General features: G+C 33.3%; 4 protein-coding genes, 1 non-coding gene and 1 pseudogene across 5 annotated transcripts; 3 read left to right on the plus strand and 3 right to left on the minus strand.

The window, feature by feature from the left end:
- Window positions 1-698: 698 nt before the first annotated feature.
- On the minus strand, window positions 699-4,379 carry LOC107627692 (receptor-like protein 6). The gene has a single exon (XM_016330516.3). It carries the CDS (start codon window positions 4,306-4,308, stop codon window positions 964-966), a length of 3,345 nt encoding a protein of 1,114 aa, XP_016186002.2. The 5' UTR covers window positions 4,309-4,379; the 3' UTR covers window positions 699-963.
- Window positions 4,380-13,602: 9,223 nt separating this feature from the next.
- LOC110264893 (uncharacterized) lies at window positions 13,603-23,774 on the plus strand. Its single transcript, XM_088504415.1, has 4 exons — window positions 13,603-13,800; window positions 23,446-23,506; window positions 23,598-23,661; window positions 23,756-23,774. The coding sequence occupies exons 1-4, from the start codon at window positions 13,603-13,605 to the stop codon at window positions 23,772-23,774; spliced, it is 342 nt and encodes a 113-aa protein (XP_088360541.1).
- Window positions 23,775-43,836: 20,062 nt separating this feature from the next.
- Window positions 43,837-47,495, plus strand: LOC107627693 (receptor-like protein 6). Its single transcript, XM_088504030.1, has one exon. It carries the CDS (start codon window positions 43,899-43,901, stop codon window positions 47,244-47,246), a length of 3,348 nt encoding a protein of 1,115 aa, XP_088360156.1. The 5' UTR covers window positions 43,837-43,898; the 3' UTR covers window positions 47,247-47,495.
- Window positions 47,496-51,694: 4,199 nt separating this feature from the next.
- Window positions 51,695-53,791, minus strand: LOC148575212 (uncharacterized). Its single transcript, XM_088506115.1, has 4 exons — window positions 53,576-53,791; window positions 52,311-52,382; window positions 52,096-52,197; window positions 51,695-52,003 (listed from the first exon to the last, which is right to left on the minus strand). Exons 1-4 carry the CDS (start codon window positions 53,789-53,791, stop codon window positions 51,695-51,697), a joined length of 699 nt encoding a protein of 232 aa, XP_088362241.1.
- Window positions 53,792-69,480: 15,689 nt separating this feature from the next.
- Window positions 69,481-70,521, plus strand: LOC148575213 (uncharacterized; annotated as a pseudogene).
- On the minus strand, window positions 69,910-70,016 carry LOC148575214 (small nucleolar RNA R71). Its single transcript, XR_015906406.1, has one exon. It is a non-coding gene; the product is annotated as a small nucleolar RNA R71 (small nucleolar RNA).
- Window positions 70,522-72,089: the final 1,568 nt, after the last annotated feature.

Genomic DNA, 72,089 nt, shown 5'->3' on the forward strand with positions numbered 1-72,089 from the left:
CGTCGCCCACTTCGTGTTTTATCTCGTTTACAATGTAAGCGAGATATGTGTAATATTATTTCGTTTGCATTGTAAACGAAATAAGACATACGATGTATTTTGATAAAAATACTACAAAATATTTATTTTGATAAATAAAATATTTATTTTGATAAATAAAATATTTATTTTATTTATTTAAAAAATCCAATAATAAAGTAATTCTTGAGCCTTTTTGTGTAATTATAATTTTTTATTGATATTCATCATTGTTATTCAATGTTATTTTGTTCTTGAAAAAAATTGAAAATTAATTTTTTTTATCAATAACCAACTAACTCTTTTTTTTATAATAACAACCCAAATACTTAACCCTCACAAAGTTATAATTGTTTATCCACTTTTTGCGGGATGTTATTGATAAAAAAAATGGCGTTAGACAAAATTTTTTTGGTAAAAAGTAATGTTGAGAATACAATAATTTAAAATTATCTTATTTAACTTAACTTATAATTTTATATATATAATATTTAAAATGATATATTTATTACATTTAATGTTACGTATTTATTTTAAAAATAATTAATAAATATAAAATAAGATAACTTTTTTGATTGATTTTAATTCTCTTTTATTGTTTCCTTGATATTTTCGTTTTGTAAAAATCATGCAATTCATTGATTTAATTTACAGGACACTTATAATAACACATGCAGACATTCATGTAATATATAACACACGCAAATTAAACATTCGTGTAATCAATCTCTCTTCACCTCTGAGGCCAACTCTAAAAGAAAAGCTTCAAATAAAACTATCATGGTCATAACTCATACGACCTACCAACGGCTAGCTTCAACCTAACTAACACAGTTCTTATTTTTATACTGATCACACACAAATTAAAGGAAGATAAAAAGAAAAGAAAAGAAAAGAAAACAACAATAACATACATACATCATACAAATTAAAGTGCAACAACAATCAATAAGGCTTCCATCTTAAAGATCTATATCTCTTCCCACCACGACGTTCATATACAAAATCAAGTTGAGGCACAATCTTGTATAGAGCTTCGTCTACTTTCTTGGAGTACCACAACCTCCATTTCTTCCACAAAATCAGTGGCATCATGAATATTCCAAATCCAAAAGTAAATCCCAACTCTACACTTAACAAACTCCAATTAACTGAACTACTACTATGAGAGTTAGTAGTTTTAGATGATGTTGGTAACAACCCTTGCTCTTCTCCACCACAACCTTGTGTCAATGGAGGTCCACATAACGCTTCATTTCCCACAAATGAATTTGCTCCAAACGATTGAATTTGAGTGCCTGTTGGAATTCTCCCCACAAGATGATTATAGGAGAGATTCATGATGGCAAGAAAAGATAAGCTTGCAAGTTCAGTTGGAATCTCTCCCCTCAGAGAATTCATTGACAAGTCTAAGGATTCAAGATTTCTCAAGTTTCCCAAAGTTGAAGGAATATGGCCTGAGAATGCATTGTGTGACAAGTTAAGAGCATGCAATGCTTTGAAACTCATGATCTCTTCTGGTATTGGCCCTTCAAATTGGTTGGATGAGAAATCCAATGAAGTGAATGCAATGAGAATCTTTTCCAACTTCATTTGTTGACCTTTGATTACAATGGTAACTGAATCCGCATACCTACGAAGACTTGAAACCTCTCCGTAGACATGAGAGAGCAAGTGATCCACCACATAAAGTGGCTCAATAGAAACAACTTTAGCTAACTTCAGTTTACTCTTCTTTGAGTAAATTGTAGTTATAGTCTCAAGAGTCACAGAACTTGTATTGTTATCATAAATATCAAAAGACAAATGGTCAAACCTTGACATATCATCATCTTTGTTAGACATCAATGCTTTCCAATTCTGAAAGAGTGTTGTTGGTAACATGCCACTGAATTTGTTGGCAGCTACATCAACAATTTGAAGCTTTTCCCAGTTGCCAATCACATTGGAGCATCCAATATGTCCATAAAATTTGTTTGACCTCAAGACCATGACTCTCAGTGTAGAAATGTTCTTCAAGAAGCATGGGAACTCATCAATCAATTGATTGTTTCCAACATTTAAGACTTGGAGGTTTTGGCAATTAGCCAAAGATTTTGGGATGGTTCCCTCTAAAAGATTTCCATTGAGATCAAGAAGCCTTAGATCACAAGAAGTTGAGAATGTATCTGAAATTTGGCCACTGAGTTTGTTTCCAGCAAGACTTAGAAGTTTCAGGGAGCTACTCTTCCTTGTTGTCAAGCACTCAGGAATGTTGCCAATGAAGCCATTATGTGAAAGATCAAGCACTCTAAGAGTTGAAATATTGCAAATGGACTCATCGATTTTTTCATGAAAATTGTTGCCTGATAAAAATATATAAATGGAGAAAGGAATAGAGTCACCAATTTTTGCTGGTATAGAACTGAATCTATTATTGGAGTAGTCCAAGTAAACCATGTTCTTGGTGAAAATGTGTGCTGGCCCTTGCAATTGATTGTCATGAAGATCTAGCAGGAACATGGCTGAACTCAGATTTTGGAAAGGCCCTTCCATATCCGTTAGAGAATTCTGAGAAAGATTCAAGGCGGCCAAAAACTCAAATCTCCAAATCCAGTTGGGTATGGTTCCTTCAATTTGGTTGCTGGATAAGTCTAAATAAAGCAAAGTGCTTTGATTTCTCAAAAATGAAGGAAATGTACCCAACTTGCATGAAGCCAACCAGAAATTATTCAACTTGGGAAATGGAATGTCATTGTCATCCACAACTGACAAGTTGTTGTGTGAGAGATCAAGTGTTGCCAAATTTTGTAGCCTTTGACGAATCATACTCAATTTTATGGTGCCATTGAACTTGTTTGTGGAAAGTTGAAGTAAATTGAGCCTTTTCAGTTGAAAGATAGACATAGGAATATGCCCTTGAAAATTGTTATCACTTAAATCAAGCATCTCTATTGAGGAAGAGGAACCATTTGGGAACTCATCAAGTTGGCCATCAAATCTATTGTTAGCAAGAAAGAGAAGTTGTAGGGATGGAAGTGAAAACAAAGATGAAGGGAATCTTCCATGTAGAGAGTTAACTTCTAAATTAATGCTCACAAGATTTGTAAGGCCTTCAAAATGGGTGGATGGAAGTGTACCATTCAGATAATTATGATTAAGATACAAAGTTTTCAAGGCCTTTGATCTATTGAAAGATGGAAGTGGACCAGTAAGATTATTGAATGACAAATCAAGATAAACAAGTTGGGCAAGATTTGAGATTGAATTGGGAAGTGTCCCATTGAATTGGCAATTGGACAAATCTAGTGTAGAAAAATGTTTCAAATTGCCAATAGAATCTGGTATAGGACCTGAGAAATTTGTGTGGCTAAGATTCAAGTGACTGAGAGATGCTTGATTTGGGAAGTTTGTTAAGGAACCATGAAGACCTTGATTATCAGACACATCAAGAACTTGAAGTGATGGTAGTTGCAAGATATTTTTTGGAAAAACTCCACTCAATCCGCAACTTCTGAGCTGCAATGTGTTTAAGCCAGACAAATTCCCAAAGTAATCAGGAACTGGGCTTGACAAATTGTTATGGTCTAGTTGAAGTACTGAGAGAGATTGAAGCTTTGTTAATGAAGGATCAAGAGGGCCAGAGAGATTGGAAGAGGACATACTCAAAACTTGTAAACTTTGTAGGGAAGAAACAGCATGGCACCACTCCTCTCCTTTGGCTGAAATTGCAACACCATCTAGATACAGTTCTTTCATTCTTGTAAAGTTTTGCACAAACTCTACAATGTTTGGCTTCTCAAGTTTTAGACCATGTTGTGATGATGAGGTGAATGTGGTAGACAAATCTAGAGTTTCCAAGTTGGACAAGTGAGAGATTTTAGTTGGAATTTGTCCCATGAAACCAGCATTTGACAAATTCAAATACCTGAGATTCTTCAGGTTTTTGAACTCGGAATTAATTCCAAAGTGGAACTCATTATAAGCCAAATTCAAATTCTGCAAATATTGCAGTTTGAAGAGACTAGTTAAGTTTCCTCCAGTGATGAATTCATGGCTTATGTCAAGAGCAATAACATTTCCCTTGGTGCTGCAAGCTACACCTTTCCATTGGCAACAATCATCAGTGTGGTTCCAATGAATTAGTTTCTTGGACTTAGCTGGGTTAAATATGAGGCCGTTCTTCAAATGGAGTAGCAAAGATTGTTGATGGCCAAGACATTGGGAAGTAACAATGTTAATGGTGAAAGTGAAGTTTAATAGGGACAAGGGTAGTAGCAAATAAAACCACAAGATAAGGGTGGTTTTCATTATGAGAGGCAACTTATAAATTATAATCTATGACTATGATAAATGAGATGTATGGAAGAGTAGTGAATATGTTTTTTTTATTTTTGCATATGAGAATATGTTATCCGTTCCTTTTATAGATTCCAAATAATATGTTACACAACTCAACTGCGTGCAATATGTGGTATTGTAGTAAGTCATCATCAACAAAAAATGCACAAAGTCCTCCAAGATTGTGATTGCATGAAGTAGTCTCTCCACTCATCCCTTATCTTCACACTTCAGTGATCAAACAAACAAACTGTGGCTTCGTTCCATCGCCCAATCTTTACGTTTTATTTTGTTGCACCAAAATGATTATGATTTTCTCCTTTTATTTTCTTCCCCTGATTGCCAATAATTTTCATTGATGATAACAACATATAAGAGTAGGGTATACGGTAGAGTGACAAGTAATAACGGGTATCATTTATAATGTTCCAGTAAATTAAAAACCTGATAACCCGTTTTAAGTAAAAATAATTCATTAAAGATTATTAGATGATATAAATCTGAAAATTCATATTAAAATGAGTATTACATAGCAATTTGTTGATATAGTATGTTGAAATGTAAGGATATAATAAATGACTAAATTAGACACTTTATATATTATAAAGTACATATTTGGAATAGTTACTTTTAGTAAATGCTTTATTAAGTATTTGTTTGAATATCATTAAATTGTTAAAAGAAAAATTTAATAAATTTTTTTATGTTTTAGCGTGTTTAAGAAAATTGTAGAAATAAAAATAAAAATACTAAAAGAACTAAAAAATATTTTTTTAGAAACTATAATTTATATTTTTTTAAAAATAAAACTTTTTTACTTTGAAAAATATTTTTTAATATAATAAATAAATAAAAAAATACTTTTATATTATTGTACTCAAATATAATTATTACTTCTTTAAAAAATCTTTTAAAAAAAATCACTTGAAAAAAATCTTTTCATCAAAATTCATCAAAAAAACACTAAATACTAGTTAAATTCTATTACAAAATATGAAAAAAATAATCATTATTTTAGTGAAAAATGTATTTTACATAACTAATATATGCTTTAGAAATAAATTATCATTATGTTGCAAAATGAAGTCAATTCTGCTAGACAGACAACAGAAATGTAAACAATATGAATAATGGGTTGCATCTTAAACCCAATAACATAAAAAAAATTTAACCTAATTACTCATCTTTACCCTCAATTACACCTTTTACCTTTTACATTTTTTATTATCCTATTTTCACTGCAGCCACTCCACTCTCCCCTCTCTTGTCACACCGTCAATATTGCCGGCAACGCCAGACCTTAGCACCGGAATAAAAAATTCATATACAATAAAAAGAAATATCCACATCAAACTTAAAAGAAACATCCATAAAAATTTATACTGAAAAATATCTATATATGATAAAAAGAAACCTGCAATTAAGAGTAGCAAAAGAAACATATGCAATCCTATATTAAGAAACATTCATGTATAATAAAAAGAACATCCAACTAAGAACAAAAGAAAGATCCACCAAAACAAAAGTAACATCCAAAAAAGTGAAAGTTATTCATAGAGAAATAACTGTACTACTTATTTCAAAAGAAACATCTAAATCACAACAACAACAAGAAGAGGACGAAAGAGGGAAGGTCTATGCGGTGTCCGACTTGAATGCCCAACGAAATGGAGGGAGTAGTGGTTCCTCTGCCGCCGCCGCAATAAATGCAGCACCGGTGGTCTGTGAGGCTGCGCAACGCGAATGATAGAGGCCGGGTGGATGTCACTACGCGTCGCGGAATAAAGGAGGTGCCTTTGTGGTCGGAGCCGCGACGCGATGGAGGATGGAGCATCAGCGATGCTGCACACAGCGGCGGTGGTCGAGCGGAACGTTGGGTGACAACAGTAACTCCACGGGAGAAGGGCGTGAGACAGTAGCAGCGGCGCCCTCTGGAATCGCGAAACAGCAATTGCAGCCGCTACGGGGATTGCGAGGCATGGGGATTGCAAGGCAACGGTAGTGGTGTCACGCAATGGATGGTTGACGTGAGGCAGAGTGATGGCGCACTTCGGAGCAAGGTGGAGTGGCGGCGGTCTAAACGGCGGATGGTTGACGCGATGAGAGGGAACAGGACATGTGAAGGTCAACGAGAGGGAACTAAACATTGTGTGAGAGTGTGTTTAGAAGAGGTTATGTTGTTTTCCTAATGATTCAAATTCAAAAATTTGATTATTCCTAATTAATTAAAAATCTTATTTTTGAAATTAATTTAACGTTCTTTTTAACTTGTTATTTACGTTATTTATTAGTATAAGCGTTGTCCTCCTATATTTTCTCAAATGAAGTAGTATCTCCACTCATCTCTTAGCTTCAAACATGATGAGTGATGAAACAAGCAAACCTTGTGACTTCCATCGGCCAAGCTTTATGTTTTATTTTGTTGCACCAAATTGATTAAGTCTATCAAAAATAGAGGTGGTAAAACGGGTCGAATCTGTTGGGCCGATCTGCCAAACTCGTTAAAAAAGGCGAGTCGTGCTAAGATTTGAAACCCACCAAATAAAAAAAAATCGCCAAACCTGCACCACCAAATTTGTGGGTTTTTGGCTGGGCGGGACGGGTCAATCCGCCGTGGCAAAGGCTTTTATTTTATTTTATTTTATTATTAAATAAAAAAGTAATTACTACTACAAAATTAATAATTATATAATTTTTAAATACTTTTTTTCATTTTTTATTTTTATTCTTCTTTTAGTTATTAATTTTATTTATTTTATTTTATAATTTCGTATATATGTTCAAATTATGTGACTTATTTTTTAAAATAAAGATGGTTCTATTGCAAATATTATTTTGAACAATTTTATTGAAGTTAAAAATTAAAAAAAATAGTAAAAAAATTATATTATAATTTGATTATTTTTTATTTGTATTTAATTTTTTAATTAATTTTAATGAATATTATTTAAAAAAAAGAGTCAAGCGGACTAATCCGTCGGTCCATCAATCTGCTATAAAGCGAGACGAACTAACATTTTGAACTCATTTTAATTAGTGGGGTGGATTGCCCGTTTGTGACGTGAGCTAGGCAGAGCGGGGCGGGACAGCCCGTTTTGCCACCCCAGTCAAAGAGTCTAATTCAACTCATTTAAATTTTATATGTCTAAACTTACGAGTTATACGAATTGGCCTATTTTTTTTTTTTTGTTTGCATATTTTAATTTTCAATCACAAATTATTTATTATTAGTCCAACAGATTAAATGAATTGACCGTTTATTTTTTTTAATTTAGATAAAAGTTAAATTTTAGGGGGAAAAAAGAATTTGGACAAAAAAAATCACTTTTGCACAAAACAACCTTTAGAGAATAAAATTTTTGATGCATCGGATTGAATTTTTAGACCAAATAAAAAAATATATTAAAAATAGTATATTTTTGAAAAATACAAAAAAAATTAATGGCCATTTATCTTGTTAGTTAATTAATTTATTTTATATTTTTTTGAGTTAATTAGACTCAATTTGTTTAGTCCAAATTTTAAATAGAATTGATTTTAAAAACAAAATTTCATCTATTTAAGTAAGTAAACGAGAGATAATGATCGAGCAGATTTACTTATTTAATTATTTACTCAGACGACTGTCTTATAAAACGATGATGATCTTGTTTATCGATAGTAACAACAAACATACTGAGTGACACATATTATATATATACACAAATAATTTTTAGGATAAAGTTTGTTTTTTTTTTTTTCTAACATTTGTGATTTTTTTATTTTTTAATATTTAATTGTATTAATATTTTTTGTTTGTATAAAAATTATTCCCGAATATTAATTTCATCTAAAATGTTGGGGACAAAATTAAAAACGTTTAGAAATAATTTTAAAATAAATAAAAAACGTTGAGGATAAACTTGAATAAATCAAAAATATTAGAGACAAAATTAAATAAAATTAAATGTTAAGAATATTTTTAAAAATGTTACCAATTTTAAAAACAAAAAATATATTTTATCCTAATTTTTAAATGTATTGTTCGCTAGAATAAATTAGATACCCTAATAGTTCTGAAAAAATTAACCATTATTATTACTTATATATTAAGTTTTTATACGCAATTAAGCACTAACATATAAAAACATTTTTTAGTCACCAAAAATATATATATATATATATATAAAAACATTTTTTCAAAATAACATTATTGATAAAATGGGTAGCCTACTGCAAAGCATTTGCTTTAAACAGAGTTAGGGTTAGACCCATTCAAATAGTGTAACATCGACGTATGACCTAGAGGATTCACTAATAACTGTGTCTACGACTTCATGATAACCTGAGACAATTTCATTTTTACAGTTGTGTGATTTTGCATGAAGTGATTTTATTTTATTTTATTTTTTGATTTCTTCTTTTATACGACTAAAATTCTAAAAAAAAAACTGAAAAATAGGTGTAGATATGAAATTTTACTTGATTTTTTTTATACACCTTCTAAATCGTTATCCATATATTTTTACAAATATTTAGATTAAGCGTACAAATTCAAAAATAGTTTGTCACTTAATTATAAAAAATAATATTTTAAATTATTTTTGTTATGTTTTAAATTTTTTTTTTAAAAAGTTTATGGCATTCACATCTTTTAGAATTTCTTTTATTAGAAAAATGAATTTTCAGATACTATTAAATTAACTTATGTATTAAAAACAAGATATAAAAAATTTTATTATTTATATAAATTATATTATATTAATTGATTAATAAGATCAAACCAGCTTGTGAAGAGCATATACAGTAGGAGTGAGCATGGGTCGGTTTGGTTCGGGTTCATAGTAAAATTAGAATCGAACCGATCAAAATATAATTGGTTTGGTTTGGTTTGGATTGTGTTTTTCTGTACATATATCCGAACCAAACCAAACCGATTAAGAACGAATTGGTTCGATTCGGATAATTGGGTACCCGATGACTTTGAAATTCATACAAAAAACCAAATTTTTATCTTAAAAATTCAACAAATACAATAAACATGTAACATCAATAGAAATAACCCAAACATGTTAGACATCAAATACATTAAAAACTAAACTCATTAAAATTCAAACATATTAATAGTGAATAATCTTTGTTTAATGAAAAACTCATATATATATTTTTTATTTTTTTTATTTAATTAATATATGATTGGGTTCGTGGGTTGGTTCGGGTTCCGCACCCCAAAACCGATATCCGAATCAGTCACTAATAAAGACTATCGATTTAGTTTGAATTGAACCCGATTACCCATTAGTTTCAGAACCAATTTAATTAGTTCGGTTCGGATTCGAATAATCGGATACCCGTACTCACCCCTAATTATACCGTATCGAATATAAACTAAAGTATACGTAATAAACGTAAATCCCGGGCAGTAAAGCAGCTTAAGTTGATTTCATTTCCAAATCAAGTAACGGGTGATTATTAGAGAGACTAATTCATGCAATTACAATCCTGGGGAGACTTTAGTCAGTGTAAATATAGACAACAGCATCAAAATCCAATATGACAAGCAATAGTGTACATATTAAGGTCACGGTGATAATTGGTTTTCATAATCTTACTCAGCATTGACTTACAAACCATATCACAAGCAGTTTTGTCCTCCGTCGTTATTACTTGTCACTCAGGCGCCGTATCGTATATGCCACTCTTATATGTTTGTTGTTACCATCGATAAACAAGGTCATCATCGTTTTATAAGGCGATCGTATGAGTAAATCTGTTGGATCATCATCTCGTTTATTTGCTTAAACAGGCGAAATTTTGTTTCTAAAATCAATCCTATTTTAAAATTTGAACTAAACAAATTGAGTCCAATTAACTCAAGAAAATAATAGAATAAATGAATTAACTAATAAGATAAATAGCCGTTAATTTTTTTGTTTTTTTTTTTGTATTTTAAAAATATATTATTTTTAATATATTTTTTATTTGATAAAAAATTCGATCCGATCAATCAAAAACTTTATTTTCTAAGGGTTTTTTTGGTCAAAAAGTGATTATTTTGTCTAAATTCTTTTTTTCCCTAAAATTTAACTTTTATCTAAATTTTAAAAAAATAAAAAAATAAACGGTCATTTAACCTGTTGGATTAATAAACGATTCATGATTGAAAATTAAAATCTGTAAACAAACAAAAAATAAATATGCGAACTCGTATAACTTGTAAGTTTAGAGTTTAGACATACAAAATCTAAAGAGTCAGACAAGACCTTTTGATAGACCTAATCGATTTGAGTGCAACAAAATAAAACTTAATGCTTGGCCTATGGAAATCACAAAGTTTGTTTGTTTCATTACTCATCAAGTCTAAAGCTAAGGGATGAGTGGAGAGATTACTTCATTTGAGAAAGTGCGTATAGGGGGATGGATAATGCTCATACTAATGAATAACTAACGTAAACAACAAGTTAAAAAAAATGTTAAATTAATTTCAAAAATCATATTTTTAATTAATTAATCAAATTTTTGAATTTGAATAATTGGGATTAGTTAACATAACCTCTTCTAAATACACTCTCACAACATGTTCAATTTCCTTTCGTCGCACCTTCACACGTTCCGTTCCCTCTCGTCGCGTCAACCATCTGCCGTTGTTCAGACCGCTGCCGCTCCACCTCGCTCCGCCAGTGCGCCATCGCTCTGCCTCGTGTCAACCATCCATTGCGTGACACCGCTGCCTTGCAATCCCCATGCCGCTGCCACGGTTGCCTTGCGATCCTCGTAGCGGCAACCGCTACTAATGTTTCGCGATCCCGGGGGACGCTGCCGCTGCTATTTCACGATCCTAGGGGGTGTTGTTGCTGCTGTCTTGCGCTCCTCTCCTGTGGAGTTACAGTTGTCACCCCACGTTCCGGCCGACCACCGCCGCCCTGTGCAGCGTCGCAGATTGCTAACTAGGGATGGCAACGGGTACCCACGGGGGTGGGGACATGCCCCCCGCCCCCTGCCCCTGCCTCCATATCCAGTCCCCGTCCCCGCCCCGTCCCCACCACGGGTAACGGGGACTCTATATCCGCCGGGAATCGGGGACTCCACGGATATCCGCGGATTTTTACAAAATTAAAAAAAATTGGAAAAAATTGGGGAAAAGAAATGAAAAAACCATATCAATCATCATGTTCCTTGTCTCCAAAGCATTAACAACATGTTCCTTATCTCCAAAGACATTAACAATATTAACAACAACAAAGATATTAACAACATTAAAGAAATAAAAATAATTGGGTAATTTTATCAATGAACATGAGTAGATTATGTGGCAGAAATGTTCATTTGATGCAAAATAAAATAAAAAAAACAATTATTTCATGGATAGTAATTGCAGACAAGAGTAAAAACTTCATCTGCAACAATGTCAAACAAGCTGGAGCATCTTTTTCGTTTAGACACATTGTTTTGCCTGATGAAATACTTTTGAGCGTGACTGGCCACTTGAGTAGGGGCCCTTGATATAACATAGTTCCTTGCAATTCCACGCCAATCACCTTTGCCCAACTTTTGTAATCCAAGTAAAAATATTCTGTTCCTCCTCAGTAGGGGTGAGCACAGGTAGCGGGTACCCGATTACCCGTCCAAACCCGAACCGAACCAATTAAATTGGTTCTGGAACCAACGGGTAATCGGGTCCAACCCGATCCAAACCGATTGTATTTGTAAGTGATTGGTTTGGGTATCGGTTTTGGTGGTGCGGAACCCGAACCAACCCGCGAACCCGAACATATATTAATTAAATAAAAAAAAATAAAAATATATATATAGCTTTTAGACTTTTAGTGAGTTTTGAAACCTGTAACCCTAACACTATGTCATTAGCGGCGCCCTCCCCTCTTACACTCTCAATGACTCAGTCTCTCACCTCAAACAAACCCAAAAATCCCACAAGCTGCAGAGGCAGGCGCATCGTCTTCCTGGTAGCAGGACGCAGCAACCACCAACCAACTTCGTCTGCGGTTCCCTCTCTAGCAGCCAACTACTTCTTCGGTTAGCCGTTCCCTCTCTAGCAGCCAACTTCCTCCAGGCTCCAGCGTCGTCTTCTCGGGTTAGTCAGTCAGGTTAGTCTAATTTTTGGGGAATGTTATATGTTAGTGTTAATTGTTTTATTGAGTGTTCAATTTTTGAATTTATACATTCTTAGTTCTTTGTGTGCGTGCATTTTCAAGCAATGTTAGGGTTTCGTACTTTGCTTTTGGTAATTCATTTGCTTTGGTTTTAGTTTGTGATTGTCACTGTTAAAAGTGCTTCTGAATTTGAGTGGTTGGTAATTTTTTGAATTCTGTCATTTGTTCAGAGAAACGAGATTGGGTTGGTTGGAGGCAAATATAGTGAATCTACACCAGTCTATCAGCTACTTCACGGATTCGTAAGTGTTCAGATCTGAATCACAATACATTATTCCTAATATATATATATATATTAACTTATTCTTCTCCCTAAGTTCCTTGCTTCTAAATTTGATTGGTGAATTTTGAGTTGAAATACCTTTTTTCTGATTTTTTAGAACAGTAGATACTATATTTCTTTACCTTGTGTATTCAGTATCATAATGTTTTTGATTTTTTCATTTTTTTGGTTCACAGCACTTACTTTAAGTGCCACAAACATACAATGTAGAACTTTCAATTTATTATATTGATTATGTTTATATTGATTATATTGATTATGTTTATATTGTGAAACCAATGAACTAAATTTGTAAGTGGTGTCACTGTCACATTCGATTCCCACATATAATATAACACAAATTAAATCACTTATCACGTTTATAATAGTTGCACACTTGCACTAATGGTTCCTTGCTTCTAAATTTGGTTGGTGAATTTTGAATTGAAATACCTTTTTTTCTGATTTTTTAGAACAGTAGATACTATATTTCTTTACCTTGTGTATTCAGTATCATAATGTTTCTGATTTTTTCATTTTTTTGGTTCACAGCACTTACTTTAAGTGCCACAAACATACAATGTAGAACTTTCAATTTATTATATTGATTATGTTTATATTGATTATATTGATTATGTTTATATTGTGAAACCAATGAACTAAATTTGTAAGTGGTGTCACTGTCACATTCAATTCCCACATATAATATAACACAAATTAAATCACTTATCACGTTCATAATAGTTGTACACTTGCACTAATATACAGTATACTGGATTTTGACTTTTTTTTCCTTTTATTCAAATCAAGTACTAATTAATGAATTAATTTATGTATTTTGCAGATTTAAAAATGGGAAAAACTGACCCAAAAAGTGATACGGTTGTTGGAAGTACTTCTTCTCCAAGTGCAGCCATTCCCGCTGCTATTGACGATGGTCTTTCTGGTGGAACATCACAAAGTCCAGCTCCCCCACCGTTGCCTGCCTCAAATCCTTCATCGGAAACACAGACCGAAGCTGCTGGAACTACTGGCGAGCCTCCAAAAGAGGTAAAACGTAAACCCAGTAGGGCACCTAGTAGTGTTTGGGCTCACTTTTCTAAAACTTCTCCTAATGAAGCCTGCTGTAACTATTGTAAAAAAAAAATATGCATGCAATAGTTCTAGTCATGGTACAACAAACTTGCATAAACATTTAAGGATTTGTACTAAAAATCCTCAAAAGCAAGTTGAAAAGGGGCAGAAAACTATTGCACTTGGGAGCCAATTTGAGGATGACCCTAATGCAGTTACTATGAAGCTTGTTGATTTTAATCAAGAGGAAACTCGTCTTGCTCTTGCAAATATGATAATTGTTGATGAACTTCCTTTTAAATTTGTTGAGGCTCAAGGCTTTAGACACTTTATGAGTAAAGCACAACCTAGGTTTAAGGTTCCCTCCCGTTGGACAATTGCTAGAGACTGTATGGCTTTGTTTAGATATGAGAAAGAGAAGTTGAGAAATTTGTTATCTGAAAATCGCCAAATGATTTCCCTAACTACTGATACTTGGACCTCAATTCAGAATTTGAATTATATGTGTGTGACTGCGCATTATATTGATGAGTCTTGGACATTGCACAAAAAAATTTTGAATTTTGGTCTTATTACTGATCATAAGGGTGAGACTATAGGGAGAGCCTTAGAACAGTGCTTGCAAGAGTGGGGTATTAGAAGAATATGTTGTGTAACTGTTGACAATGCTAGTGCTAATGGTGTTGCAATTTCATATTTACTTAGAGGCATGGGAGATTGGAATGGGTCAACATTGTTAAATGGGGAGTTCATGCATATGAGATGTTGTGCTCACATTTTAAATCTAATTGTCGGTGATGGTATGAAAGAGATTGATAGCTCAATAACTAAAATCAGAATTGCATGCAAGTTTGTTAGGTCATCTCCTGCTAGGATGCAAGCTTTTAAAAGGTGTGTTCAAGAGGCTAATATAACTTGTAAGGCTAGTGTAGTGTTAGATGTGCCTACTAGGTGGAACTTGATGAGATATTTTGGTGAGAAACGAATCTCTCACAAAACATCACAAAACTAACCGGCAAGTGCACCGGGTCGCATCAAGTAATAAAAACTCACGGGGGTGAGGTCGATCCCACAGGGATTGATGGATCAAGCAATTTTAGTGGGTGATTAGTTTAGTCAAGCTAACATTGAGTGATTGGGTGAAATTTTGAGAGCCGAATGTAAAATGCAGAGAATTTAAAGTTGCAGAAAATAAATGTGCAGAAACTTAAAGTGCAAGAAAAGTAAATTGCAGAAACTTAAATTGCAAGAAAGATAAAATTCATTAAATGTAAAGGGGAGTGGGTGCAGGGAAACTAAAGAGAGCAATAGATCAAGCAACTGGAAATGTAAATTGCAGGAAGAATAAAGGAAATTGGATGCTAGGAATTAAAACAGAATTTAAATTGTGAAGTGCAGTGAAGTAAGGAACGCTCATATTCTCAGCTTAATTGCAAAATAAAATTGAAGATCTCAGGGAATCAAAGAGACTAGAAAACGAGTCTAGATCTCAAGCCCTTCCTTGATTCAACAGCAGACATATTGAAGAAGAAATGAAGATGGAAGCAGTAAATGAAAACTTTGATTCAAATCCCAATTTCTGAAATTATGCAGACAAGCAAAACAAAGAGAAATCTCAAAGGGAGAATGAAACAGAATTTCTTCAATTCTCCACTCAAGATTCAAAACAAAATTGAAAACTAAGAGAGAGAGCTCTCTAATCCTAATGCTCCCTAGTGGAGCCAGCCTCCTCTACAAATATGAAACAGATGCCTATTTATAGGCATTTCTACAAATTGAAAATGAAATTAAAAACAAATTACAATTAAATGAAAATCCTATTTTATCTATTTCTTGTGCCTTTGAGTGATGATCATTTGGGCCCTTGCTCTTGATGGAATTGGGTTGAAAGAGGCCTTGGTTGATTGCTCTTGGAGTTTGAGGAAGAACCGAAGTGAACCAATTGAACCGGTTTTGAAGTTAGCCATAGTTGGTCCCAACGTTAGGGCCAAAGTTAGGAGTCTAACTTTGACCCCAACTTTTCATAGCAGCAAGCATAATTTGCTGGTATGAACGTTGGTGCCAACGTTAGGGGTCTAACTTTGACCCTAACGTTGGCCTCCCTTATGTACATTTATGGGGCCAACTTTGTCCTCTTGTCATGTTGCCAATTTTATGCCCAATATAGACTATCATATATGGTTGGAAAGCTCTGAATGTCAGCTTTCTAACCCACTTGGAATCACTTCAATTGGACATCTACAACTCAAGTTATGATCATTTGAAGAGGGTATGGTCGCTGGCTTTGGTGTGCAGCGTTTGAGGTAACGTTAGCCCTCAAACGTTGGCGAAAACGCCAGTTCTGGAGGCTCAAATGTATTGTCCACCCCATACTATTATACATTGTTGGAAAGCTCTTGATTCCTACTTTCCAATGCTTCTTGAATCACCTCATTTGGAGCTATGTAGCTCAAGTTATTCTTGTTGGAAGTATACCCCTTGTATGCCTTGTGGTGTGTGGCGCCAACGTTAGCCTCCAAGTTAGGGGGCTAACGTTGGCGCAAACGTTGGATGGCTAGGGAGGAATTCATGTGCCAACGTTAGCCTCCAAGTTAGGGGGCTAACGTTGGCTCAAACGTGGGGAGCCCAGGGAGTAATCTTCATGCCCAACGTTAGCCTCCAAGTTAGGGGGCTAACGTTGGGGCTAACTTCATGCCTCCAGGTTCAATTTCACTTATTCCTCTCTTCACTCCTAGCCATTCCTCTTTGCTTCAACCTTTCTCCAAGCTTTCTTCACCTATCATTAATCAACCAAACACATCAAAGCTATGCTCAAAATCATGAGATATTCATTCTTTCATAATATGTGACAATTTTAGCATAAAACCTCATGAAATAGCATGAATTCATACATGGTTGATTAAATCAAAGGAAACATGAAAATCTACCCAATTGGCTTGCTTATGGCTCAAGAAAGTGCATAATTCAATTAAAAACAAAAGAAAAAGGCTAGTTAAAATAGGCTAAGATGACTTGTCATCACAACACCAAACTTAAAGCTTGCTTGTCCCCAAGCAAGAAAAGAATCATGCAATAAAGATTGACAATCCAAGGCAAGAAGAGTAGCAACTCAATGTTCATGGTAAGCTAGTTTTCTAAGCATGCTACAATCACAAAAGAAATGTAAATGATTGATGCTTCCATCTAGCTCAATTTATGAAATCTTTTTCTTATATTTCTTCCTTGAAACAAGCTTTTGATTTTCTTATTAGCTTATCCTTTTTGGGTGCTTTGCCCCATGAGTTGATAACAAAGCTACGACTTCTAAATGCTTTGTTTTCAAGTATTACCACTTGATACATAAGCACCACAAGCATTTGATTAGAGGACTTCATTAAGCTCATTTTTCTTTTCTTTTCTTGACTCTCTAATCATTGATGCTCAGAGCCTTGAGCTTTGAGGGAGTGCTTTTGCACTTTGAGCCTAACCTTGACTTCTAAGTGTTTTGTTTTCAAGCATTTGGCTTGATACATAAACACCACAAGTACTTAACAAATGAATTGCCATTGGTACTCAGAGCCTTCAGCTTTCTCATTCTTTCCCTTTTTCTTTTCTTGCTTTATTTTGCATTTGCTTCTTCAAGGTTTTCATGATTTTAAAAGATTTCACAAAATGTACTAGATGAAAACTTCAATTAAATAAAATCCAATGCAATTGAGCAACAATTAATCATACTAGCTTTCCAATACTTGTATGCACATGCTAAACTCTTCTTTAGTTCCTTGTTTGTTTATGATCATGATGCTTTACTGCTTTTGGATTCACAAAACTCAAGTTGGTATTCATAATGACACAGCACCATGTTGCAAATTAAAAATCAACTATGCCTTTTCATACACACATGCATACAGAGAAGGTAAAGACAATCATGCAGTTTATAGTGCTTGAAACAAATGAGAGGAAAAAGAACTTTACAACCTTGTAGTTCATCTTCTCTATTGTTGTCATTTTCCTCCCATTCTCTTCCTTCCCATACCAAACTCAGAATGCTTGCTCATCCTCAAGCAACTATTAGAACCGTGGCTATGGGGCTAAGATGGATCATGAATGTCTTACACAAGGAATGTTAGTAGTACATGTGTTTCAAGCAAGCAAAATTAAAGATAATAATCAAGGCACAAGAGACAGAGACATTGTGATTGCATACTTAAGAAGGTGAGCATAATACTCTGCATAGAAGATAAGTGGCACACCAAACTTAGTGTGACACTTTCGCTTGGAATCAATGCAAGTATCCAGTAAAGATTTGAAGCAAATTGTGTTGCATAGCAACACCAAACTTAGAATGCAATCCTATGTCAATTTATTTGAACTAAAACTAAACAAAAGAAACTGTTATATGTTAAGGACAATCACCAAATGAAGAATCTGTTATGAATAAGGATGTCTTGGTGATGTATTAACAAAAACAGTTAATGGAGGAAAGCATTAAAAACAAGTAAATAAATGAAACAAAGGGAAAACAAAAATTATCCAACTAAGAAGAAAAATAACACTGTAAAAGGCAATATGATTATGCAGACAAGTGATGTTGCTGGATTGATTTGCATAGAAAAATAGGTGGCACACCAAACTTAGAATCTTGGTGTGTCACTTTCATGTAAAATTGATGCAATCATCCATGAAGATGGAAAACAGTTTGTTGCAGGGCAACACCAAACTTAGAATGTGATCATATGCCAATTTATTGAAATTTAAACAAAGCAAGGAGAAGAAATGTACCTACTGTCTACCTGTTCTTTACTTTCTTCCTCTTCTTCCAATTTGTTAAGAGGAATGACTTCAAAGGAGGAGAAGTTTCAGCTAGTGCCCCCTGTCTTGGTCTCTCCTCAGCAAGCTTCCTTGTGAAATTGGCTTGATTGATCTTGCTTGCTGGATCAGGGGGAGGATTGTTTGCAGTTGACCTTCTCATGAATGTTGTCCTTGGTGTCTTGGTCACAATCCTCTTCTTGGTGCTTTTGTTAATTGCCTTCACTTCTTGGATGTCAAGACATGGTTGCTGTGTGATTATTGGAGTGATTTCTTCATTCAGGGCCTCTTGTATTTGTGGTTCCATGAACTCCTCCTTTATGTACTTCTCTTCCTCACTTGAGTTTGGAATGACTTCTTCACTCTCTTGCTCCTCCACTTCCTCTTTTACACCCAACATTTGTTTCAATCGCTCTATCATGGGGGAGGTTTGTCGATCTTCCCAACATTTCTTCATCTCCTCGTCATACCTTTCAATCATGGATTCAAATGTTGAGGCGTTTTGGTCCAGGGAGGTTTGTGAGAGTTGTGAGTCTTCATGTTCTCTTGTCATCTCAAGTGCAGTTTCAGGTTCAACCACCTCATTCTTCATTGAAAGTTCACTTGATGCAGTGGCCTCCTTATCTTGCTCTTCCACTTTCTCCTTCATATCCATCAGTTGGCCTTCATTTTTCTTGCTCAGTGGTTCTAAGTGTTTCCTTATTTTCTCTAAATCTTCATTCATATTTTTTAAGAGACTTTCTTCCCTTTTCCAGGCTTGTTGTTGTTCCTTCATGAATTGTTCTTGTCTTTTCAACAATTCTCTGGATTTTTGAAGTGGATCTTCATTTTGCTCTTCCACCTCCTCCTTTTTTGCAATTTCACTTAACACAGGGACCTTGCATTCTTGTTTTTCCATTTTCTCCTTCCTTGCATTCAACAATTGGCCTGCCATTACTTCCATGTTTTTGAATGAATTCTCTTGCTCGTTCCAAGATCTTTGCACCTCCCTCTCATATTTTTCAAACATAATCTCTAGCTTTGAGAGGCCTAGGTTCGTGGAAGTTTGTGTTGAGGAATATTTAGGTGATGAAGAATTTTCAAATGTAGAAGTGGGCGGTGAGGTTGGACAATCTCTCATGTGAGTTGACTGCTCAGAATTTGCAGTTTCTTGGTAATACTCCCAGCCACCATTGAAATAATGACTTGAATCATTTTGTGGTGGAGGGAAATATCCCATATGTTTTTCTTTCTCATCTTGTGGTTCTGAAGCATGGCTCCATGAATTGGAGAGCCCAGAATTTGAAGTTTCTTGGTGATATTCCCATCTATCATTAGAGATTGGTGATGGTGGGTGATATCCCATAGAATTTGTTTGATCATGAGATGAGTTGAACTCCATTTGAGTTTTGTAAAACACACAACCAAGTAAAATTGAAATTACTCATATCAGAGATGAGAATTTCTTAGTGAGGCAAAAACTCAAACACCTTGGTTTCACTTTGAAACAGAAACCAAAAATAAAGAAAATGCTTAATCTAGACTTCTCACCCACTTAATCATTGTTGATCTAATCAATCCCCGGCAACGGCGCCAAAAACTTGATGAGATATTTTGGTGAGAAACGAATCTCTCACAAAACATCACAAAACTAACCGGCAAGTGCACCGGGTCGCATCAAGTAATAAAAACTCACGGGGGTGAGGTCGATCCCACAGGGATTGATGGATCAAGCAATTTTAGTGGGTGATTAGTTTAGTCAAGCTAACATTGAGTGATTGGGTGAAATTTTGAGAGCCGAATGTAAAATGCAGAGAATTTAAAGTTGCAGAAAATAAATGTGCAGAAACTTAAAGTGCAAGAAAAGTAAATTGCAGAAACTTAAATTGCAAGAAAGATAAAATTCATTAAATGTAAAGGGGAGTGGGTACAGGGAAACTAAAGAGAGCAATAGATCAAGCAACTGGAAATGTAAATTGCAGGAAGAATAAAGGAAATTGGATGCTAGGAATTAAAACAGAATTTAAATTGTGAAGTGCAGTGAAGTAAGGAACGCTCATATTCTCAGCTTAATTGCAAAATAAAATTGAAGATCTCAGGGAATCAAAGAGACTAGAAAACGAGTCTAGATCTCAAGCCCTTCCTTGATTCAACAGCAGACAGATTGAAGAAGAAATGAAGATGGAAGCAGTAAATGAAAACTTTGATTCAAATCCCAATTTCTGAAATTATGCAGACAAGCAAAACAAAGAGAAATCTCAAAGGGAGAATGAAACAGAATTTCTTCAATTCTCCACTCAAGATTCAAAACAAAATTGAAAACTAAGAGAGAGAGCTCTCTAATCCTAATGCTCCCTAGTGGAGCCAGCCTCCTCTACAAATATGAAACAGATGCCTATTTATAGGCATTTCTACAAATTGAAAATGAAATTAAAAATAAATTACAATTAAATGAAAATCCTATTTTATCTATTTCTTGTGCCTTTGAGTGATGATCATTTGGGCCCTTGCTCTTGATGGAATTGGGTTGAAAGAGGCCTTGGTTGATTGCTCTTGGAGTTTGAGGAAGAACCGAAGTGAACCAATTGAACCGGTTTTGAAGTTAGCCATAGTTGGTCCCAACGTTAGGGCCAAAGTTAGGGGTCTAACTTTGACCCCAACTTTTCATAGCAGCAAGCATAATTTGCTGGTATGAACGTTGGTGCCAACGTTAGGGGTCTAACTTTGACCCTAACGTTGGCCTCCCTTATGTATATTTATGGGGCCAACTTTGTCCTCTTGTCATGTTGCCAATTTTATGCCCAATATAGACTATCATATATGGTTGGAAAGCTCTGAATGTCAGCTTTCTAACCCACTTGGAATCACTTCAATTGGACATCTACAACTCAAGTTATGATCATTTGAAGAGGGTATGGTCGCTGGCTTTGGTGTGCAGCGTTTGAGGTAACGTTAGCCCTCAAACGTTGGCGAAAACGCCAGTTCTGGAGGCTCAAATGTATTGTCCACCCCATACTATTATAAATTGTTGGAAAGCCCTGGATGTCTACTTTCCAATGCCTTTGGGAGCACATCATTTGGAGCTCTACAGCTCGAGTTATACTCCTTTGAAGGTGCAGAGGTCAAGTGGCCTCACTGCAGGAGGTTACCACCATGTTCGTTTATGCACATTGCGGGGCAGTTTTCTCCCTCAATTTTAGTGTCCACCATGCAGTGCCATATATGCTTGGAAAGCTCTTGATTCCTACTTTCCAATGCTTCTTGAATCACCTCATTTGGAGCTATGTAGCTCAAGTTATTCTTGTTGGAAGTATACCCCTTGTATGCCTTGTGGTGTGTGGCGCCAACGTTAGCCTCCAAGTTAGGGGGCTAACGTTGGCGCAAACGTTGGCCCCTCTCCCTTATGTCTTCATGTGCCAACGTTAGCCTCCAAGTTAGGGGGCTAACGTTGGCGCAAACGTTGGATGGCTAGGGAGGAATTCATGTGCCAACGTTAGCCTCCAAGTTAGGGGGCTAACGTTGGCTCAAACGTGGGGAGCCCAGGGAGTAATCTTCATGCCCAACGTTAGCCTCCAAGTTAGGGGGCTAACGTTGGGGCTAACTTCATGCCTCCAGGTTCAATTTCACTTATTCCTCTCTTCACTCCTAGCCATTCCTCTTTGCTTCAACCTTTCTCCAAGCTTTCTTCACCTATCATTAATCAACCAAACACATCAAAGCTATGCTCAAAATCATGAGATATTCATTCTTTCATAATATGTGACAATTTTAGCATAAAACCTCATGAAATAGCATGAATTCATACATGGTTGATTAAATCAAAGGAAACATGAAAATCTACCCAATTGGCTTGCTTATGGCTCAAGAAAGTGCATAATTCAATTAAAAACAAAAGAAAAAGGCTAGTTAAAATAGGCTAAGATGACTTGTCATCAGAACTCTACCTATTTGATGCTAGAGGCTGCTGAGAAATTTGAATCGGCTTTTAGTCGGCTTAGTTATCAAGACTCATTTTATTTGTTGGCGCTTGAGTCTGAAGGCGGACCACCTGATGCTAATGATTGGAAAAGGGCACGTGTGTTTGTGAAATTCTTGAAAATATTTTATGATGCAACTCTTACTTTTTCTGGTTCTTTGAATGTTACATGTAATAATTTTTTCAATAAGCTGTGTGACATTCAAAAAACTTTGAATAAGTGGAGAAAGAGTAATGATGTTGGTTTGCAAAAGATGGCGACACAAATGAAAGTGAAACTAGACAAATATTGGGAGGGTGATGGCATAAATTACTTTCTCTTTGTGGCTGTTTTTCTTGATCCTCGTTACAAGTATGAGTATGTTGAATTTTGTCTTAATCGGGTGTATGGGTTGAATCAAGCCAAAGATATGTTGAAAAAATTGAAGGATATCATTCATAAGTTGTTTGAGTATTACTCCATGATGTATCCCCTTCCGGATGGTAGTTCTTCTGGTAGTTTTAATTCTAGCATTGCCTCTCATGATCATGGGGTTGGTGGTGAAAATGCAAATGAGGAGGAAGATGGCTTTGAAGATGAGTTTAGATTGAGGGTTAAAAAAAAGCAAGGTGAGGTCAAAAGGAATGAATTGGAAAGATACATGGAAGATGATGTGGAGGATAACATTCCCGGTTTTGATATTTTGCGTTGGTGGAAATTGAAATCAATGAAGTATTATGCTCTTGCTCACATGGCTAGGGATTTGTTGGCTATTCCCGTCTCTACTGTGTCTTCTGAGTCGGCATTTAGTACAAGTGGTCGTGTGCTTGACCAATTTAGAAGCTCATTAAGTCCTTCTACTGTTGAGTCTCTAATTTGCTCACAAAATTGGTTGAAGACTCAAGAGAAGATGTATGACTTAAAGCAAGAACTTGAGGACCAAGAAAAACTTGAATTAGGTAACTATTTTTAAATTGTATTTCTTTAAATTATTATGTAATTGTTATTATTGTTGAGTCTCTAATAATAATTTAATTACTATTAATGTAGAGCTCTCAGCTTTAACAATATCTAATCAAGCCATTGGAGTTGATGTTGTTTACAACAATTTGAGGTTAACATTTTTATTTACTGTTATTTGTTGAATTTCTTTTAATTAATCAATTTTATATGTTGACATTAGCTAATTATATGCTGATTTTTTGAAGGTCACAACTTCTCTCTTGAATATGCTTGGTTGATGGAGTGAAGAATTATGGAGTGAAGACTTTGAAAAACAAATATTTCTATTGCACTTTTGTATTGAGCTTCTAATGTTTAGATTTTATTGTGTTTCGGTTTTAGCTTTTTTTAAAGATTATTCACTAGACTTTTGTATTTAACTTCTAATATTTTTATTGCACTTTTATATTTTCATTAGACAAGATTATTCACTATTAATATGTTTGGATTTTGATGAGTTTAGTTTTTAATGTCTTTGGTGTTTAATATGTTTGCATTATTTTTGTTGATGTTACATGTTTATTGTATTTGTTGAATTTTTAATTTTTAACATAAAAATTTGCCAATTTTTTTTTAATTTCAAAGTTATCGGGTACCCGCTACCCGAACCGAACCAACCCACTCTTAATCGGTTTGGTTTGGTTCGGGTACAAGCATTAAAAAACGCAAATCCGAACCAAACCGAACCAATTACTTTTTGATCGGTTCGGTTCTAATTTTACCTTGAACCCGAACCAAACCGACCCGTGCTCACCCCTACTCCTCAGTCCTTGGATCCCCTACATATTAAAAATTATAATTTAACTATAAAAAATGCTACATGAATGTGTTTGCTTGTCTTCGTTTAGGATATATGGTAGCATTGTTGGAGTTATGTGCAATGTAAAAATGAAATTAATTTAGAACAAATGAAAACAAAACACCCATTAAATCATAGCGAAAACAGGCATCTCAGCTAATGCTTGAACACCATTTAGAATCTAATTACCCTAATCACAAATTAGAATCAGAAGTTCCTAAATTCAGAAATCAAAATCTAATTGCCCTAATTCAGAAATTCAGAATCTAATTACCCTAATCACAAATCAGAATCAGAAGTTCAGAAATTCAGAAATCAAAATCTAATTGCCCTAATTCAGAAATTCAGAATCTAATTACCCTAATCACAAATCAAAATCAGAAGTTCAGAAATTTAGAAATCAAAATCTAATTACCCTAATTCAGAAATTCAAAATCTAATTACCTTAATCACAAATCAGAATCAGAAGTTCAGAAATTCAGAAATCAACTTACCCGACGCAGAAACCACAGCGAAGACCGGCGATTTGGCGGACGAACGGTGAAGAGGAGAAGACGACGACCGACGACGGTGAGCTCGGGACCACCAGTGAGAGACCGAGCCACTCAGGAGGTGGGAGGCGGCGCTGGGTCGTGGGAGGCGGCGGTCGGCGGTCGGCGGTGTTTGGGAAGGAGACATAAGGGGCTGAGGGTTTGAACTTTGAGGAGAAGTGGAGAGGAGACGAGACGAAACTCCAACGCTGAGGGACCCAGAAGGTGGGAGGCGGTGGGAGGCGGTTGGTGGTCGGCAGTCGGCGGTCAGCGGTGTTTGAGAAGGAGAGGGACTAATGGTTTGAACTTTGAGAAGGAGTGGAGAGGAAAGGAGAGGAGACGAGATCACGAGCCTCTCACTCTGTCTCTGAAGCAGGAATTCAGGGAAGCATGTGCGGCTAGAGTTGCTGTCCAAATGGTTCAGTCACATATTATATATATATAGTACTTTTGATCGAAAAATCAATCTGATTTATTTCGTACCTTTCGCTCAATGAGAAAATGGGTCAGATTCTACAGGATCAAACCTGTGGGACTTAAGGAATGATGGAATGGAAGTCCCTCTATCCCCAAAAGACCTGCTTAACTCTCTAATTCTTTTTCCCATAACCACGCCCGCTGAATAGAAACATTAAACTAAAAGCCCATACAAAATGGGCACCCAAGAAAAAAAATGTAACCGATTCTTTTCTTTGTTTGAGTTACTGGCCATCCGCCGGAAGTTTCGGGTTTAATACCGATATTTTAGCAACAAATTCAATAAATCTAAGTGTGGTGCTCGGTGTATTGGTTTATATATATATATATATATATATAAGGGCATTTCCGTCATTTCATCTAAACGGGGATTTAACGGGTCTCTATGGGGCGGGGACTTCTACCCCCGCCCCCGCCCCGTTTATTATACGGGACCCCGTCCCCCGTCCCCGCGGATATAAATCACTCCCCATATCTGCTCCCCGGCAGGTAAATCCCTGCGGATACCCGTCCCACCGGGGATTTTTGCCATGCCTATTGCTAACGCTCCATCCTCCATTGCGTCGTGGCTCCGACCACAAAGTTACCTCCTTCATTCCGCGACGCGTAGCGGCATGCACCCTCCGTCAGTCGTGTCGCACGTCCTCACGGACCACCGGTGCTGCATTTATTGCGGCGGTGGTAGAGGCACTGCGACTCCCTCCATCTCGTTGGGCATTCAAGCCGGATACCGCACATGCCTTCTCTCTTTCGTTCTCTTCTTTTTTATGTGATTTAGATGTTTTTTTGAAATAAATAATACAGTTCTTTTTCTATGAATAACTTCTACTTTTTTGGATGTTATTTTTGTTTTGGCGGATGTTTCTTTAATTTTGCTCTTAGTCGGATGTTTCTTTTTATTGTACATGAATGTTTCTTAATATAGGATTGCAGATGTTTCTTTTTATTGTACATGGATATTTTTCAGTATAAATTTTTACAAATATTTCTTTTAAGTTGATGGATGTTTTCTTTTATTGTACATGAATGTTTTTTTTATTGCGATGCTAAGATCAGATGTTTCCAGCGACGTTAACGGTGTGACAGGAGAGGAGAGAGTGGAGTGGCTAGAGTGAAAATAGGGTACTAAAAAATGTAAAAGGTAAAAGGTGTAATTGAGGATAAAAATGAGTAATTAGGTTGGAATAATTTTTTTTATTTTGCGAACCTGAGATGCAATCCATTATTCATGTTATTTATACTTCTGTTGTCTATCTAATGGAATTGACCTCATTTTACAACATAAAAGTGATCATTTATTTCTAACACATATAATAGTTATGTAAAATACATTTTCCACTAAAATGATTATTCTGTTCATATTTTGTAATAGAATTTAACTAGTGTTTAGTGTTTGTTTTGATGAATTTTGATGAAAATATTTTTTTAAGGTGATTTTTTTTAAAAGATCTTTTAAAAAAGTAAAAGTAATTTTTTGTTCAAATATTTTATGTAAAAATATCTTTTTATTTAACAATCATATTTGAGTACAACAATATAAAAATACTTTTTATTTATTTATTACTAGCGGCTTAACTGGCACTGTTGTGCCTGTTCAGCCGCTTTTGTATTGAGTTAAAAAATATTTTTATATTTTTATTTTTAAAATTATAAATTTAATATCAATAATTAAAAAATATAAAATAAATAAATTTAAATTAAAAATTAAGAAAAGAATTTTGTTGTTATTATGTGTAACAAAATCAAGATAAAAATTTATTAATATTATTTACAAATTAATTATTTATATATTAAATTTATTTATTTTCTTAATTCTATTTAATTTAAAATAAATTAAAAAATTTATATTCATATTCAAAACATTCTTTTTCTTATACATAATTCTAATAGATAAAAAATTATTTCTGTAATCTTATATTGAACATCTTTAATTATCTTTAATTTTATTATTATTTTAAAATTATTAATTTTTATTTTGATTATATCATCTCATTATATTATACACTATTATTTTCTCTTATTATTTTTTTACATATATAACTATTATTGTCTCGCCGTCACTATTATGTTGCCTTATTTTATTCTCCTTTTTTGTTTTTTTCTTCTATTAATTCCAACCGCAATCAATTACCACCATATCATATTACCATTATCGCAGCTCTCATTTTTGTTTGTCACTTCGATTCGTACATATCTATTGTGTTAACTTTTTAGTTGTTAAAGATTTGTTAAAAGAATTATTTTTTTGTTTGATTTAGATATCTAGATGTATAACTATTATAAAGATACTTATTTTTCATACTTACTTGTTAAGTCATATTTTATCATTTTAAAAAAAATTAAGATATCAAGCATTCAAAAATTTTTTATAGAATAATTAAATAAAAAATAAAAAAATTTATTAGTTATTTAATTTATTTAATATATAGAATAATTGAATTTAAATTAATTTAGGTATAATACTAAAATCATTATGTTATTACTATGTGTAACAATGAAGATAAAAATTTATAAATATTTGTAAATTTAGTTATTTCTCAATTATATTTAATTTGAAGCAGATATAAAAATTTATATTTAAATCACTCTTTCTCTCGTATAATTTTAATAGCTAAAAAAATTTATTTTTTATAATTTTATATTCAACATTTTAAATTATCTTTAGTCTTATTATTCTTTTAGAATTTTAATTTTTGTTTTTATTATTCTTTTTTCTTAACATTATCTATCTACGTATGCCTCACTACCACTCTTATATTAACTTGTTCTCTCTTCCTTCTTCGATTTTTATTCTCTTTCTATCTTCTCTTCAATCGCAATTAGTTGCCAATATATATTAGTTCATAATGATTACATTCAGAAGTGAATACTACTTTAAAAATAAAAGTTAAAAAAAATATGGTAACTCTTATGTGAATCATTTATACTCCTATAAATATAACAAATGAGTAAATTTAACTTTTTTTATTATGAGTTTTTTTATTATTTAATACATTCAAATTCACATATTTTTATTTATGATAAAATTAAAAATTAAAGTTAAATGACATTAGTAATTTTTGATTTAATAAAATTAAAATAAAGTACAAAAATAAGGATAAAAACTAAAAAAATAGATGACTCTAGAAAAGAATAATGTTAAATTTTATGTCATTATGTATGAGAACAGTGATTTATTTTATTATATTATTTTTATACCAAATAACAAAAAAATTAAATTTTATGTCTGTTTTTTATTACTTATGTTACTTATCTATAGTTATTTAAATTATACTCTATAGTCATTGAGTCATGTTTTATTCCAATAAAAAATTGTTATGAAGTCATTTTCATTTTTTTTATAGGAATACATCCATTATATCATGATTTTAATAATTAATGTAAAATTTAAAAAATTAAATAAATATATATTTATTTTGATTACATTCAAGAGTGAATTATATATATTCCTATAGTCAAGAAATATACTTAACTTATTAACTTATTCTATAATAAATAGTTTTTTAATCATCAAATTTATAAGAAAGATCCCATATTTTTATTTATCCTAAAAATTAACATTAAAACTAATGTTAATACTTTTTTATTAACAGAACTAAAATAAAACATAAAAATAAAGCTTGAATAAGAATAAAAATACAAAATTTTGAAACTCAAAATATAAAATGGTTATAAAATAAAAAATTACTTAAATATAATTTTTATAAGGTACTCCATGAATGAACTCAGATGAATAAATATTATATGTAAAATGAATCTTGATATATTGATACAAAAATTATTCTGTGTAAATTTAAAAAAAAAATATTGTCCTATTAAACTATTTTACTTTTATTCTTTTAAAATAATATCCATAATAAAAAAAATCTGCATGAATAATTTACATTCAATAGAAAACTCTTGATAAAGTTGCTGTAAAAAATATGTGAAAATTTTTTTTATTCAACGTAACTAACAGATGTACGGGAGAAATTTTTTTAATAATAAACTTTTCTAAGGTAATATTAAAACTTAAATTTTGGACGCCAATTGACATTATATATTGAGTAGGTACCTAGAATATTTTAAAAGAGTATGATAAGAGAAAAATTATTATTCTGTATAAATTTATTTTTTAAAAAATTATCCCTATTGAACTATTTTATTTTTATTCTTTAAAAATATATCCAAATAAAAAAAAACTGCAACAATAATTTATATCCAATACAAAAATCTTAATCAGATTACTGTGAAAAAATGGATAGAAAATTTTTTATTTAACATAACTGATGAAAGAATTTTTTAATAATAAATTTTTTTTAGGAGCAATATTGAAACTTAAATTTAGACACAAATTATCCTTATATTAGGTTTTATGTTATATCTAAGTAAAGTGAAAAGGATGCAAGAGAAGATGAATAAGAAATTTTTTTTTCTATTATTCATAAATAGTAATCTGAGATTATAGATAGTAAGAGAGGAAAAATATAATTATAGAAGTTCCATGATTGTGAATTAATGAGATAAGAGAGAACGTGAATGTATGTGATAAGAGAGAGGATGAAGTAGTGAAAGTTTTTTAATATTGAAAAAGAATTTTGGACACGAAACCCATGTATTGGCATTATATATTATTATAGATATTAGAAACATATTTTTTAAAATAAAAAAAATTCTTTTTATAAAGTAAATTATAACTTCTAAAAAAAATTTTTGTAGTTTTTTTTAGTATTTTTACTTTTATTTCTAAAATTTTATTAAACATGTTAAAAAATAAAAAAATATTAATTTTTTTTAACAATTTAATGATATTCAAACAAATACTTAATAAAGCATTTACTAAAAGTAATATTCTAAATACATAATTTATAATATATAAAGTGTCTAATTTAGTCATTTATGATATCCTTACATTTTACCATACTATATCTACAAATTACTTTATAATACTCATTTTAATATGAATTTTTAGAATTTGTATCATCTAATAATCTTAATGAACTATTTTTACTTAGAACGGGAGCTCAGGTGCTTAATTTACTAGAACATCTATTCTTAATATATAAAAATAAATGGATAAGTTCACATTATTTTTAAGATATATTTCTTCTTCTACTAATATTATATCATCAACATTGCTTACTTGACAAAATTTTAGAATCAACTATTAAATTTTTGTCAAATTAATTATTATTTCAAAGTCAGCAAAAAATATATATATATATATATATATATATATACAAAAAACAAAAAAAATACAAATAATTAGAAATTAATAATGTATAACTAAATTTGTAACCTACAAAGACATTGAATCCTGATGAGTTTGAAAAATTCCAAATTAAATTTGATGATGATCAAACATTATTAAAATAACTAATTACAAAATTATTAGTTTAAAGTTTTATTCTTATGTATTGATTAATAATTTTGTTATTATGTAGATTATGGGATATTGGGCATAAAAGCAAATCAAAGCCCAATTGTGCTAACAAAATACATTCAGTTTTGTGTAAAATTGTTATATTAAGTGGCTAAATTATGGTTATGTTTGTTGGGCCAGGAAAATATATTTGTAGCCCAACAATGTGGCTGGTCGAAAATAAAAAAGGAAATGGGGCACAATATTTTCTACTCATTTAATATGATGAAATCTATTTCTTTAATCATATTGCTACATGCTTTCAACGGATCCCACTCTCATCTTTTGGTGGATTTTAAATTTATTCAACTTGCATTAATAGCATTGGATAAATGAAAGAGAAAATAGAAATTGATTTGATTTGATTGTTATCATTAATGACACCGCTACCAAACCAAAGGGAAGTGGGAAACTTAATTCATTTTCATTCTCTCTCTTAGTTTCATTGAAAGCATTTCAATTTTCTCTCTCTTCTCTCTTAAAGTTTCAGTCACATCCATTAGGAAAATGGAAGTTAAGGCAAGTTATCAGAAGAAAAAAGAAGAAGCTAGAAGCAAGCATGGAGCCATAGTTATGGTGGCATCAAGAAAAAGAAAATCAAAAGTATGGTGTGGCTGAGATCTTTGCCACTAAAGATAAGATGTGATGAAATAATCTCAAGCCTTTCATACCCGAAAATGGAGAAAATCCACTTCGGTCAGAAGAAGAAGATCCCTTGAAAGCATGGCTCGTCTCTACCTTTGCTCAACCACTACAAGAGGTAGCTACTGTAGCTACGTGGAGGATGAGGCAGAGGATAAGGGCAGGAGGAGCTGTCAAGCATTAAGGACTCATCAAGGGCTAGAAATCCTTCTTGGAGAGCAAGTCAAGATGGAAGGCCCGGATTGATGGATCTTGGTGAGAAGGAAAGACCCAGAGGTAATTGCATGTTGGTTTAAGCATTCAGTTTCCTCTCCTGTCTCTCTGGCCGAACCGATTTTGTTTGAAGAAGAAGAAGATTAGCTCGGTTCAACAGTTTCAACCTTGGAGGCTTCCCCTTCTATAAATAAGGGGGAACAACCAGGGCTTGAAGCAAGGAGTTAAGAGTGCAAAGTACAGAGTTCTCATAGCTACCCAAGCTAACAAAAGTTCTTCTCCTTCAATATTTTTATTTTGTAATTTTTCTGTTTAGTTTTGTCTGTCTTGAGTCTCATGGAAAAAGGCAAACAGTGAGGTTTGTAAGAAAAAGCCATAGAGCGAAAAAAGGCAGAGTATACAAAATTAAAAGAAAAAGCCATAGATGTCCTAGAGGTCCTTTGTACATCTGTGTTGTGTTTCATGATTCTGTGGGAATCCCCTTACAAGTTGGGTTAGCACTTAGCAGTTGAAAGCTTGGTAGATGACCAAGTCAAGTTCAGGATTGGGGATAGATTCTAGACTTGTCCCGTATAGGAAGGGTAGTTCCTAGGGAGAATTGGTGTCTGTAATCTGTTTGATTATAGTAAAATTCTATCATTGTTGTGATAGAGACTGGATGTAGGCTGCACTGCACTTAGCAGCTGAACCAGGATACTTCTGGGAGTGATTTTCTCTCTCTACTCTACTCAAATTCTGATTCTGTTTGAAGGAAACAAAATTGAAAAATATCTCCTCATTGGTTACGAGACAAAAATAAAAAGTCTCTTGACCAGTGATGAGACAAAAAGCAGAAATATCTCCTGAAGCATTTTAAAAGGGCAGCAAGTCTTACTCAGCAAAAAGAGGCTAAGATTCAACCCCCCTTCTCTTAGCCACTGATAACCATCAATTGGTATTAGAGCTTGGTCTCAAAGAGATCAAGCTTTGTAGCTTGGAGAAAAGATCTAGATGGCAGAGAACAGTGGTTCAAATCTGGTGTCTTACAATCTGACAGAAGGACAGTCAAGCAACAGACCTCCTCTTTTCAATGGGAAGAACTATACCTATTGAAAATAAAGAATGAAGATATTTGTGCAAGCAGTAGATTACAGACTCTGGAAGATTATCCTGGAGGGTCCTCAATTTTCAACCACCGCAAGTGATGAAGGAGTAGTCTCTCTTAAACCCGAAGCCAGTTGAACTGAAGAAGACAGAAAGAAGGTGGAGCTCAATGCCAAGGCTATCAACTTGCTCAACTGTGCAATCAGCTTTGAGGAATACCGACGGATATCACGATGCACAACGGTAAATGAAATCTGGGACAAACTTCAAGTCACTCATGAAGGAACCACCATAGTGAAGAAGACCAGAATAGACATGCTGAACAGAGAATATGAAATGTTCTCAATGAAGGAAGGAGAATCAATAGATGAAATGTTTGAAAGATTCAACATCATCATTGTTGGCTTAGATGCTATGGGGATAAAGTATCATGAATCTGTGCTTGTGAGGAGAGTTTTGAGAAGTCTCACAAAAGAGTGGAAAACTAAGGCATTGATAATATCTGAGAGTAGTGGTCTTGACTCTATGACATATGATGACTTGAAAGGAAATTTACTTGCTTTTGAAAACACTTATTTGAAAAAAGATGCTAAAAGAAAAGGAATAGCTCTCACATCTGTTTCTAACCCTCTGGATGATGAATCCAGTGATAACTCCTCTGAAAATGAGTTTGTTTTGTTTGCCAAAAAATTCAAGAAAATGGTGAAACTCAAGGAAAGAATCAAGGAAAGCAACTCAAGGAAACAAAAGAAAGATTTCAGCAAAGTGATCTGTTACAACTGCAAAGAGTCTGGGCATTTCAAATCAGATTGTCCTAAGTTGAAGAAGGAGGAGAAGCTGAAGAAGGAGGAGAAGCCGAAGAAGGGAAAAAAGAAAGAACTGGTGGCTTCTTGGGAGGACTTGGAAAACGACTCAGAAGATGATAAAGAATCAGAAACCAAGTCTCAACCATGCCTCATGGCAGATCACGCTGAACAGGTAGTATCCCATAACCTTGACACTGAAGATCTTCATCTCATGATAGACCACCTTTCTAAAAAGATTAGATGCTTCCTAAATGAAAACCAAGATCTTGAATCACAAATTACTATTCTTAAAGCTGAAAATGGTTTTCTCAAAGATAAGTTAAGGGAGGCTGAAACTGCTGTTGAACTTGTTGAAGAAAACAAGCAGTTAAAAGCTCAACTTAAGAGTTGTGAATTCTTCCATTCTATAACTGCCAATCTAAATTACTTTGAAGGAAATGACTGGCTGCATAAAGAAATAAGAAGGCTTAAAGAAGACTTAGCCAAGTTTACTCAAAGTTCTGAAAATTTAAATAAACTCTTAGCTAGTCAAAAACCTCTTTATGATAAAGTTGGGTTGGAATTTTATAAAACTGAAAATTTTGTTGAGAAACCTTCTTTTGCTAACATGGCCTCATCTTCAAATGATACAAGGTTTCAAAACCCAACAAGTTTTAGAAAAAATAGCAACTCCAAGGTTTTCTAGATTGTGCAATAGGAGTGGTCATTTTCCCATTCAATGCTTTTTTATTGAAAGAATGATTGGAAACAAAGTTTATAAAGTTGTTTGTGATTACAATGGCTTGGGACAAAGGATATGGTTTAACGTTAAATGATCTAAAAAATTTTGGATACCTAAGGTCACTTGAGCTCATTTTGTAGGTGTGCCTAGCATCCAAGCGGAAGGATAACATGTGGTACATGGATAGTGGATGCTCTAGGCATAAGACCGGAAAGGCAACCTTCTTCATTAAGCTTGATGAATATGATGGAGGGTTTGTCACTTTCGGTGATAATAGCAAAGGAAAGATAGTGGCAATAGGCAAAGTTGGTAAAAGTTTTTCCTTTTTCATAAATGATGTTCTACTTGTTGATGGGCTGAAACACAATTTACTAAGCATTAGCCAATTATGTGATCTTGGATATGAAGTTATTTTTAGGAAATTGGTTTGTTTAGTTATTTGTGAAAAATCTGGGGATGTTTTGTTTGAAGCCAAACGGTGTAACAATGTGTATGGATTGACTCTTGAGGATTTAAAAGATCAAAAAGTGACATGTTTTACCTCACTTGAATTTGAAAAATGGCTATGGCATAAGAAATTGGGTCATGCAAGCATGTACCAAATTTCTAAACTTGTTAAGAAAAACTTGGTTAGAGGAATTCCAAATATTAAATTTGATAAGGATATTACTTATGATGCTTGTCAATTAGGCAAACAAGTAAAAACGTTTTTTAAACCAAAAGATGGAATTTCTACCAAGAGGCCATTAGAAATATTGCATATTGATCTTTTTGATCCCATAAGAACTCAGTTTATGAGGTAAACACTATGGTTTGGTAGTGGTAGATGATTATTCTAGATTCGGTTGGGTACTCTTCCTTGCTCATAAGAATGATGCTTTCCATGCTTTTTCAACCCTTTGTAAAAGAATTCAAAATGAAAAAGATTTGAAAATTGCCCACTTGAGAAGTGATCATGGAAAAGAATTTGAAAATCAAGACTTTGAAAAATTTTGTGAAGATTTTGGAATTGCACACAACTTTTCATGCCCTAAAACTCCTCAACAAAATGTGGTAGTTGAAAGAAGGAATAGAAGCCTTCAAGAGATGACTAGGGCTATGCTTTGTGAAAATGATGTTCCAAAATTTTTGTGGGCTGAAGCTGTAAATACAGCTTGTTATATTTTGAATAGGACAATCATTAGGAAGGGTTTAAAGAAAACACCTTATGAGCTATGGAAAGGAACCCCACCAAATCTTAAGTATTTCCACATTTTTGGATTCAAATGCTTTGTACTTAACAATAAAGAGAATCTTGGTAAATTTGATCCAAAATCCTATGAAGGAATGTTTGTTAGATACTCTACCACTAGCAAAGCATTTAGAATCTACCTCAAAGAACATAGGACCATAGAGAAATCCATACATGTGTCTTTTTATGATACTAATTCAATTCCCAATGCCCCTTTAGATGATGATACAGGTAGTGAAGCAGAAACAAGCCATCAACCAAGTCAAGAAAGTCCCAATGTTGTCCCAAGTGAAGAACTTGTCCGTCCAGTTTTGTCTCATCAGGATGGAGGAGACATTTCAGTTTTGTCTCCTGAGCCAGTAAGAGAATCTGGAATAGAACAACCTGCTGAAGCTCATCAAAGCTCAACCTTGCTCCGAAAACCAAGAGAATAGAAGTCTATGAGGGGTTATCCCCATGATTTTATCATAGGTGACCCTTCCCAAGGAGTAACAACAGGATCCTCAACCAAAAAGCAAACCGAACAAAGCAATTTTGCTTTCTTGTCTCAATTGGAGCCTAACAATGTGAAGCAAGCTCTTGAAGACCCCTCTTGGGTCAAAGCCATACAAGAAGAGCTAGCTCAATTTGACAAGAATGAGGTTTGGATACTAGTACCTCATCCGAATGGTAAGAAGGTAATGGGTACTAAGTGGGTTTTCAAAAATAAATTAGGTGAGGATGGTAAGGTTGTTCGTAACAAGGCTAGATTAGTGGCCCAAGGTTACTATCAAGAAGAGGGTATTGATTTTGATGAGTCTTTTGCTCCGGTAGCAAGAATGAAAGCAATTAGGTTGCTTCTTTCCTATGCTGCCCATAAAGGTTTTAAAATGTTCCAAATGGATGTCAAATGTGCTTTCCTTAATGAATTTATAGATAGAGAAGTGTTTGTAGCACAACCCCCCGGTTTTGAAAATAAAGAATTTTCAAATCATGTTTTCAAACTTTCAAAAGCCCTTTATGGGCTTAGGCAAGCTCCAAGAGCTTGGTATGAAAGGCTTAGTGCCTTCTTGTTGGAAAATTACTTTCAAAGGGGTACTACTGATACTACTTTATTTATTAAAGTATCTAATGATGATATTCTTCTTGTTCAAGTTTATGTGGATGATATAGTGTTTGGATCGGCCAATGAATCCTTGTGTGAAGAGTTTGGAAAACTCATGACTAGTGAGTTTGAAATGAATTTTATGGGAGAACTAACATTCTTTCTTGGTCTCCAAATCAAACAAACTCCTAGTGATACTTTTATTCACCAAGAAAAATATGCTAAAGAATTAATCAAGAAATTTGGCCTAGAAAATTCCAAACCTTTGGGAACACCAATGCATCCAAACACTAAGCTTGATAAAGATGATGATGGCAAAGATGTGGATGAAACACGGTATAGAGGAATGATAGGTTCACTTATGTATCTTACCTCCTCTAGACCGGACATAGTTCAAAGCGTGGGTGTATGTTCAAGGTTTCAATCTCACCCAAATGAATCCAACCTTTCAGCCGTCAAAAGGATCATTAGATATATTAAGGGAACAAGTGATTATGGCTTATGGTATCCTAGAACTAATGACTTTTGTGCAGTAGGATTTTATGATGCAGATTATGCGGGAGACCGGGTGGATAGAAGGAGCACCTCTGGAATGTGTTGCTTCATTGGAAGCTCACTTAACATGTGGTCAAGAAAGAAACAAGCCACAGTTGCTCTATCCACAGCCAAAGCTGAATATATATCTGTCTCTGCATATTGTTCACAATTAATTTGGTTGAAAACTCAATTGGAGGATTACAAATTAAAGATCAATAGTATACCTTTGTTTTGTGATAATATGAGTGCTATTAACATCTTTAAAAATCCTGTTCTGCACTCAAGAACTAAGCACATTGAAATTAAATATCATTTTATTAGAGAACATGTGCAAAACTACTATTGATATTCAATTTGTGAAATCCGAAGAACAACTTGCTGATATTTTCACTAAACCTTTGTGTGAGGATAGATTCTATTCATTAAGGAACAACTTGGGTATGTTGGATTTGAATTCAGTTGATAATTTGTGATTTTTGAAGAATCTGTTGGTTTTGTCTCGTAGGAAAGCAGGAGACAAATTTGTGGACGTGATGAGCAGGCCATGATACAGGAGGAGACTGATTCGGATATTAATGATCATGGACCCCACCTAATCCTTTTTGACCTCAGTCATAACCCTGGCCTGTTTTGAGTTCTTCAATTGTTAATCATATCTTTGTTGGGAAGTTATCATATCAAATCTTGTAGGAATGAGTAGTTGTCAAATCATAATCTTTTCTCTTACCTATTCCCTTGATTCTAGGAGCTAACCTCTCCTTTTTAATTTTAAACTTCCTTCCTTGTTGATAACCGCGCCACTTAATGGTCATTAACTACATAACCCTCTCTCTCTCCACTCAGCATTTAATGCTTCCATAACCCCCACATCTCTCCAACCTCTTCGGCCACCCCCATCATCTTCCCTCTCTTTTCTTCATTTTCATAACATGAAAAAGAAGGTAGCACCCAAGAGAAGTAGCCGAACCCCTCTACGCAAAAATCCTCCATTTTCTTCTACCCCTCAAACACACACTCACATTCACATACACTCCACATCTTCCTCATCCCCTTCATCTTCCTCCAAGCAAACTGAGACCATGAGAAGAAAGGTCATTGCTCAGAAAACTTCATCCAGAAAGAAGATTGGGAAGGATAAAGAACCGGTTGTGGAAGAGGAAGAAGAGAAGACTCAGTCTTCTTTACCTCACTCACCTCTAAAGAAATCAACTCCTCATGCTTCTGGGCGCAGTTCACAGCGCGCAAAGAGTTACGTGTTTCGTAACACCAGGGAACCACCGAATTTGGAATCACTTGATTTAAAAAATAAGTACAACAAAGGTCACTCACACTTTGATCCAGTCATATTTAACTCATGCGCTTCATATGAATTTCATAATGAAGCCCTGAAGAAGCGTCACTTGTGTGCATCCCACATAGTGCACTTGGAATCTCTTAGTGCTAAAGGCATCAACTTTGTCTCTCTCTTTAAAAATCTGAAATGGACTCCCTTGTTCAATATTCAGAAACCTGTGTATCCAGCTTTGATTCGTGAGTTTTATGCAAACATGAGGTTTATTGATGGTGCAATCCATTCCTATGTCAAGCGGGTTCATATGTCCCTGAACAAAGAAACAATTAGTACTGCTTTGGGATATGTTGATGAAGGAGCCGTTGCTTATATGACTGGAAAATAGAATTCGCAGGTTGGAATCTCACTCCAGATTGCTTTGAATCAAACTTGCGTAAATTTCTCTGCTTTGGATGCACGATTTTGACCCACAAAGCTCTTGGTCCTGAAAGAGCACTTCTGCACAGAATCATCAATCACATTCTAATGCCTCATAGTGGTTCATACCATAGAGTAACTATCTGTGATACTTTGGTACTTTTTGCTATTATTACTTCTTCTCCTATCTCTTTTGCATATCTTATGGTGAGACATATGTGGGAATGTGTTAGAAGTGACAAAAAGGCTAATCTTCCTTATGGAATCTTTCTTACATGCATCTTTGAATATTTTAATGTTGATCTAACTAATGAAGATGTAGAAAATAAAGTTTCCACAATCAAGGGAGGAGGAGTCTCGGGTTCTATGAAAGGCACCAAAGGAAAACGTTCCATGCCCTCTGAACTGTCTGAAAGTGATCTTGAGAGCTGCCCACATGAGCCAACAAAGATTGAGGATTCAATCAAGGATGTACTCACTGAGTTCTCAAATATGTCCAATCTAATGGTGCAATCCTATAAAACAGCTCGCAAGCAAGCATATGAGAATGAGAAAGCTTGGATTAAGTGCCAAGAAAGAGTTAACTTACTGCTGCAGAGTTTTGAAAAGGAAAGGGGTGCACAGGAAGATGATGAATACGGATCTGAGTTTAACCTTTCTGATGATTGATCTAGTTGTCATTTTCATTGTTTTAAAAACTTTGTGTCTGTTCTGATATTTTGGTATTTGCTCTTGGATACTTTTGACTTTATGTTTAGATTAAACAAACATTATGCTTTTTGGTATATTCTTGTTTGATTTGCAGATTTTTCTATTGATGACAAAAAGGGGGAGAAAAAGTTGAAAAATTGAAAAAAAAAAAACAGGGGCTGAAATCATTTTGATTTATGATCACCCCTGTGCATAAGCTCTATGTTCCAATGATCATGCCTTATGATTTATGATCTGTTTTGTTGAAATAATTGCTGGAACTTAGTTATGTTTTGATAATTTTCCTGATAGGTTGAATGAATGCTGGATAATTTGTGTGCTCTGATATGATTCTGTTTAATTGATAATGTTTTCCTTGCTATAAACTGATAAGTTTTTGCTCTGATATGATTGCTGAAAAATATTGTCTATTTAATCAAATGATTTGGCAGCAAAATTTTTTTTGGAAATTATCTAATGTGTTTTTTTTTGTTGCTATGTACTCTGTACTCAATCATCTTGTTTGTTATTGAGCAGAAAATCATTTATATGATAACAAATTAGTTTTGTCTATCACTTTACTTCTGCTCATAAATCAAGCTGTTCAAAATTTTAAAATTCCATATGTTGAGTACATGGTGGCTATTAGCTTGATTTTAAATGTTACAGGTATTGCTTTCTTTGGTAAAATGGCATATATTTAGGGGGAGCTATGTAACAGTTGGAAAGGAGGAGGAGTCCAAATCTTTAAAGGGAGTACTCTAAACCTTTTCATTTCAATTTTTAATAATGTTTGTCATCAAGGGGGAGATTGATGAGTTTGGAAAACTCCAAATTAAATTTAATGATGATCAAATATTATTAAAATAACTAATTATAAAATTATTAGTTTAAAGTTGTATTTATATGTATTGATTAATAATTTTGTTATTATGCAGATTATGGATATTGAGCATAAAAGCAAATCAAAGCCCAATTGTGCTAACAAAATACATTCAGCCTTGTGCAAAATTGTTATATTAAGTGGCTGAATTATGGTTATGTTTGTTGGGCCAGGAAAATATATTTGTAGCCCAACAATGTGGCTGGTCCGAAATAAAAGAGAAAATGGAGCACAATATTTTCTACTCATTTAATATGATGAAATCCATTTCTTTAATCATATTGCTGCATGCTTTCAACGGATCCCACTCTCATCTTTTGGTGGATTTCAAATTTATTCAACTTGTATTAATAGCATTGGAAAGATGAAAGAGAAAATAGAAATTGATTTGATTGCTATCATTAATGACACCGCTACCAAACCAAAGGGAAGTGAGAAACTTAATTCATTTTCATTCTCTCTCTTAGTTTCATTGAAAGCATTTCAATTTTCTCTCTCTTCTCTCTCAAAGTTTCGGTCACATCCATCAGGAAAATGGAAGCTAAGGCAAGTTATCAGAAGAAAAAAGAAGAAGCTAGAAGCAAGCATGGAGCCATAGTGATGATGGCATCAAGAAAAAGAAAATCAAAAGTATGGTGTGGCTGAGATCTTTGCCACTAAAGGTAAGATGTGGTGAAGTAATCTCAAGCCTTCCATACCCGAAAATGGAGAAAATCCACTTCGGTCAAAAGAAGAAGATCCCTTGGAAGCATGGCTCGTCTCTACCTTTGCTCAACCACTACAGGAGGTAGCTACTGTAGCTATATGGAGGATGAGGCAGAGGATAAGGACAGGAGAAGCTATCAAGCATCAAGGACTCATCAAGGGCTAGGAATCTTTCTTGGAGAGCAAGTCAAGATGGAAGGCCCGAATTGATGGATCTTGGTGAGAAGAGAAGACCCAGAGGTAATTGCATGTTGGTTTAAGCATTTAGTTTTCTCTCCTGTCTCTCTGGCCGAACCGGTTTTGTTTGAAAAAGAAGAAGATCAGCTCGGTTCAACAGTTTCAACCTTGAAGGCTTCCACTTCTATAAATAAGGGAGAACATCCAGAGCTTGAAGTAAGGAGTTAAGAGTGCAAAGTATAGAGTTCTCATAGCTACCCAAGCTAATAGAAGTTCTTCTCCTTCAATGTTTTCATTTTGTAATTTTTCTGTTTAGTTTTGTCTGTCTTAAGTCTCATGGAAAAAGGCAAACAGTGAGCTTTGTAAGAAAAAGCCACAGAGCGAAAAAAGGCAGAGTATACAAAATTAAAATAAAAATCCATAGATGTCCTAGAGGTCCTTTGTACATCTGTGTTGTGTTTCATGAATCTGTGGGAATCCCCTTGCAAGTTGGGTTAGCACTTTGCAGTTAAAAGTCTGGTAGGTGACGAAGTCAAGTTCAGGATTGGGGATAGATTCTGGACTTGTCCCGGATAGGAAGGGTAGTTCCTAGGGAGAATTGGTGTCTGTAATCTGTTTGATTATAGTGAAATTCCATCATTGTTGTGATGGAGACTAGATGTAGGCTGCATTACACTTAGCAGCTAAACTAGGATACTTCTGGGAGTGATTTTCTCTTTCTACTCTACTCAAATTCTAATTCTGTTTGAATGAGACAAAATTGAAAAATATCTCCTTATTGGTTACGAGACAAAAAGAAAAAGTCTCTTGACCAGTGACGAGATAAAAAGTAGAAATATCTCCTGAAGCGTTTTAAAAGGGCAGCAAGTCTTACTCAGCAAAAAAGGGCTAAGATTCAACCCCCATTCTCTTAGCCACTGATAACCATCAAATCTATATTCCTATATTTATTATATCTTGTCGTTATAAACATCCATATTACAAATGTCATAATAATATTATTAATTATAATAAATTTTACCTTACAAATATTCAAATTCCATACTATTTGACCTACTTATATAACTCTCTTATTACTATTCCTTTAAATAACATCAAATTTAGCACAAGAAATTTATTTCCAAAATACATAACATCTCAAACTTACTCGAGCATCATTCTTTGGATAATATCACCAAACAAACAGACAATTTATTTATCAAAGTTTGCATGGTTTGTCCACAAATGAAGAGGGGCCTCTTTGTTTATAAACGATTATATTAGATGAAAAGGAGACAACTACATTTGTGGCACATGTAATCAAATACCACAATATCCAACAATAAGTTAACTTTATATACTTTTTATAATCTTATCTATCAAACAGACCATTTGTTTATCAAAGTTTGCATGGTTCGTCTATAGAAAACATTAACACCCACAAATGAAGAGGAGCCTCTTTGCTTGGAAACGATTATATTAGATGAAAAGGAGACAACTACATTTGTGGCATATGTAATCAAACACCACAATATCCAACAATAAGGTAACTTTATATACTTTTTATAATCTTATCTATCAAATTATTAGTTACTAACCCAATACTTATTTTAGATCAAAGTGCTACAATAATTTTTGTACTATTTGATGGCAAAAAAAAAATTATTGGGCACAAGTGCTTCAAATCTAATGACACTCCAGAAAAATTTGTGCAACCTCACACTTATATTTGAAGTCAAAATAAATGATTTTAATCTCAAAAAGATTTTTAATAATACACTCTTACCAAGACATCATTTTTATTTCTAATTTAAATTATTCATTGATTATAGAAACTAACTTCGCCAACACTAATATCATCAGACGAAAATCACATATCCATCAAGAGATTAAAGAGAAAGAAAATTATACAAATTCAAGACACATCTTCAGAAAAAGAACATACATGCAAAGATGGAACAAACAACACAATAAAAAGTGGATACAACTCAACAATTCATAAAGAATATACAACAAAAAGAAAAAAACAACAACTCTAACAACAATTCTAACATCTAAATCTTTTGTACTACAAATTATTTTAAATAAAACACCTTTCAAATTTAACTTTAATTTACACATTTAATTTAATTCTACAAAACATAATAATTTTTAATATTTATTATATACTGTCATTAATTTCCCGTCCCGCACATCGCGCCCGGGTCTTATTCTAGTTATAAATGATACCCGTTATTACTTGTCACCCTACCGTATACGCTACTGTTATATGTTATTATCATCAATGAAAATTATTGGCAATCAGGGGAAGAAAATAAAAGGAGAAAATCATAATCATTTTGGTGCAACAAAATAAAACGTAAAGATTGGGCGATGGAACGAAGTCACAATTTGTTTGTTTGATCACTGAAGTGTGAAGATAAGGGATGAGTGGAGAGACTACTTCATGCAATTACAATCTTGGAGGACTTTGTGCATTTTTTGTTGATGATGACTTACTACAATACCATATATTGCACGCAGTGCCCATATCAATTTCATTCATGATGAGTTGTATAACATATGATTTGGAATCTATAAATAACAAATTCTCATATGCAAAATAAAAAAACCATATTCACTACTCTTCCATACATCTTATTTATCATAGTCATAGATTATAATTTATAAGTTGCCTCTCATAATGAAAACCGCCCTTATCTTGTGGTTTTACTTGCTACTACCCTTGTCCCTATTAAACTTCACTTACACCATTAACATTGTTACTTCCCAATGTCTTGGCCATCAACAATCTTTGCTACTCCATTTGAAGAACAACCTCATATTTAGCCCAGCTAAGTCCAATAAACTAATTCATTGGAACCACACTGATGATTGTTGCCAATGGAAAGGTGTAGCTTGCAGCACCAAGGGAAATGTTATTGCTCTTGACATAAGCCATGAATTCATCACTGGAGGAAACTTAACTAGTCTCTTCAAACTGCAATATTTGCAGAATTTGAATTTGGCTTATAATGAGTTCCACTTTGGAATTAATTCCGAGTTCAAAAACCTGAAGAATCTCAGGTATTTGAATTTGTCAAATGCTGGTTTCATGGGACAAATTCCAACTAAAATCTCTCACTTGTCCAACTTGGAAACTCTAGATTTGTCTACCACATTCACCTCATCATCACAACATGGTCTAAAACTTGAGAAGCCAAACATTGTAGAGTTTGTGCAAAACTTTACAAGAATGAAAGAACTGTATCTAGATGGTGTTGCAATTTCAGCCAAAGGAGAGGAGTGGTGCCATGCTGTTTCTTCCCTACAAAGTTTACAAGTTTTGAGTATGTCCTCTTCCAATCTCTCTGGCCCTCTTGATCCTTCATTAACAAAGCTTCAATCTCTCTCAGTACTTCAACTAGACCATAACAATTTGTCAAGCCCAGTTCCTGATTACTTTGGGAATTTGTCTGGCTTAAACACATTGCAGCTCAGAAGTTGCGGATTGAGTGGAGTTTTTCCAAAAAATATCTTGCAACTACCATCACTTCAAGTTCTTGATGTGTCTGATAATCAAGGTCTTCATGGTTCCTTAACAAACTTCCCAAATCAAGCATCTCTCAGTCACTTGAATCTTAGCCACACAAATTTCTCAGGTCCTATACCAGATTCTATTGGCAATTTGAAACATTTTTCTACACTAGATTTGTCCAATTGCCAATTCAATGGGACACTTCCCAATTCAATCTCAAATCTTGCCCAACTTGTTTATCTTGATTTGTCATTCAATAATCTTACTGGTCCACTTCCATCTTTCAATAGATCAAAGGCCTTGAAAACTTTGTATCTTAATCATAATTATCTGAATGGTACACTTCCATCCACCCATTTTGAAGGCCTTACAAATCTTGTGAGCATTAATTTAGAAGTTAACTCTCTAAATGGAAGATTCCCTTCATCTTTGTTTTCACTTCCATCCCTACAACTTCTCTTTCTTGCTAACAATAGATTTGATGGCCAACTTGATGAGTTCCCAAATGGTTCCTCTTCCTCAATAGAGATGCTTGATTTAAGTGAAAACAATTTTCAAGGGCATATTCCTATGTCTATCTTTCAACTGAAAAGGCTCAATTTACTTGAATTTTCCACAAACAAGTTCAATGGCACCATAAAATTGAGTATGATTCGTCAAAGGCTACAAAATTTGGCAACACTTGATCTCTCAGACAACAACTTGTCAGTTGTGGATGACAATGACATTCCATTTCCCAAGTTGAAGCATTTCTGTTTGGCTTCATGCAAGTTGGGTACATTTCCTTCATTTTTGAGAAATCAAAGTACTTTGCTTTATTTAGACTTATCCAGCAACCAAATTGAAGGAACCATACCCAACTGGATTTGGAGATTTGAGTTTTTGACCGGCTTGAATCTTTCTCAGAATTCTCTAACGGATATGGAAGGTCCTTTCCAAAATCTGAGTTCAGTCATATTCCTGCTTGATCTTCATGACAATCAATTGCAAGGGCCAGCACACATTTTCACCAAGAACTTGGTTTACTTGGACTACTCCAATAATAGATTCAGTTCTATACCAGCAAAAATTGGTAGCTCTATTCCTTTTTCAATTTATATATTTTTATCAGGCAACAATTTTCATGAAAAAATCGATGAATCCATTTGCAATATTTCAACTCTTAGAGTGCTTGATCTTTCACATAATGGCTTCATTGGCAACATTCCTGAATGCTTGACAACAAGGAAGAGTAGCTCCCTGAAACTTCTAAGTCTTGCTGGAAACAAACTCAGTGGCCAAATTTCAGATACATTCTCAACTTCTTGTGATCTAAGGCTTCTTGATCTCAATGGAAATCTTTTAGAGGGAACCATCCCAAAATCTTTGGCTAATTGCCAAAACCTCCAAGTCTTAAATGTTGGAAACAATCAATTGATTGATGAGTTCCCATGCTTCTTGAAGAACATTTCTACACTGAGAGTCATGGTCTTGAGGTCAAACAAATTTTATGGACATATTGGATGCTCCAATGTGATTGGCAACTGGGAAAAGCTTCAAATTGTTGATGTAGCTGCCAACAAATTCACCGGCATGTTACCGACAACACTCTTTCAGAGTTGGAAAGCATTGATGTCTGACAAAGATGATGATATGTCAAGGTTTGACCATTTATCTTTTGATATTTATGATAACAATACAAGTTCTGTGACTCTTGAGACTATAACTACAATTTTCTCAAAGAGCAGCAAAATGAAGTTAGCCAAACTTGTTACAGTTGAGCCACTTTATGTGGTGGATCACTTGTTCTCTCATGTATATGCGGAGGCTTATTATAGTCTTGGTAGGTATGAGGACTCAGTTACCATTGTAATCAAAGGTCAACAAATGAAGTTGGAAAAGATTCTCATTGCATTCACTTCATTGGATTTCTCATCAAACCAATTTGAAGGGCCAATACCAGAAGAGATCATGAGTTTCAAAGCATTGCATGCTCTTAACTTGTCACACAATGCATTCTCAGGCCATATTCCTTCAACTTTGGGAAACTTGAGAAATCTTGAGTCCTTAGACTTGTCAATGAATTCTCTGAGAGGAGAGATTCCAACTGAGCTTGCAAGTTTATCTTTTCTTGCCATCATGAATCTCTCCTATAATCATCTTGTGGGGAGAATTCCAACAGGCACTCAAATTCAATCGTTTGGAGCACATTCATTTGTGGGAAATGAAGCGTTATGTGGACCTCCATTGACACAAGGTTGTGGTGGAGAAGAGCAAGGGTTGTTACGACCATCATCTAAAACTACTAACTCTCATAATAGTAGTTCAGTTGATTGGAGTTTGTTAAGTGTGGAATTGGGATTCACTTTTGGGTTTGGAATCTTTATCATGCCACTCATCTTGTGGAAGAGATGGAGGTTGTGGTACTCCAAGAAAGTAGAGGAAGCTCTATACAAGATTGTGCCTCAACTTGATTTTGTATATGAACGTCGTGGTGGGAAGAGATATAGATCTTTAAGGTGGAAGCCTTATTGATTGTTGTTTCACTTTCATTTGTATGATGTATGTATGTTGTTGTTGTTGTTGTTTTCTTTTCTTTTCTTTTCTTTTATCTTCCTTTAATTTGTGTGTGATCAGTATAGAAATAAGAACTGTGTTAGTTAGGTTGAAGCTAGCCGTTGGTAGGTCGTATGAGTTATGACCATGATAGTTTTATTTGAAGCTTTTCTTTTAGAGTTAGCCTCAGAAGTGAAGAGAGATTGATTACACGAATGTTTAATTTGCGTGTGTTATATATATTACATGAATGTCTGCATGTGTTATTATAAGTGTCCTGTAAATTAAATAAATGAATTGCATGATTTTTACAAAACGAAAATGTGAAGGAAACAATAAAAGACAATTAAAATCAGTCAAAATTATCTTATTTTATATTTATTAATTATTTTTAAAATAAATATATAATATTAAATATAATAAATATACTATTTTAAATACTATATATATAAAATTATAAATATTAAGTTAAATAAGATAATTTTAAATTATTGTATTTCTAGCATTATTTTTTACGAAAAGAATTTTGTCTAACGCCATTTTTTTTATCAATAATTTTCCACAAAAAGTGGATAAACAATTATTACTTGGTGAGGGTTAAGAATTTGAGTTGTTATTATAAAAAAAGTATTAGTTGGTTATTGATAAAAAAAATAATAAAATAAAATAATTTTCGTTCAATTTTTTTTAAGAACAAAATAACATTGAATAACAATGAATATCAATAAAAAATTGTCGTTACACAAAAAGGCTCAAGAACCACTTTATTATTTGATTTTTTTAAATAAATAAAATAAATACTTTATTTATCAAAATAAATATTTTGCAATATTTTTATCAAAATACATCGTATGTCTTATCTTGTTTACAGTGTAAATAAAATAATACTACACGTGTAAACGAGATAAAACACGAAGTGAGTATTATTTTATTGGGGATCACTCAAATAAAGATGCCTATTTCATCTTTTACTAAAGATGTTTTTATGTTGCATTTTAATTAATTTTTGTATAATTTATATGGTGTTCCTCATCACGTATTATTAAATTTTTAAAATATTTTCTTTTCAAAAACAATAAAAAATATTTAAATTAGACTAAAACTAAAAAAAAATAATAGATTAACTATTAGATTATTTCTGAAATTGTTTATATAAAAAAATATGTCACAGTACACTCATCAATATATATATATAACAAGCTCAAGTCTCTTAAATATTTTACAAATAAAAAAATAGTTAATTTATATTCGTGCGATATATAAAACAATTATTATATTATTATTACATTATAGATTAAAATTTACTAATTTAAAATTATTTTCATTTTTAATATAAGCATTAAAAATAAATAAATTTTTTATAATTAGATGTAGTGTAACAAAATATATATAATATTAATTAATTTTAAAAAAATTATGAAAAAATTCTAAAAAAAGTAAACATAAAAAGTATTCATAAAAATAAATATGTTTAAAAATATTTGTTTTAATTTTGTTATTTTACAAATATATTTGATATCTGGTCCAAACATAAAAAGTGCAGATATCGAATTCGATCTTATGAGTTTAGTGTGGATTGTATCGAAATTTTAGCCATATCTGATTTGCGAACAACCCTAACAATAATAATTAAAAAATAATAATGATTATACTTTTAACTAAGAAGAAATTCTAAAAAAAATACTAAATACAAGAACAATTTAATCAAATATTAAAAAAAATTTACTTTAAATCGATTGGACTTTTTTTGCCCATATATATATATATATATATATATATATATATATATATATATAAATGTAATAATAATAATAATAACAATAATAATATGGTAATTATTTTGTATGTTACACAAATATAAACGTTTTTCCTATGAACTTAAGAAAGGTTTTGTAAGTCTCTAGTCTTGTTATCGATTTTTTTGGTATTAGTCCTCTTATTATCGATTTGATTCATATATAATTCGGATGATAAATTATTTGGTAATGTGCTTCTTTTTTTGCTGTGGCATACTTCTTTATATTATTATTATTATTATTATTATTATTATTATTATTATTATTATTATTATTTTGCACATTCAAAAATTCATAGATAAAAGTGAAAAATCATGAAGTACAATCATGATTTTAAAAATAACAGGGCCAAATTATTGCCATAACATAATAAAAGTATGGAAGTTTATCATTCTCCTCTAATGAAGGGAACAAAATTCATTTCAATAGTTTATTTAACGTTTAACAGAATAAAAATGAATTTTACTAAAATAAATTCCAGTACGAGTTTAATATTTTTATTCATCATAAAATACTTATAGAATTACTCGTAGAGAAATTTTAGAAAAAAAGGCATGATTTTTAATTTTATTTTTAATTTTAAAATGAATTTTAATTTTATTTTTTAATAATATTAATTTTTTACCGTATATAATTATTTAATTATTTTTTAATCACATCTAAATAAATTATTCTTAATAAAACTTTTTTGTGTTATTAAATTATCTTTTTTAGAAAATAATTAACTATTAAAATAATTAAACTTTTCACAACTAAAATAATAAAAAATTGTGAACGAAAAAAATTAACCATCACGATAATTTTTTATATTTTTATTCATATTTTAATTATAAACGTAAATATAATTTGATTATATTATTTATAAAATGTGATTATAGAGCGATATAGATAAAATTTAGTTATATTATTTATATATAGTTTTATTGTATTGCTTATAAAGTTAGATTATAATTATGACTATAAAATTGTTCCCGTATTTTTGTATGTGTGGCTAATTGATGGTGTTGAAACATTACCCTTAATTATAAATAAGGTTTATAATTTAAAAAATCAAAGACTCAATTAAAAAGATATGAAAAAGATGATGTTAAAATATTCTAACTCTTTAAAATAAGAATAGTTGAAATTCAATTAAAAATTATTTAAAATTTAAACTCAACAAAAGTTTATATTCAATGTGTTTTGTATTAAATATATTTAATAACCTATTATATCTTATTGGTTGAAATTAGTTTTTATAATATTACTTTTCTAATAACACTTTATTAGAAAGAAACTATTTTTTCAAAATTTTTTAAAAATTAATTAATATTATATATATTTTGTTACATTATATTTAATTATAAAAATTTTATTTATTTTTAATTCTTATATTAAAATGAAAACAAATTTAAATTAGTAAAATTTAATCTATAATATAATAATAATATAGTAATTATTTTATATATCGCACAAATTTAGTGTGGCATTTTTTTTATATAAACAATTTCAGAAAAAAATCTAATAGTTAATCTATTACTTTTTTTGTTTTAGTTCAATCTAATGTCTTTTATTGTTTTTGGAAAGAAAATCTTTTAAGAAATTTAATAATATGTGACGAGGAACACCAAATAAATTATACAAAAACCAATTAAAATGCAACATGAAAACATCTTTAGAAAAAGATGAAATAGGCATCTTTATTTGAGTGTTCTCCTATTTTGTTTACACTGTAAACGAGATATGTTATTAATTATGATGTTTACAGTTGTAAATGAGATATGTTACGATAAATTTTTAGCAGGTATAAAAGGATCTACAATCCCTTGTATTCTCACTACACCACATCCGGCAGATAGCAGCGGTTATGTACAGGATTAGCAGTGGTTTTTAACCGCTGCCAAACGGATAGCAGCGGTTGATAAATCCGCTGAAAGATAATGTGCGGCTAAACCCTTAGCAGCGATTATTAGTAACCGCTGGTATAACCGCTGCTAGATGGTATTTTGCAGCGGTATAATTTTGCAGCGGTTTCATCCGCTACGAAATCGTAAAAATATGATTTCTTGGAGATTGCAGTGGTTGTAAACCGCTGCAAAATTCCGTACGTTTACTAATCCTGTTATGATATAGCAGCGGATTTAAAACCGCTGCCAAATGTCGAGTAACACTTTTTTTAAGTTAAACCAGAATTTATAATAAAATGTGCCAACTCTTTTATTCTTCATACGTTCATCCACTCAATTGCTTTAATTTATTAAATTAACCAACAGCCAATCCAACTACAACACACGAAACAAAACAAAAATAAGTTTGCAAAGGTGACTCATTATAATGGTAATTTGAATCCGATGCATCCATGACTGTAAACTACAAATAAAGTCAACAAAATGAAAAACTACAAATAAATATCTCAAAAGTCATTATGACAGTGAACAATAAAAGAGTATTCAAATTCCAACACTGATAATTCAAATCATTAGTGCCCGCACATCATCTTGCATGGGATGAGGTTGGTGCACTTCTCAAAGAATCCAAATCCGCAGCTATTTCAGGTGGCAAATTACCTTCTTGTTACTGGATTATGTATCTTAACAAATTTCCCATTGTCTGCATTTTTGCCTTCTCCTCTGCTGCCTCTGTCTCTATTCTCTATCTCTTTGCCTTCTCCTCTGCTGCCTCTGCCTCCATTCTCTGTCTCTTTTCCTTTTCTTCTGCTGCTGCTGCCTTGAGTTCTGCTGCCTCCGCCTTAAGTTTTACAATCTCCATCTGATACTCCTCAATCTGTACACCGTAGTCCGACTTCTCTGGAATGTTACGAAAATATTGACTCGGACATGTACCAATACCGAGTCCACGAACTCTTCCTGGGTTCTCTTTTCCAAGCACTTGTGCAAGGGAATCATTTTGTGAAAATTCCTTGCTAGAGGGGTCTTGGCTCTCAACAAGTTCAATTGCTTCCTGCAAACATGTGAGGACCGGATTTACACTAATCTAAATTCAATGGTAGTAATTGCAAAGAGAAATTTGAAAAAGTAAAGAACATGATTTACCCCAACCAAACACGCATCTTCATTCATATACAAACCATTCCTTTTTTTATGACTCATGGTCCATCCCTCTCCTCTACCAATAGGCCTTCCCTGTCGTTGCTCCTATAACAATCATCAACACACAATTATATAACAGACAACACTATATTACCAGAAACACGTCAACATTCTGGAATTGAAGTTAAATTAGTTACTTCTTCGTGTCTCTTTCTTGCCATCGTTTTAGAACCTCCGGTATGTGTGTACAGTTGCTTTGAACGATTAACGGCATTTTTTCTACACATCTCCTACACACAAAACGAAGAAAATTAAATGTTATCTGGATAAATTACTACACTGTTAATGGTTTTATAAGTCAGCCTTGTACACACGACTTTAGGAAACACAAAAAAGGATAAGGTGATGAACTTTTGGGTAGTAGTTTTTCCACTATCACAATAAATTCAGCATACTTAGTAGTAATTCATTACGATTTAAATTCGAATACAATGAAATTTCAACTAAATATTTGTTACCTTTGTGTCCTCGTCCAACCGATATTGAAGAAACTTTTCCAGTGATCTGCCTCTATTCCTGCTGGCTTACGCTTGATATTTTTCTCAAAAGTTAGTTCTTCGTCATAAACCTTATGGAACAAATGATTTCTTACGTTCTTCCAGCAGCTTCCTATTCTTTGTACAATCTCCGCTTTATCCATCCTCTTTTATCGTCCTCATAGTGGAAGCCTCGCTACAAGTAGTTCAGATCAAAAGACAACACATAATAATTAACCACCTCAAACAGACTTAAATATTATCAAAAGACACATCATTAGACATGAATAATTCTCGACAACAAAATTTACTGAAGTCAACTACAAGAAACCCAACATGCACTATCCTTCTCTAATTTACCAGACTTAAACAAATAAAATAGAAAACCAAAGAAATCCACCTACTAACGGAGAGTTGCAGCAAAAAAAGACAGCATCCCCATAGTTAGGAAACAATGAAATAATCTCTCAACAAAAAATTAAAACCACATAAACATTCAAAATTTCAAAGTTACGAATATAACAGAATCAACTTGTGCAAATGTGTTCCAAATTTATTTTCTTCAGACATTTTTATTTAACCGAAAGTCATAAATAATAGCTAGTCACTCTCTAATTAATAACAATAGGAGCAGCTTTAACATTCTCATGAGGTTTATAAGTTTTATCATTATTATTGTTATTATTATTACTACAATTATTAGTCACATTGCTATACACGAAGGACCGGATTAATTGGAGATTACGCTATATAATTATCTAGTGCAATTTACACTATACAAAAAATTCCTTAGAAATTTATCGATATTCTATAAAAATCTGTATGGTTGATATCATGTGTGTGCATCTTAATCTTTCCTTGTTTTGTTCATTTAATAGACAAAAAAAGCATTTTTCAAGGAGCATTGGTAGCGCCTTACTTTATCAAACAAAAAAAATAAATATTACCTTAACCTGGTCAAACGCATGCTCCTTGGAAGTCTTGCTCATTTTTTTCCAACTTTTTGCACAAATTGGTAACTGTTGAAAATCATACCCCAATGTCTCCAAGAACCCGCTCAATAAGCCCGCTACCTGACCAACTTGTTGCAACTCTCTGTTATGGTGTAGTACGATCGTCTTTCCAGAAGGAAGTGCTAATGCCTCCTTAACAGTCAGCTCCATAGAAGAGGTCACACCATTTTCTAACAGAATGAACAAACTTTAAATGTTAGTTTACTAAGAGAATTATAATGCACGGAGAATAGTCATTACATTTTCTAAGAAACAAGCATAAAAAGAATACCTATGACATCAACAACCCAATAATCGGTGTCCTTTTTTGCTGTTGGCATTGCCTTGATGTTCAACTTCATGTGCGGCAAATAAGTCGTCGAGATGGTCATCAAATGACTCGACCTCATCCGCCTCCGGGTCATAGTCTTCATCTTCTGAATGGTCATCTACAACTTCATGTAAATCCGGTTGATGCTTTCTATTTGTCGCAGGAGCTCGAGCATCCCTAATGTCACTTGTCGAAGCCAGCCGTGTTTCATTTCGCGGTGGTCGAAATGGTATAGCGTTAACACGGGATTGTCGAGCACCTTTCCCGGAATGCGGAGGTGGAGGCGCTCTAGCACGTTGCTGTGCACTTGAAGTATTTGCTCCCGTTTTATATGTTCCATCCGTGTGCTAAAAACAAAGTAATTAGTACATCAACCAATTTTTTTCAGTTTTTCCACAAATTATATTGAATAAAAGTCTATACTAAAAGGCAAATAAACATTTTAAATAACTGGTGCATTAAATAACTCACCGGAGTAGCGTGAGTTTGACTATTAGGGCCAGCTACAGTTCCGGCTGCAGTACTAACAGTGTACCGAGATTTTCTTGGCATTTGATTATTCCTTTAAACAACACAAGGTCATTAGACAATTAGCAAGAGAACAACAATGTAAAAGTCAATAGTGCACAATGATAATACCAAATATATGAATCAAGTTTCAAACAACATAGTACACTATTTAACAATTTTGTTGTCTGAATGATAATAAATAAATCAAATTAATTATTCAAGAAAAGTCTGGTATCAACTTTCAAAGGTGCTAATATAGGAGACAAACTTGGTGGTGTTAACGATGACATGGCAACAATTTTTTATCCCCAACAAACACTTGTCTAAGTGATGTGAGAAATTAATGTAACCTTGATTAAATCAAAGTAAAGCGAGCATTAGAAAAGTTGTTACATAGAATCATATGACCTCTAAATATCTATCGCATTAAATTTTCCCTAAACAAGTGATGCCCAATTTTGAGGCGATAATCCAAAGATTAGGGGTAAGAGTAAGTGAATGTTGATACTAATTCAACCTTCATATATCAACAATTTTTACAAGTATATCTAATTAATCTTGTAAATATTTGAATGCAAAGTAACTGGGCTATCTTGCATGTAAAGTAGCAGATCGTCAATAACCAAAGGGTCAAAAATTAAGTATCAGAATATTTGGGGCATCGCAATTTCAACTTCAAACAACAAATTTGTAAAAATTTTAAATCAAATATATACATGCATGAGAGCTCAAATGTTTTAACACCGAACACACTAAAGCAGGAATGGTGAATGACTCATTATTAATTTCATTACATATTATATATACATGGATTATTTTTTCCTTCCTGTCCATACTAGATACCTTTATGGCCTGTGGGATAAAGTTTACGTTCAAGTTTTGATGAGAGCTCCTAAAATCAACAGCCTACAAATCAGATAGACACTCAATAATTGATGTGTTTCAATTTTGAATCAATAATTGATATGTGTTTTAGCAAAATAAAACCCTTTTAGATAACGATAAATTTGAGAATATATTATTATAAATTAATAATATAAACTAGACTTATTTATAATTTGCCTTAGGTTATATATCCATATGCTTGAATTCCGTTGTTCATGTGATCCAAGCCCCTGAGGTATATATATATAAAAGTCTTTTAGATAATGATAAATTTGAGAATATATTATTAAAAATTAATAATATAAACTAGACTTATTTATACTTTGCCTTAGGTTATATATCCATATGCTTGAATTCCAATGTTCTTGTGATCCAAGCCCCTGACGTGTATGTGTGTGTGTATATGAAGAAAATTCCTGATTTATTAAAGAAGTACCAAAAGAGTACCCTTTATGTGTGTGTGTGTGAAGAAAATTCCTGATTTATTAAAGAAGTACCAAAAGAGTACCCTTTATGAGTACGACCACATCCATGCGGCACTCCCACTTCTACTGTATCTCAAACCGGAAAGAAGAAATAAGCCTTACACGTGACTTAGTAAGCCAAAACAGGGTTAATGCTAGCCAGCCATATAGAATAAGACTCTGTGCGTAGCTACAGATTAATTTACACCCTTCTAAATAAAGATTACTTTACACCCTACTAATCCTTGGCTCTCTCTCTGTTCTAATGCAAAAAAAGATGAATTCAATAACCGATGTAAAATAGTTTTATAAGTATATTCAATTACATAACATTAAATTAGTAAAAAAATATGTTCCTAGCCCCATAAACTCTCATCTAATATTTGTTCCACATATGACAGAGCAACTGCAGATCCAGAATCCAAATTGTTTGATAAAGATAGATATTAATGCAGACTTGATATGGTTCAAAGGAAAATATGTCATCTTAGGAGGAATAAATGCTTACCAAGTAATGGTTGAATCCAATTCTGTGTATTTGCAAGGTCTTTGTAATTTTACAAAAATGTATCATAGTAACTAAATAAAATAATTAAATAAAACTTATTAACATGACTTACAGATTCTCTGCCTAATACCTGACTCAACACAAATAAATAAATAAATAAAATCAAATAAAAAAACACTAAAAGATGCTTAATAATATGAGTCTATATGTATGCAACGAAAACTTTGTTATGATGATTCAAAGAACTTGGAAAAGCTAACTAAATTCAAATCATCTTCGCGTACAAATTAAATGCTTATCTTTGTTCTTAGAACTATGTTAGAGGAACAACAAAAACAAAATCAAAGAGCAAATGAAAAAGTAAAACAAAATCTGTTACATATGAGAAATCATCATCAACCTAAGCATGAAATGCAGAAAGATAGAAACAACATGAATTTAATACATAAGAATGAAAACGGAAAAATGAAGGAAAATTCATTGACTTTAGGTGACTGAGCAGAAAATATATAGAGCCAAAAACCACTGTTTCAGGATCACTTCAACCCTTTAACTAAATTTAAGAGCATTCTTCTCAATGATTAAGACTTTGTTACAATTTGGCTCACAAAATCATGGTTTTGGGTTTCTTAATGGTTAGTAACATAAAGCAGGGCAGAATAGCTAATCTACTTAGATTAGGTATTTCTTTACAACAAAGACTTTATATGACATATAAACAGATCTACATTATATAATTTATACAGAAGAAAAACTAAAAGAAACTTACCCTCCTCCACTGCCTAAACGTCTTTCTGATTTGTCAAATGCCAATCCTGCAAATTGACATAACAGAGTGAAGAAAACCAAAAAAAATTAAAAAATGATGTGAGCAAGGAAGACGGGCTGAAAACACAAAATAGTGGAGTTTATGTCTCATCCAATACAAGAAGTTATGCCAGCATGCGTGACAATAGAGTGGTTGTTGGTAGTGTTCCATATTATGAAAAAATTGTGGACATAATCGAACTGAACTACAGCTGCCATTTCACAGTGATTTTGTTCAGATGTATTTGGGCTGATACAACTACGGACAGAGGAATCAAACAAGACCATCTGGGCCTTACCAGCGTTAATTTCACTCGTCCAATTCACACTGGTGGTCGAGAAGAGGATGAATCGTACATATTGGCATCAGAAACTCATCTCGTGTACTATGTACGTGATGAAGTCGATCAAAAATGGAGTGTAGTGGTTCATGTAAAACCATGAGACTTGTATGACATGGGAGGAGAGAATGAAGAAGTTGAAGCTGCTTTTTCTCCACAGCCCGGGTTGAACATGTCAGCAGCAGGTGACATCAGTGATTTACAGTTGACAAGGGATAGTGATATAGAAGACTCAACAGAAGATGTTTCTGATAACATCGATCATGTGGCATAGTGAAAATATGGCAAAACATGTACATCATTCATAGAATATCTGTGTGTGTTTAATAATTTTAACAGTGTTTATGATGTACGGAGTTTGCTGGTAACATTAGTATCTGTGTTTTCGTCTTTGAATTAAGTTTTCATTTCAAGTTGATTTTCATGAATACACCAGTTCCTTATTTCTTCCAACGATTTTTGCTTTTCAAAGTTAGTTGTCTAGGCTTTGTTGTTCTCATCATCATTGTTATTGTTCTTAACCTCTAATAAAGAAAATTATGACATCGAGTAAATTATCTTGAATTACAATATTGTTATCATTGACAAATATAGTTAATATAAAGTGGTGTTGTAACAGGAGAAATGAAAACGGAGGATTTCTCATTATGCTGTGCAGGCACAACATTCGCTAACGAAATGGCTATGGCCTCTCCATTCTCTTCATTGGAACATGCAATTACGGTTGCCAGAGACATATGGTCCCGTAAGTTGAATGTTAGGTCTTGGTTGGAGGCTATATCAGGACGATCTTGTTCTGATGAATACTTGAAAATGGTGAACGAAGCTACTGTGCAGGTCTGTTCATTAGCCGTACCCTTAAACACTTGAGTTAAACATTATTTGAATAATAAGTATTTTAAGTTGCTATATGCTTACAACATTTAACCAGTGATAGTTGTTACATTCATGCTAAAATTTTTTAGCAACTTCATGAATGGGGATCAAGGTACGAGGAGAAATTTGGCTATGTTTTTGTGACATTTGTAGCTGGTAGGACATCTGAAGACATACTTGCTGAATTAAAGGTTGGAAATAAATTTCTAGCATAGAAAGTGAATTACAGAGACACAATATGATTTACAAAATAGACCATCAACTATACATTTTATTATGGTGCAGATGCGCTTTAATAACTCGCATGGTGTTGAGTTGGAGATTGCTTCAAAAGAGGAATTGAAGTATATAGAACGTGCTATTAGAGAGCTTCTTTCCAAGAAATCTGTCCAAACTATCGACGAAGGAGACGGTAATAGTTAATTTTGTATTTGTTAATTTTGAAAGTCCTCTTTCCATAATTCTGCAATTTTTTTCCTTAACAACTAGAATGACATGGAAGTTATCATTATCTTTTAAGTAGATTTATATGTTGTTGGTTGCATGTTCATATATTCAGTGTCAGCTGAATATTTAGGCGAAATAGTTGCTGACACTCTAGATGGAGCAGACACTGATTCAGAAGACGATTTAGATGCTATCTCCTCCAGTGGATATGACATCTCCAGGGATGTTGAGCTTAATAAGGTTCCAGAAGAAGACAATGAAACTTTAAACACCCAACATAGAGAAGATGTCGTACATGCTGCAAAAAGGAGTTTCGATCTGAACAAGTTACCATGGTTTGGAGATGACTTATCAGATCCGTTATCACATCACTGCAGTGCTTTTTTGATAGAGTATTTCTGGCCAAGTCAATACGATGTTGATGAAAAATTTTGACTCAAAACTTGTTTGTCTACTTTAGTAATTCTGATTTTTATCCTCCATTGAACTTTGTTTTGAGTATATGAATTCGGACGTTCACTTGATTTTTATGTTACCAGTTATGGTTAAATACAAACTCAAAATGGCTGATACAACAAGAGAAAACCTTATTCGTAAATTCGTTTGTAGTTATTCATGTATAAATATTTTTTTTAATAACTGAATTATTTTTTATGTAACACAAAATTGAAAATTTATTTAATGCATTAATTAAGTTGCAGTATTTAAACATGTTTTTTCGTTAAAAAAAATAGTGAGGACTAGAATAGTTATAAGAAGGAAATAATGTTTATACAAAAAAAATTCAAGTTAAAAATAATATTGCAGCGGTTGGAAAAAAAATCGCTGCAAAACGAGTATCAATGTATTCAACAACTGGACATTTAGCAGGGGTTACAGAAAAAATGCTGCAAAATGAGATTATTTATCAGCGTCCCCTAAAACCGCCACAAGAACCGCTGAAAAATAAGCTCATTTGGTAGCGTCCCCTAAAACCGCTACAAGAACCGCTAGCAAATTCCATTTAGCAGCGGTTGAATAAAACCGCTGCTAAATAGCCGCCGCTATCTGCCGGTTTTCTTATAGTACTTTCCACAAATATTTCACTACTTTTTTTCTACCTTTTTCTTCCGAAAATAAACTAAAATGTCTAGTAGTAGTGGGTATTTGGTTGTAAGTGTGTATTCCAATTGTCATATGAGAAATAGCGATAATTAAGTAATATTTGAGTGTGAGAATCCCATTCTATTGCGTATCCAATGAGTTAGTTCTTTGTCGGAGCTAAAGAATCTGATATTGAGTAGCGTCGGTGGTAACGGGAGAAAAGAGATCGAAAGGGGTAGGGTATGTGTTGCTAGCACTGATGGGAAATGGAGTTTTTTAATTTCGTCTATTTTGCCTCCATGGCGACGTGCATGTGTGCCTGATATTTGACATCTATGAAAGAATCATAGCAAAACAAGTTATGGAGCTTTCTGCGGAGGTTGGTGATGTCGGTGGTGGCAGATCTGGACAATCGGACTTTGTGCAGGATGACCCACCTCTCGCACCACCACCGCTATACATTGCTAGTCCAGTAGAAGACATGGACGGTGACGATGAGGACTCAGACGAAGAGTATGTTACAGATAGCAACGAGAGTCGTTCTTCTATATATATATATAGATGATGACGAGCAGGAGTTTGTACCAGAGACTCCGGTCGAGCCATCACATTGGTATCTTCTGTCTGTCCCGCACTCAATTTTAGCCTTGTCATCTGTACCCAGTCACTATCATACGTTGGATCTGGACGCGATACAAGAGAAAAAACTATTTTTCAACACGGGTGAAGACAATTACAACTTAGATGGTGGTGTAGAGTTTTGGGTTGGCCACATATGCAAAAGTAAAGATGCAGTAATGTAGGGTGTGAAGAATTACAGCATCTGCAGAAGTGCTGAGTACTGAGTTGTGGAGTCAGATAGATTAAAGTACTATGTGCATTGCCGACAATATGAAGGAATATGAGAATGAATGAGACATGATTATGACAATGATGATTTGTAAAGAAATGGGATGTGATCCCGAATAAGAGGCAGTGGCGTTGTCTACTTGCTCTGTGAAAGAGATGAGGAAGAAGAATGATGAAAACTAAGTTTGAATTATGAAATTGAACGAATATGATAAACGAGGCATGATTGTGATTGATTGATGATGAGTATGTCTATGTTTTCTCTCTGGTTGTAAGGGTGACAGGACACCTATTCCCTCTAATGGCGACAGAGCACATAATCTCTCTAATGGTGACAGAGTACATAATCCCTCTAATGGTGACATGTCACGTATTTCCTCTAATGGTATTAATGCACAACAGAAAAACAGTGTCCGGATTAGCTACCGGACATGTCGGGTTTGGCTATATAACCGACAAATGAGCTCATTAGCCATAGGACAGACATGCATCATACTTGTTTGTGCATATTTGTTTGTGAGTGTGTTTCCTGTGATTATGGGTGTGCTATATGATTGTTTGATTTCTGTGTTCTTTATTTGTTACGTCTAAATGTATTCTATTGCCCGTTACTGTTGGCTAATAAAATGAATATAACTATACACCCCGACCCTACTAAGATCTCCCCTGTTCTTACCCCCTATTTTCACCCCTTTCAGCTACATGTGCGAAGGATTAGTGCGGAGATACAGGAGTATAGAAGAGTATGTTTACAAGTTGAGTTGTTAGAATTTATTTTTTCCTCGCCTTGTTAATTAGAATTTTATCCAGAGGGGTAGGTTTTGTAATTGGTTTTGTATGTGTTACTATAATGTATTATTAACATTAAGTATATAAAAATCTGTTATTTGTTCTTGTTAAAAAACTTTTAAGTATTTAGCAAAACCATTGATAGATTTACGCGTAGAGGGTCATACCTTATTATTAAATATATGAGAGACGTCGTAATATCCCGCTATCAAAGTGACGTAACTGGAAGCGTGACATTCTCATAGTAAGAGTGTTACGAATTTGGCAATAAATTTGTCAAGTAAAAGTGTTACTGTCGAATTCAGATTTTCGACAGTAAATTCGCCCATAATAATTGAAAAAAAAAAGAAATTGGCGTGATTATTACCGTCGGATTTAAGGAGAAAAATTTGACGGTAAGGTAATTAAATAAAATATTGTTTTGGTCATAGGTTGATATACACCTGTTACAGTGGCTAATGAATCGTTTTGTTGGTCAATTCATAAGCACTTATGCTGACCTTGTTATTAAGTATTTCATTTGTAGAATCGTCTTGTATGAAAGCTTCTTTATATACATGGCCTACAATTAAATGAACAGTTAATATCATAAAATGGAATCATATACCACTAAAGGATAAACATAATATGAAACCGGTATTAATAGTTACAAGCAGCAAATTTGTGGAGTAAAATTCATCTATTTATGAGAACTTTTTATATTATTTATTGACATATATATGCTTCATAACAGCAGTGTTTTTTAACTTATCCATTGGCAGATGTATGTTTTATACTTTGATTTAAAATCCAGCATGTCTAGTATTTATATGTATCTACTATGGATTAGGTTTTTTACTCAAAATTGTTTTGTGGCTTGCTTTTTTTTCCTTTGCATTGTGTTCTCTATTGTTGTGGGATTTGAATTTTTCATTTTACTTTTTTTGTTGTCTTTGCATTATGATTGAATTTCTTATTGAGTTCCATTATTGAACTAATACGTTTTTTATGATTTATTTTACTTACTTTAGTCTTAGTTTATATCTTATCCATATCTATAATTTTAATTTGGATTGATTTTCAAAATACAACTAATATCTTTCGTTTAAGAGTCACCTATGCACTTTTTCATTGTCATAGCTTATTAAAGATTTTTTTCCTAATTTATTTTTTAAACTATGTTACTAGTTAGTATGCTATCAGAAATTACGTTAAGAAGAACAAATAAAGAATCTTTTGAGTAAGAAGAATTACAAGAGAATGATATCTTGAGTGGAGGAGCTTGAGGCTGAACATGAAATGTCAAAAGATTTGCTCTCATTTATTCATGCTCAAATGAAATTTCAATTACTTTTTTATTTGTATTTTGATATTGAACTTGTTTGTGAATTTTTAACTAAAACTTATAGACAAATTATTATAAGAAATTGTTTTGAATTTTGTTAGTTTAAAAATTATTAAATTTAAATATTTAAAATTATATATCAAATTTTTAAATATATATTTTTTAAAATTTAATGTTTAAGTTTATCGTCGGATTTACCGTTGATTAAATTCACCGGTAAATATCAATTTAATTATTAATAATAAATAATATATTACTGTCGAATTTATTATCAAAGAAAAAATCCGACAGTAACAAGCTCCATAATTTCGCCAATTAAAAATTTATATCCGCCACTAAATCTGTTCGTAATTAGCAGCGAACGAAAAAATATGCCTGTAAACAGTTATCGACGAAGTTTATATCGTCGAATTTATTCCAACTCGATAATCTGCCAATAAATCTGATAGTATCCGACGACTTTCTTGTAGTGATTCTCCTCATATACCCAGATTAATGCATCTCCCTATTTGCCAGAATTTTTTTTTTTATGATTTTTCTTTTTTCTAATAGGCTCTTCTGATCCAACCCTAGGATGGGTTTGGACCTATTTCAGCTAGGAAAAAAATTGAAAATCTGAAATATCTACTTTTATATACCTTAAAACCCAAGAACCGGTTCTTGTCACTAATCTCCAGCCCAATTTTTCAAGCATCGCCAAGTTGAATGCCTTTAAATCTTTGAATTCTAGCCATCTTGCTTCTTATCCCGATATAAAGTATCCCATTTAGTCCACTGCATCCTCCTTCTATTTTGTTTTTGACCCACGGAAATTACATTAACTATCTCTAAATATTATCAATGAGTGTTTCAAGGAGTTTAAAATATCCAAGAGTATAAATAGAAATTGCAGATCCCATTGACTTAATAAGCTATGTTTTCAGTATTGTAATTTTTTTTGTCACTTTGTCTTTTATGTAGCTAAAAGTCTCTTTTTTTTACCTACTCACCATCGATAGTAGCCCTAAATACCTATCTTGAGAGCCAATATAAGAGACTCTTAAAATAGTAGATAGAGCTATCCTTTCTTGTTGAGGAGTATTAGAGTTAAAAAACACCAATGACTTGTTCAGGTTAACTTCCTATCCACTAAACTCACTATAAGTCTGCAATATTCCCATTAGGTTCATGCATTCTTGGGCATTTGCCTTATAGAATAGGATAAAATCATCTGTAAAAAAAAGGAGACTGACGGTTAGATATCTACTATTCAATTTAATGCCTGAGATAGTACTATTTCATTCGTTTTTGTAGCATAGATGGGAGAGACCATCTGCACAAGTAAAAGATAGATAGAAAGGAAGGAGATCTCCTTTGTTGGAGTCTCTTTATAGACCTAAAAAAATATTGAGATTATCCATGCATAATAATAAAATAGAATACAATAAAAATACATTTCTACAACCAGTCAATTCATCTATTACAAAAGTCCATATATATGTTTCATTATTCTTCATAAATAGTTGTTGAAACTATATTTGACGTAAATTAAAAATTTTTAGGATAAAATTAAAATAAAATAAAATTTAGATATATTTTAAAAATTTTTTGTCAAATTCTAAAAGAAAATTATTATTTATCTTACTATTTATTATCTAATTGATTAATCTTAAATTTATCATTATTAGGCTGATTCATTACTATTGATGTATCCACTAACATAGTATAAGGTGGATTTTACTCATTCAAAATAAATGACATGTTTTTGTGGCTTTCCCAATATTTCTTCTGTTTGGGTTATAATTTTTAGCATAAAAAAATAAATAAATAAACAATAAAATCAAAGTAAAGTAAACCTAATAATAAATCCCCTTCATCTTCCAAATCAAGGCTATAAGAATTTTTTCTTCAATCACTGAGGTGATGAAAATGGAGGAAGCTATTTCACGCAATCACTATCCGGAGGACTTTCTCAACAAAAATGGACAACAAAATCAAACCCATCAATATATATGAGAATATGGGTGTTTATGAGTGTATGACAAGTGTTCTTCCATTATCTATAATCTGTTGTCTCTATCTATTTACGTGTATAATGAAAATTGAAAAATTTAGGAAGTATTTTTATTTTTAGTGTTTTTTATTTTAAATTTTATAAAAAAATAAAAAATAAAAATAAAAAATACTAAAAATAAAAAATTCATACCAAACACAATTTTAGTATTCTATCTTTTATATATATAAAAAATCTTTCTTTTTAACTTTTTTTTTGGATAATTTTCATATCTATTATTTATTATCAACTATATAAAGAGGATTGAGAAATTTTGTGTTAAATCTACTTTTACACACAAAAAAAAAAAACTCTTCTTTTTAATTAACTTTCTATAATTAACAATTTTTATTTATTTTTTTAAAGTGACGATAGTTGCATTACTTTAAAAAAGTAATATAAAGTTCTATGTGAAACTAAAAAAATAGTAGAGGAGTTTTTCCAATTAAAGTCATAAGTCGCTGCGGTAACCAATAAACTAAAGAAAGGGAAATCCATTAAGAAATTAGGAAACTTGTCTTCTATTCATTTCTTGGCAAATCTTTCTTACTGAATTTGAGATCTGTTAGATATGAATTTTTTTATTTTCAAACACCTTTTTAGTACGTGCTTTCCACAATGCCCAATCGTCACCTTCTCTTCCATTTTCAGCGCCTAATAGTATCTGAGTCCACCACTCCACAAAGGAAAAAACATTTTGCAATGGCGACACTAACTTTAGATCTACTGCTCCCTATACCTCCGGAGTAGGGTTACACCATCGAAGGCAGTGAATGATGATTTCCGGGGCTAATCTACATCTGGGACACAAAGGTGGGATCGACGAGAAATGTTGTTGGATGAAGCTTAGTACAGATAATTTTTCATGCACAGCTCTCCACAAAAAGATTTTTATCTTTGTTGGTATCTGTAAGCTCCAATTTTTCTCCAAATTCTTGGATTTTGTATGATTACAGGTAGTTGATTATTGATCGGCTCATGCGTAAAGTCATACACCACCACATATCTAGACACCACATTATATTGCTTCTTCGTGTTCAAGGCCCAAATCAGAGAGTCCTTGCCATTATTATTCAGTTCTATGAAAAGGATGCGGGTACTTACCACAGGAAAAAAAGATTAATTCGATAAGCTCTTTGTTTCAACTTCTTCTTGTGGTCAGTAAGTCATTTACTCTATTAATTATTGAAAATATATTATTGCTAGATTGATTGTTGAGACTGATATGATATAGGTATGGGGCAGCAGCCAAGGTTCTTGCCAAACATTAACATCATCTCCTAACCCTATATTCCACAACAATCTTTTTTTCACCGCTTTTCTACCCTATAAGAGACTTTGCCAGCTCCAGGAAGGGTTAGTCCCTTTGTCTATAGTCAAAGAAGACTTATATTTAAAATACTCACTCTTTAACATTTTGCTAAGTAGTGCATTAGGATTAACAGCCAACCTCCAAAATTATTTTTCAAACAAAGCCAAATTTTGAGTACGCAGGTCTTTGAAACTCAATATTCCCTCTCTTTTGGGTCTTGTCATTTTGTCACAGCTAATCCATGACATTCTCCTTTCAGTGCCTCTTTGACCCCACCAAAATTGTGTTAAAATCCTGTGAATCTCATCTAAAATTGAATTAGAAAGCTTAAAATAGGATATGGTATACATAAGGATTGTTTTTCTAACAGCATTAATCAGGACATATCTTCTACTTGCTGACAACAGATTTCTCTTTTAAGATTGTACCTTCTTTTGTACTTTGTCTTTGATGGCTCCAAAATGTGACTTTTTAGATCTTTGTACAGTTGATAGGAGGCCTAGGTATTTATCTTGGACCCCTATATGGTTAATATTCAGAATTTCTGCTAATTGATGTCTAATGTGAAGCAGAATGTTATGACTGAAGAAGACTACTGACTTGCTTAGGTTGACTTTTTACCCACTACTCATCTCATAGTCATAGAGTAGAGTCAGGATATTAGCACATACATGATTCTTCTGATGCTTTACAGAATAAAATGGTCATCTGTAAAAAGAAGGTGGTTAACAGTCGGACTTCTTTTGTGAATTTGAATTCTCTGAATAATCCTGTTTTGCTCTGTCTTGTATAACAAAAAAGAAAATTTTTCTGCACAAAAGAGGAAAAGATACGTTGATAGGAGATTCCCTTGATAGATACCCCGAGTTGGTCTAAAAAAGCCAAAAGGTTGGCCCTCCACAAGTATAGAGTAAGAGACAGTAGAAACCAGTTCTTTGATCCATGCTATCCATTTAGTATCAAAACCCATCCTCTCCATAATGAACCACAGAAAACACTACTTCACTCTATCGTAGACCTTACTCATATCAAGCTTTAGAGTCATTTTATTCCCCAAATCTGATCTTTTTTACTTAAGATGATGCATGCATTCACGAACTATTAGAAAATTGTCAGATATTAACCTTCCTTTCAAGGAAGCACTTTGATTAGTACTCACAATATTATTCATAAACGATTGTAGCCTATGAACAAGTACTTTTGATATAATCTTGTAAAAGACTTATGAAAGGCTAATAGGTCTGACTTGTGACATATATCTGGCATCTGGAATCTTAGGTATTAAACAGATTTGAGTGTGATTGAAGCTTTTTAACATTTTTTCACCTCCAAAGAAACTACAAATAGCCCTGTGCACATCGTTACCCATGACATCCTAAAAAAAATGATAAAATTTGGTTGTGAATCCATCATCACTCGGAGCACTCTAAGCGCAAACACTAAAAGTAGCTCTCTTTGTCTCTTCAAGTGAAACTAATCTCAATAGTGATGCATGAGCATCTTTTCTATGTTTTTCTAGTGAATTTACATTTAATTTGTTAAGTTTTATCAAGAATTAATTATCTTTTAGCCACTATGGATGCTACTTTGAGTCTTGTGCAATTCTATTTATTTTAGGTAGCATTTGGTTGGATTTGATGGAGCTTCCACAGAAAAAGAGAAGAAAGCTATATAAGTCAGGAATGGCTTAGAGAATGGAGAGAAAGCTTGCACAAATGGAATCAGCACAAGAATTAAAGGAGATGACAGCGAGGAGCGACGTGTGCGCGTACCTGACGCATGCACGTGATTTGAAGATTTGCACTGTGACATGTGCGCGTGATTTGGAGATTTGCTCAGCGACGCGTGCGTGTACCTGATGCGTACGCGTGACACGCGAAGAAGACCATCAACTCGTACGCGTGACATGCGCCACATGCAGAAAATGCAGAAAACGCTGATTTATTAATTTTGATTTAAAACTATATTTTTAATTTAAAATAGGAAAAATATTATTTTAGTTTTAGAGAATAGATTTTAAATTAATTAGGATTAGATATAAAAGAAAAAAGGAACCTCCCTTTGGGGGATTCCAACATTATTCCAATTAGTTAACTTTTCATTCCACCTTAGCCCAATTTACAATCCTTATTTTCTCTCTGAACCATGAGCAACTAAACCTCCATTGTTAAGGTTAGGAGCTTTGTCTATTGTATGGATTGATACTACTATTTTTCTATTTTAATTCATGTACTGATTTATATTTCAAGAATTGTTTTCGTTCTTTATCTTATGAATTTGGGTGGAATGGAAGTATGACCCTCTTTCTAATTGAGTTCTTGTATAACTTGGAAAAGCTCTTTACTTGAACAACAGCTTGAAAATAATTTCTCCTAAATTCTAATTATCTGGACTTAACGGGATACGTGACATATAATCCTCTTATATTTGGGTAGTTAGGATTTCTGTGGAATATAAACTAGAATTGAATTTCACCCTCTAATTGGAATTAATTGACCAAGGAATTGGCGGTTGATGAGAATTAGAGAAGACTAGAAAGGTCTAAGGAATTAGGGTCTAGTCACATATAGTTTGCCAGGAATTGAATCTTGCATGATTAAAATAGTTATTAAGAAAAGTTAATCCGGAAAATAGATAACTCTGAAACCTTAACTGTTTCTCCATATATTATTCCCAACTTATTTATTGCCTGTCTTATGATATTCTGAGTTTGTTGTTTAATGCTCTTTGAACTCTCAAACACTATTTTCTGTTTATCTAACTAAGTAAATCATTTAACCATTGTTGCTTAGTCCATCAATCCTCGTGGGATCGGCCCTCACTCACCTGAGGTATTACTTGGTACGACCCAGTGCACTTGCCGGTTAGTTTGTGATTATAAATTCCGCACCAAGTTTTTGGCGCCGTTGCCGGGGATTGATAGTGATTAACAACTATTAGTTGTTTGATTGCTTAGATTAGGCGTTTTAGTTTTAATTTTATTTGAATTCTGCTTTAGTATTTTAGAAAATAATAAATAAATAAATAAATAAATAAATTTTAACAGCACTAATATTTTTCTTAATTTTCAAAATATTTTTGTTTTATTTATTTAGCATTTTTATTTTATTTCTTTTACACAGGTTACCTCTTTGGGAATTCTCTACACTCTGACGTAGAGATTCCTATCTTTTCTTATTTTCTGTTTGTTTATGCACAGGAACAGAGACAAGGAATATCTCTTAGACTTTGATCTTGAACCTGAAAAGACTTTCAGGCGGCGTTTGCAACAAGCAAGACTTTACAAGGCTGCAGAATCCACTATGAATCCTAATAATGCTGTTAATGCCAATGTGACAAATCTGAATGGGGATGATCAACAAAGGAGAGTGCTTGGCTCTTACTCTGCTCCTACTGCAGATCTTTATGGAAAAAGTATTGTGGTGCCTCCTATAGCTGCGAACAACTTTGAATTGAAGCCACAATTGGTCACCCTGGTGCAACAAAACTGCCAATATCATGGTCTTCCCCACGAAGACCCGAATCAATTTATTTCTAATTTTCTGCAGATTTGTGATACTGTGAAGACAAATGGAGTGAACCCAGATGTATACAAACTCATGCTCTTCCTGTTTGCTTTGAGGGATGGAGCAAAGCTATGGCTAGATTCCCAACTCAAGGAGAGTTTGGATACTTGGGACAAGGTTGTTACTGAGTTTCTTACTAAATTTTTCCCACCAAAGAAGCTGACTAAGCTTAGGATGGAGGTTCAGACCTTCAGGCAGAAGGATGGTGAAACTATTTATGAAGTTTGGGAGAGGTACAAGCTACTCACTAGGCAATGCCCTCCGGACATGTTCTCCAAATGGACCCAACTAGATATCTTTTATGAAGGTTTAGGTGAAATGTCCAAGATGTGCTTAGATAATTCTGCAGGTGGTTCACTGCACAAGAAGAAGACACCGGAGGTGACTATTGAGTTTATTGAGTTGGTTGCTAGCAACCAATATTTATACTTATCTAACAGAAATTCTGTGAACTCATAGACTTCTCAGAAGAGAGGTGTGTTGGAAATGGAAGCTGTTAATGCTATTCTTTCTCAGAACAAGCTTATGTCTCAGCAAATAAATCTACTTACTCAGCAGATGGGTGGCATGCAAGTCTCAGCTATCAACACCTAAAACCCACCTCAAGAGGTCTCTTATGACATGACAGGTAATTTTGTGTAAAATGATAATTATGATTATACTCAATCTTTTTCTGAACAGGTCAATTACATGGGGAGTGCTCCTAGAAATCCCAACAATGATCCATACTCTATGACCTACAATCAGGAGTGGAGAAATAACCCAAATTTTAGGTAGAGGGAGCAACCTCAGAGGCCACAAAATTTTAATAATAATTCTCAGGGTGGTTTCCAATAGAACAATCACAATAACAACCAATTTTGGTCTCATCAACAACAATCACCTCCGTAGGCAAATTCTAAATCCTAAGAAGATTCTAATTGGGAGATGATGAGGGGTTTTGTGCACGAAACCAGAGCATCCATCAAGAACTTGGAGATTCAGATGGGTCAACTAGCCACAAAAGTTAATAAAATTGATCAGAGGACCACTAATAGCCTTCCTGGTAACACAATTCCAAATTCAAGAGATGAATGCAAGGCTATCACCTTGATAAGTGGACAAGTGGCAAGTACGAAAGCACAAGTTAATGAGAAGCCAGTTGAAAAAGAAGATTGCAAGGTTATTCAATTGAGAAGTGGTAAAGTAGCTGGCTCTAAGACCAAAGTCAATGGAGAGTTAGTTGAAAAAGAAGCTCCAGATGAGAAGAAGGAAGAAGTAGAGCACGTCCCTCCAAAGTGTGCAGACAATCCATTCCCAGACTCTCTTGACACTTATCCTACATTGCCAAAGGCTCCTGAGTACAAGCCTAAAATGCCATATCCTCAGAGACTTCAAAAGGAGACCAAGGACAAGCAGTTTTCAAAGTTCTTGGAAGTCTTCAGAAAGTTGCAAATCAATATTCCTTTTGCTGAGGTTTTGGAACAAATGCCTCTCTATGTCAAGTTCATGAAGGAGTTGTTGTCAAAGAAGAAGCCTTTAAAGGGAGATGAGACAGTGGTCCTGACTAAAGAATGCAATGCCATCATTCAGAATAACTTGCCAAGGAAGATGTCGGATCCAGGGAGCTTTCAAATTCCATGCACCATTGGGAACACATCCTTTGAGAAAGCCCTATGTGATCTGGGGGCAAGCATAAATCTAATGCCCTTAGCTGTGATGAAGAAACTGCAAATTCAAGAGGCACAATCCACAAAGATAGCATTACAGATGGCAGACAAATCTATGAAGCCTGCATATGGATTAGTGGAGAATATCTTGGTCAAAGTGGGTAAGTTCTTCCTCCCAACAGATTTTGTGATTCTTGACACATGGGAGAATGAGAATGCCTCTATAATTATAGGAAGACCATTCCTAGCCATTGGAAGAGCTTTGATTGATGTGGAAGAAGGTGAATTAGTGCTTAGAGTGCATAATGAGCAACTGGTCTTTCATGTCTTCAAAGATATACATTCAGCAGGTGAAAAAGAGAGGTGCATGCAGACTGAGCTTATTGATCCAAACCTTCAAGAACCCCCTGATGATGCACAGCAGAATCTACAACTCAAACCTCCTTTGGTGACAATCAATAAAATTCCTCCTGACATCAAACCTAAGTTTGGTGTCGGGAATGCATCATCCACCAAGGAAGAAGTTCCCAAAAAGAAGAAAGTACCCAGGGGATGGAGAACAAAAAGATCCCCACTGAAGGTTTCTCCCCAGGAATGAAAGTGGTGTTGACTAGCAAGCCAGTGTCGATTTATACAGTAAACAGAATCCTCTCTCTAGAGCATATTAAGCTAATTTATGGAGACACAGGAAAGAAG

The sequence above is a fragment of the Arachis ipaensis genome, chromosome B2 (assembly GCF_059453495.1).
Source record: "Arachis ipaensis isolate K30076 ecotype BB chromosome B2, ASM5945349v1, whole genome shotgun sequence".
Taxonomy (NCBI): Eukaryota; Viridiplantae; Streptophyta; class Magnoliopsida; order Fabales; family Fabaceae; genus Arachis; species Arachis ipaensis.

Bases quoted from the DNA above. Each gene is read 5' to 3' on its own strand.
- LOC110264893 (XM_088504415.1), top strand. From the start codon at position 13,603: ATGGGAAAAACTGACCCAAAAAGTGATACGGTTGTTGGAAGTACTTCT. The intron at 13,801-23,445 runs GTAAAACGTAAA...AATTGGTTGAAG, and splicing joins CTGGCGAGCCTCCAAAAGAG to ACTCAAGAGAAGATGTATGA. The intron at 23,507-23,597 runs GTAACTATTTTT...CTATTAATGTAG, and splicing joins CCAAGAAAAACTTGAATTAG to AGCTCTCAGCTTTAACAATA.
- LOC148575212 (XM_088506115.1), bottom strand. From the start codon at position 53,791: ATGGAGCTGACTGTTAAGGAGGCATTAGCACTTCCTTCTGGAAAGACG. The intron at 52,383-53,575 runs GTAATATTTATT...TTTTGTGTGTAG, and splicing joins ATGCGTTTGACCAGGTTAAG to GAGATGTGTAGAAAAAATGC. The intron at 52,198-52,310 runs GCAAGAAAGAGA...TGATTGTTATAG, and splicing joins CCGGAGGTTCTAAAACGATG to GAGCAACGACAGGGAAGGCC.
- LOC107627693 (XM_088504030.1), top strand. From the start codon at position 43,899: ATGAAAACCGCCCTTATCTTGTGGTTTTACTTGCTACTACCCTTGTCC.
- LOC107627692 (XM_016330516.3), bottom strand. From the start codon at position 4,308: ATGAAAACCACCCTTATCTTGTGGTTTTATTTGCTACTACCCTTGTCC.